Consider the following 67500-nt stretch of genomic DNA (forward strand, 5'->3'; position numbering starts at 1 on the left):
GTAAGCCACAATCATCAAAACTGCAAGAAATAAAGGCTTGAATATTTACTCCGTAATGAATCTATATAATGTATGGGTTTCACTTTCTGACAAGAGTGACCAAAATATTAAACTTTTTCATGATATTCTAATTGCTTGATACGTGTCTGTAGTCTGGAAGGAAACAGCTGCTGCTTCTTCTTCTTCTTCTCCTGGCAGCTACACAGAACAGCTGCTGAGTCTCAGTTCAGGTGTGCGTCCTCTGAAGGACTCGGCCTCTGTGGTCTGTGAAGGCGAGTCCTTTGTCCAGAAACAGGGAGAAGCAGGAGCCTCTGGAGGAGCCTTCAGACTGGGACAGACTTCAGATGCTCCTCTGAAGGATGCAGACCTGAAGTGAGACTCAGGGAGAGAAAGACCTCAAAATGCAGAATGTCTGTTCTGTCTTCTGTAGAATCATGGTGGTGCAACATGACGACCTCAGTGGAGGGAGACCAGCTCATTCTAAGGTCATGAAAACACCACAACTCTTATTTCCAGGTGAGTAAAGACTAATGAAATCCCACTTCTGAATATAAAACTACACACACACAGTGTGTATCTGCAGACTGTCCAGATCTTCAGTTCCTGTGATGATTTTTAAAATCTTCAGGACATTTCTGACGTGTGTGTGCGCATGTGAGCTGTGTGTGTGTGTGTGTGTGTGCTGCCACCTGCTGGTCCTGATCAGCTAACACAATTAATTTATGAATGACAGTGTGTGATCTGTACAGTAACTAGTAACTACAGGTATCTGATGAAAGCAGTGAAGCAGCAGAAAGTGGAAGTGCTCACTGATAACAGGCTCAGTCGTGGATTAACTCCCTCGGCATCATGACAAACAGAATCAGAGGACTGGTTTTAGATAAAAAGTGATTTAATCTGTTTTTTTTTTCTTTGTGACACAAACAGTGTAAGGCTCAGAACCGGTCCACACGGATCAAAATATACACGTTTCATCAGATATAAAACCAACACGCAGCTCTCAGACACGTCACTGTGGTATAAAACACGTATGTACAGTTCAACACCCCCCCACCCTCCACCTGTCACTGACTCACTGGTCCCAGCTTCACCCGCCTCACCCGCCTCACCCGACACTGAAGGTCTGTGATGCATTCAAGTCATCTGGGAAAACCTGTCCAAGGGTAAACTTGTGTCCCTCCTGTAGTGATGAATGTGTCTGGACTCTGACTTCTGACAGACACAACTGAACCTTCTGAAATGAAAATAAATATTTAATATTTACATCCAGCAGGAGCTTTTTCATTGGTCCACTTCAGGTGATGAAGACGTCCAGAAGACCAGTGTCATTTATCACAGAGCTCAAATTAACATTTGCCTTGTAAATTAAAATCTGACTAAATCCTTCTGAAGTTGACGTGTGAAGATTTTATAGAAAGAAACAATTGGCGCAGCGATAAAAGATACGAGCTGGCAGAGAAACAGCAACCGCTCCGGACCAACAGCTCTTCATTTATTACATTATCTAAAACAAAGGAGTTTACAGTGGATGAAGTTACTCTGTGAGTATGAGTGCATCATCTCCTGCTGCGCTCTGATTGGTTGGTTGGTCCTCTGTCACCATGTTTCTCTAACACTGTTTGACATCAGACCAGAATCACAGCGTGTTTCAGAGACTTCAGAGAACCACAGAGGAGTTTTGTCTAAACTCGGGCAGCAGGTTTGCTGTTTGCTGAGCCTGGACTGGGAAACAGAAGAGTACATTTCATCTTTCCATCTAGTTTCAAAACCTCCCAGGTGTCTTGAATGCACCATGGCTGTCAAACCCCCAGCAGCTCCTCTAGAGGAAAGTTCAGGTGGACGTCTGAGCGGCTGGAATGTCGGCGTAATAATATTAAGACACACAGATAAACCAAACCAGCGTCTTCTGGTTTCTGACGGCTTCTCCTCCGTCAAACTTTCGTCTCAGAATTAAGAGGAATTAATACCTGATGTATGACTCTGCGCTGCGTTGAAGGCACTCCACATTACATCTGGTTTTACAATAGAGACTGAAGTCACACCGGTGGGCTTAATCCAGTGGAGCGGTCGAGAGATTAATGAAGACATTCCTAAAGGAAAACACCAGCAACGTCTAAACCAGTTCACCATCCTGTTGTTGATTTAGTCCTTAAAAACCAGAGACCTGAGGCAGGTGGATTGGTTTGCATCTAAAGGCCGTTTTTGGTTTCAGCTGTAGTGGATCACAAACTTATAAATAAAACCGTTCAGAGAAGCAACACGAGCAACATCTGGATTCACACATCCAGCAAAACATGACAAACAGAACAACATTCGTCCGGATCGTAAACGGCAGCGGAGCGGCGAGAAGAACCGCTGAGCTCACCGAGACACCAGAAACACCCACAAATAAAAGTTCAGGAATGATTAAAATATTGCTACAATATTTGATTTGAATAAAACGTGATTGCATACATGGAAATAAAGAAATCAAAAAGGAATAGATAAAAAGAGAATTTCATCTACGACTAGAGACCCAGCACACCGCTACAACAGAACCACTTCACATGTTTGACGCTACAGTAACCAGCAGTACAAAACGCTAACCGAGGAACAACACCAGTAAAATACACAGAACATGTGATACATCCTTAATACATCAACAGTAAACTCAGCAACTGTAAACCTGCTCTTTGATAACTTACAGAGGCATGATGGGAGATTTTTTAACACGTCAGTCATGCTGACTCCAGGAATAAGGCACAGGGATCTGAAGGCCAAACCAAGCCTTTCTTAACGAGGCCCAGACTAACATCTGACAGTGAGTGTAAATTAATGAGTTCCCAAAAGTTGTCAGAGCCGATACTGAGCCGAGACTCAGGTGTCACTGCAGAGAAGAGTTAGAACCACAGGAAAAATATTATCATTCGGGAATTTAGAGATAATTCTGAGTTAATAAAGTCAGAAGTTCAGGAGGAGTTCAGAAGGCCGTCTCTGGATTCTGGGATTAAAGTCAAAAGGCAGAGTGGCTAAAAGATTTCAACTTCAACAAGGACACAAATATATAAACGCGATTACAATCTGGATTCTGATTATAATCTGAGGATATTGTCTTATTCCATAAAATCCCGACAAACTCAGAATACTGACTTTATCCCCCACTTCTGAGATTAAATGCAGAATTCTGACTTCCTCCAGTTATCTCAGAACTAATCCTCTCTGAAGGCAAACAACCTAAAAATGAGCTTTAAAAAAATAATTTAATGTCACACCAGACTTCACGGTGGTTTTCTGCAGGCATGCGTTGGAATGATCGGAGTGTAGTGGACACCATCCAGGCCGCTCTCGCAGGAGCGTGAAGGATTCAGACGGCGGAGTCTGAGGCTCAGATGGAGGACTTGGAGAAGGACACTCTCAGGTGGTGGTTCTCTCCCAGGTCGTGGTTGTGGAACTCGATGAGGCACTCGATGGCCTCCTCCACTGAGCCCATCTGTATCAGAGCCATCTTGTGGTCTTTCCTGAAGGACAAACCAACAAGAAGTCATCAGACTGTACACAGGAAGTACATGGTCACATAATCAAACATGATGAGGCCGATGGCAAAGTCCAAAACTTAAAGGCAAAGATGAAGAAGTCAGGCTGTTGGGGGACGTACGAGGCTTCAGGGTTCAGACAAAAGCTTCAGAGCAGGATGAGCACAGTGTGAGGACGGGGTTTTAAGACCGAGGCCAGACAAAGGCAAAGTTTGATAGACAAAGGCCTTTGGGAGAGGACGCAGGACAAAGGCCTGGCAAAAATCAAGTCTTTACAGTGGGAGAAGATGGACGGATTCAGGGTTTAAGTGAACAGCAAAGTCAGGACCTTTATGGCAAAGATGAGGGCTCAATACAAAGACGTGGTTATAGGCTGCAGGCTCCAGGGAGAGGACACAGAGTTCAGAGAAAGAACGAAGGCTAAGGAACAAGTAAAGGTTTCAGAGCAACAACAAAGGGTTCAGGTTGGGACAGGACAGGACGCAGCAATGAGTGACGCATGCATCATAGAGCTTTGACACTCACTGGAAGAACTTGAAGGCCTTGACCACAGCTCCTGAGCTGGAAAACAACATCTTGAGATCGTCCTCAACCACAGATGGGCTGCAAACACAAAGACAAGAGTAGCATTAAAAGGTGAAGTTAACCTCAGACGGTCTGATCCTTACACCTACAGTGTTGATGCTCCTGCAGTCGAAGGACTTACGGGATGTTGGAGAGGTGTAAAGTGGCAGATGGTGGGAAGATGTTGCTGTAGTTTTTGGAGCCGGGCTTCTTGAAGCGGTGCAGGGGGGAGTTGCTGTAGTCTTTGGTCAGGCCCTGGTCCTCGTGGCCTTCGCGGGGAAGCTGGACGCTGGTGTGTTTGGACAGCGTGATGCGCAGTGACTTCCCGTGCAGCTGCTGGCCGCTCAGGTGGCTCATAGCTGCAAACCAGACAGGTGAAGAACGCTGCTCAGGTTACAGACTCCATTATTCAAGTATCTGTGTTCTTCATTATCAATATCTTCATTATGTGCCATTTTTCCTTTTTCCTCTCCTCCTGTGTTTCTCGGCACACTGCGGACCAGAGGAGCTCACTGAGCGTGTGCAGGAGGTTACCTAGCTGAGCCTGTGTGCTGTCAGACATCTGAACCAGAGCGTTCTCCTTCTTGTTGAACAGAATCTTCACCCTCATCACGTCGCCATAAACACCTTAACACACAGTCAGACATAAACAAAAGGTTAAAGTCTTGTTACAGAGAGAAGTCACACAAACATAAAGACTGGAAGCTACAGTGGTTGAATCCTACAGAGAGCTGTGTATGAATCTGACTGCAGCCTGCCAAGCCACTGACCCTTAGACTACTGGTCAAATCAACTGTGTACGGGGACTCAGAGACACTGTGTCAAAGCTGCATGTAGCATGTGGAGGTGGAGGGAGCAGCAGCAGTGAGCCGCTGCCGTCAACACAGTCATCAATTTAATTTAGATGGTGGGAATTTCTGAATGTTATACAAAGGAAATGCAGTGAGGAAATTAAGGGTCAGAGAAAATTAAAATGGCAGATTAACACCATGTAGGAGCTTTGAATTATGGGAGTGTTGACTTCAAAACAAAAACAAGAGCAGCTGATTCAGCACTGACAACATGCAAACTGAAAGGAACCCAGCATGCAAATTCAAAATCTCACGTTTACTAAATAATATCAAACACAATAAATGCAGCTTAGACAGAAAAATTCACCGTCACATTTAATGAGTGAGAACAGTGGAACCTGCGTCTCCACCAGGACACCGTGGAGCTGACCGAGCTTCAGCTTGTGCTGCTCTGAAATCAAACTGAGGTTCAACTACTTTTACTCAACATCAGCCCTCACTGAATCCATCGAGTGTCATCTGCTGACACGAGTCACAACTACAAACCACAGACTGATGCTGAAATGTTGATTCAGTCTGGTTGAGATCAATTGATTTCACAGCTGGAGCTGACTGACTTCAGGAGATCAGTAACTGAAGTTGATCAGCTTCAGCTATTGATATGTAAGGTGATTATCTTCTGTCTGGGTGCTGCTATGTTTATCTTTGACACGTTGCTTTAAAAAGAGAGGGGATACAAGATTCAGTTTGGTGAGCCAGACACCGGATCGACCTGGATCCAGATCTAAAACAGAACCAGCTACCAGAATCAAAACCTCACCCAGGCCAGAAGAGGGAACCTCAGAGGTCAAAGCTGTGAGCAGCACAAACCTAACAGCTCCACCATGTTTGGGTGGAGGCAGGAACCTTATAAACTGAACCTGTGGTTTGGGTGAACTGAACCTTTAAAGATGTTCAGGCAGCTGCAGCCGTGAAATATAAACTGATTTTCATCTTGATAACAAATCAGAATCTATTTTTTCCCCTTTCTCTGATCATGTGAAATGTGAAGACATCTTTTCACTCTTAAAGATTATTTCACCTGTTGACTGACTCATTTCTCCTTTCACTGCAGTCATATTCATTCTTTCATGATTGTCTTTTCCTTTTCTTCTTTTTTCATCTGTTCCATATCTATAGTTATATATATATATATATATATATATATATATATATATATATATATATATATATATATATATATATATATATATATATATATATATATATATATATATATATATATATATATATATATATATATATATATATATATATATATATATATATATACTTTCACTTGGATTTGTACGTGTGTCACAGGGCTGCTCATCTGTCTCAACACACCTGACACAAATCAAAAGCTGCAAATATTGGGATTAAAGTCAAATCAACACGCAAAAGAAATCTGACAAAACCAGCAGACACTCATTTGTTCTTTCATTAAAAACCAAATGAAAAAGAGGAAAACAAAATCAGAACAAACAGGTGGTACTGATAATTCAAAATAAGAAGCTAGTGACAACATACCGAAGAGAATAAAGAGGCAGTGGGGCGTAACTCTCTTTAAAGACAGTAGAGAAGGCAGCGGAGGGACAGGACAGGTAAAGGTGGGAGGGCAGGACAGGTGGAGGGTCCAAGGCGTTTCCATGGCAACAAATTAAAAAGGGGAAAAAAGACAGGTGAAGGGTCAATCAGGAGGTTAATTACCTTTGGAGAGGAGGGGTCAGATAACACGTTCACACATGACTCGACAGGTGTGTGTGTGTGTGTGTGTGTGTGTGTGTGTGTGTGTGTGTGTGTGTGTGTGTGTGTGTGTGTGTGTGTGTCAACAGATTTTAATGTGAAGGCATTTAAACATCACAGGAGGTCAGGAAGTGACAACAGGTTAAAAAACATCAACGAGAACAAAATGTCTGATATCAGAGACACAAACAGCCAATCAGAATGCAGGACAGGAAAGTGTTCTAGTGACATCACTCAGGTCACATTTGACCGGAGGATGTGAACCAGTAAGGTTAATATCCACCTGTGTCCTCTGGCAGCTCTGATTGGTTGTAATGTTGATCATGTAAGAGGTTCATGACGACACCAGCTGATTGGACGGAAGACAGACGTCTGTCAGAACGCAGCATGCTGTTTGCACAGACGGACAGACAGAACGTCTGTTCTCAGTCCTCCTGCAGGACTGAACAGCTGCTGCTGATGTCGCATGTGTGGACATGAGAGCATCAAACGGTCCTGACGAACCTCTGACACTGTTTCTATACTTCTAAGTGGAGCAGTGAAATACATAAATATAATGTCTCCACTGTGAGGATCAACGATGATAACAAGTCAAACATAAAAAAAATCAAACAGGAAACGGAACAGATCACTGATAGAGTCAGATGCAGTGTGGTCGTCCACAGAACAGTTCTGGAGCTTCACAGTCAAACAGAGTTGCAGCGTTCTGCTGAACAACTGAAGCAGCTGAGACTTGATTTAAGCATCAGATGTCTCCATCAGCTCGTCTGCTGTGATCACAGTCTGCAGGAGAGACATCACAACCTGATCTCAGACCAGATTTACAGCTTTATTAACATGAAGGCTTCATGTAGCTGCAACAGAAGAGTCAAGCATGACTGCAGGTCAGAATGTAAATAAGATCTTTTCAAATCTCTGGGATCTTCTGTGGACTGTAAAACTTCTGAATTTACATCTTAGGGTGAACTGTTCCTTTAAAAACACGTCCTGCAGGACGACCCCGTGACAAGACTTTGATCGATATGTTTCAGGATGATGATGATGATGATAACAGGGACAGATGCAGAGTGAAGGACTCACCTCGGGGTTGAGGTTACTGATCAGCAGGACACAGACTCCAGCAGGGAGGGGGGGGAATCCCAGCCTGGTGGCCCCGGGGAGGGACAGAGAGGCCAGGCCTCCGGGCAGAGCGGGGACCGTCAGGCCTGGATAGGGGAAGGACACTGGGAGAGGTGAGACGAGTGAACAACCATCCAAAGACTGCACGACATGTCTGACTGACACTTCTGAAGACAATCATCAGACTGATGCTGTCAGGATTCATCTGCTCTCATTCTGAATGACATGAGCAGAGATATGATTGGCTGTGTGCTGAACTTGTGACCCTTAATGAGGATAATAAACCTGTCATCGATATTGATTAGATGTGGAATGACTTTTAACTTGTATAAATGTTTTCCAACATGGCTGCCAATCTTTATATAAAAGTTAAAATTGTTCCTAAATGTCGTTTATTTAAATTTGATAAATTGTTTGCTGAACTTATTTTTCAGTATTTTATTTGTCAAATCACTATTTAACCATGATGTTGTGCAATTACTGACTGATTCTGTAATAATGTACATTAAGAGTCCCCGTCATGATTTGTAAACGTGATGACATCAGGATGATGTAATAGATTTGGAGTCCATTGATTGGTTGTTGGCCACTTGTCTGATGTTAAACTGAGGGGTTACAGCTGTTCCACCTGCAGCTGTGTGACTGGATCTGTACAGGTGAGCCTCACCTGCAGGTTGGATAGTGAAGGCTGGTGGGAAGGCGTGAGTGGCTCCTCCGTATGGAGCCGCTGAGATGATACCTGGAGCTGCGGAGAATAAACACAGTCATATTAAACACCTGAAGACCTGAACACCTGCGGTCCATCAGACTCTCCACTGTATCTGTACACTTCTGTACCTCCTCAGGTAATCTGACTCATCACGTAGAGTCACATTTACTGCACATTCAACAGTAGCTGCTACTTTTCTGGAGAGATGATGTGCATCGTGATCACACTGGTGCCTTTGATTTTCACACCTTATACTTTCAGCCTGTCAGGAACACTCTCTAGAGTATTCTGGATACTGAAGCAGAGCCTCAGTTTAAAGTATGCGTATAACAACAGTACACCTCTGCTCCCTGTCAGTAATATAACACCTGTCTAACACCTGTGTGGGGGTCTTACTAAAGGCTGTAGCCATGGCTGGGTGCTCCATGGTGGGCTGGCTGTCTCCGGAGGGCAGGTCAGGCCTGGTGAAGTCGCGGCTCTTCTCATTGTTGTATTTGACGTTGAGGCTGGTGAGTTTGGAGAAGCTAATCCTCAGGGTGCAGCAGCCGTTGTAGATGTTCTGTCCGTCTAGAGACTGAAACAGACCAGCAGATTAACAAAGGCTTTTTCAAAAACAGGTTTTCTGTCTCACGTTAGACTTGATGCTCACCAGTTTAGCTGCCTGGGCAGATGCTCCATCCGGATACTGAAGCAGAGCCTGGAACTGACTGTTCTTAGTGAAGACGATGATCCTCAGCACTGTGCCGAACTTTGAGAAGATCTGAGGACCAAAACAGGAGCTCAAGTGATCTGACAGACCTTCTGCAAACACTACAGCAGCTCAGAGCGTACTGTGGCCTGCTATGCTAACATTAGCGAGCCAACCTACTGATGGAAGGCTAGTTTTTGGGCTGCTTATCAGCTTGAAGATCACTTCTGCTACACACCGAACTGAGAGCCAGTTCAGAGCTGGTATGACAAAGACACAAGTTCATGTAGAACATTTGCTGAATGAACAAGAAGGTCCAAATACTGCAGAATGAGTCAGAGACAGAGTTTCACAGAGTTTATAAAGTGTCTCCAACTCAACAACTCACTAAACTGACACATTTGTTAAGGGAGTCTGGGGACTTTCTCCACGGGGACAAAGAAGTCGCCTATATTGTTCCTGTTTAGTGTCTTTGTAACATGTGACATGTTTAGATCAATAACATGTTTCTTCTTTCATAAATGGAGTGTAAATGGTGAAATCAGTGTAAACAGTGTGTTCAAACAGCTGATCAATGTTGGCAGGTAAGACTTTAGCACTTTAGACACAGAAGCAGACAGGCTGGTACAGACATGCTGCCACAAACTGACACTTTTTACAAGGAGACAAACAACTTCAGCTTCTGGTTTAATGCTGAATTTACAACAAGGACACAATGAGTCAGAATCTGTCAGAGACACAGTTTCACTACGTTTGTCAAGTTTCTCCTCAGGAAACAACTCTCATTGGTCGGATCGGTCCAAACAGACAGAGTGTTCACAAACATCTGATGCAGACACTGACAAGTTAACAGATACCAGACAGGTATTTATTTCTTGTGTGTCATGTCATGTTACCTGGCAGAGGGCGTCCAAGGAGACGGGGTACACCAGGTTTTCCACCACCACCCTCAGCACCGAACTCGGGGCTGCCACAGCCGTGTCCACATGAGACGTACTGAGGGCCCGAAGAGCTGCCTGGGCCCTCTGAGAGGGGGAGGAGGGACAGAGGATGAAGACAGGCTGACAGTAACTACCATACAGATAACAACAGCTGCTAACAGTAGTGAATGAAGCACACCTCCTGGTTGGGGGAGTTGTCGGTCTTGAGCTCTTTGTGGTTGGAGAACTGGACGTAGACAGGGTGGTTCCTGATGACGGGCATCACTGTGGAGTAATAACCCACCATGTTCTGAGCTGCTTCCTCTGAGTTCATCTCTAAGAACGCCTGACGGGACAAACAGAACAGTTTACTTTAGTAGAATCACTACAACAGAGTGGAAATACTCCATCCTCAGTCACAAGGCTCCACCTGGTTCTTGGCTTTGAGCATCAGCAGGTTGGTGACGTCTCCAAAGGGCAGCCCGAGGCTGATCACCTCCGTCTCTGCGATGTCGTTGGGAAGCTTGCGAATGTGGAGGACCCTGGACGGCACCCCGGGACCTCTTATGTCACCTTTGAACTTCTTACTGTCGTTGCCATTGGCTACAGAGGACAGGAAACAACAACAGCAGCATATGAAGACACAGAAACCAGAGTTTCACCAGCAACTCTCCCAGATATTCACGACTTCACTGTTTGGTCCTGTTTGTATTTCACCACTGTATCTCAGAGTAGTGCTGGGCGGTATACTGGTGTATTTGATTACACAACGTTTGGAACGCTACGCTGCGCGACACTGTTTCAGACCGGACCATTTTCAATGTTGCGCTTCTACACAGGCATGGTGCGACTGCGAGGCGTGGTGAGGGTAAACAGTAGTGCTCTGGTGTTACGGTGAAGGTGGTTAGGATAGACATGGCAGTTCATCACGTCAAGACTTCAAGATAAGCAACTGGAAAGCTGCTGAGATCCGGGAGATGCTAGCTCTCCTCGGTCTCTGTAGCTGACAGCTTGTTGTTGTGGCAGCAAGCTAATAACGGTCGCTACTTTCAAATTAAAAGCCCCCCGCTAGGAACCCAGTTCTAAACTCCAATGGGGTGTGATGTAAAGCTCTTATTTTGAAGACTAATTCAACCCGCTTCCTGTTAGCTTTCATTGCTTGAGGCAGCTAACACAAGGCGCTCCGCTGCACGCTTCCTTTAATAGCAGGAGCTTAACATCAGCATGTGTTTGACTGGGGAGGTGAGAATATGGACCACAGGTCTATAATTAAGTAAATCTGTCAAGTGTCGCCAGATTTCTTCTGATGTATATGTTGTACGTCACTGTTCACGTCCAACTTCACATCACATGTTTATGCCTACCCCAGTGGTGCTTTTTGGGAAAGAAGGAATATTAAACCTCCCTTTTAGACAGACAGGGCGGCAGAGTGCAGCCTTTACCGTGCAGCAAATGTGCCGCCTTTTCAATCTAACAGGGGCTAGTAATTCCTCTCTCAGCCAGTAGAAAATGCTGTGAACACCTGAACATGCATGAAAAAAAATACCGTCATATACCGTGAAACTGTTTTTTGAAAAATACCGTGATATTCATTTTTGGTCATACTGCCCAGCACTATCTCAGAGTTTAACATCCAGCTCTGCAGGTGAGCTGGACTGTGATGGGACACAGACCACAACATCAGCTCTCTGTCTTCTCCAACATTTGCAGATATGTTAAATAATTCTAAAAAGAATTATCTTTGTTGATTAATCTGTCCAAACCCAAATAAACTATTTAACAAGCTGACAGCAGAGAACAATTATTAACAGATTATCATAAGAGCTGGCAATTACTTTAACAGTTGACAACAAACCAATCAATCAATCAATCAATCACTGCAGCTCTATATAAAATACAGAATAATTCATCTGACCTGTGGTGCTCATGATATACGGGCCGTTTGAGATGCTGGAGAAAAGCTCGTCAGATCCTCTCTGAAACACAGAAAACTGTCAATTAACAGGCTGCGCACACACAAACACACACACAAACACACACACAAACACACACACAAACACACACACACAAAAGTGCAGTCATGTGACAATCGGGAGGAGGAAGTTTTCTCATTTCAGAACATTTTGAAGGTTTAGCATCAAATGAAACTTTAGAATTCGCCTCAATGATTCATTTTCTGTCCATTAAGTAACTGACAAGCCGACTTCCTGTTTCATTGTTTCTGGTCTCTGACAAGCTAAATTGGTTCACAGTGAAAACATGTTGCATGCAGCTCATGTTGCCGCCACCAGAGGGCACCGCAGAGACACTTCACCTTAAACAGAGTTATCTCAAAGAGATATAACAACAGGTAACTCATGGTGGACCTGTTCTTTATGATAAAAACTAAACACAGTGAACATCAGGTCTGACATCAGCTCCAGCCTGAAAGCCTCATGATCCCCCCCCCCCCGAGACTCAGCAGGCAGCCGGGGGTGAATTCCTGAGCTGTGGAGCTCAATGAAAACCAGATGTAGACAAACAGGCTGAGCCTCATTCAACACACTGCAGATTCATACAGAGTGAACAGAGAGGAGCTGCACAGCTGTCTGTCAGCCCGAACATCTAAAACTCAACGTCGGAACAGAGAGCTGAACAGGTCCAAACACGACCAGGCAGAACTCTTATCAATGAGTCGTGTTAGTTTGTGTCGACCTGTTCATCACTGCAGGTGGAGATCAGATGGAAGTGACTGATAACCCGCGCAGACAATCCATCCACACTCTTTTTGTGAAGATCAATCAAATGCAGTCATCAAACTTCTGTGACAACGACAACTTTTATCAATTAGTCTGATGATTACTTTCATTATGTCTTGATTCATTGTTCAGTCTATAAAAAGTCAACAATGGTGGAAAATGTTGACAAGACAGCCCAACGTAACATCCTCCAACTGACAGCAAACCTCACATGTAACAGCCTGAACCAGACGATGGTTAATGTAAACAATCAATCCAGCATCAAATTAGTTGTCAACTCTTGGATTGACTTATCAATTAATTATCAACGGCTCTACTTGTGACAGATTTGTGGCAGAGGCAGGAGATGTTACAGTTTAACTAGAAACCTTATTGTCTACAACACCAGAGCAGTGAGACAGTTCACTTCTCTCGGAGCGTGTTGCTCTGCAGTACAAACAGAACACCAGCACACCAGAACCATCGGTGGCAGAACCACCAACACATCGTCAGACTCTGTGATACACTAATGCACTCAGAATGTATCAGCTGATGGCAGTCAAACAGGACTGGATACAGATCCGTCAGCAGCTGTCTGAGGTGGAACCACATGTTTTGAGTAACAATATTACAAATTAGAAAAGCTTGAGGTGTCGACCTGATCGGGTTCCCAGACGTGAAGAACATCTAGCATTCATGGGACAAGCCTGAACAAGTCTGATCCACTGCCCTGCCTCACAACCCACAGGACCCAAAGGAACCAAACACTGTGGTGCCTGACGTCACAGGACTCACCCTGAGGTCCTGTGTTCATGTCACCAGGGGTCAGAATCGAGCCCAATCCACAGTGAGGGCCTCTGTGGTTCGGACATGTTCCGGCACATCCCACCACTGCTTGATATGATTGGGATCTGGAGAATTTGGAGTCGGTGCCTCAAGCTTTATCACACTCCTCAGATCATTCCTGAACAGGTCCAACTGTCAGTGACATCTACATGAATATCAGAACCCAACGACTCCCAGCAGAACATCAGATCGTATCAAGATGATCAGTGAGATTTTGTGGTCATTGCTTTAATGTTGTGTCTGATTGGGGTGTTTTCAGAGCTTGAGAAGCTGCCACAGTTCCAGTCAGAGGAACCTGAGCAGGTTTTAATCAGAACAAAAGGAGCTCAGATGTTCTTACTGCTCCTCACATGAATAATAGAGCAGAAACCTGAGTCCACCTCTCCTCCCTGTGGACCGGTACCTGCCGTCTGCCTGACAGCTGCTGACCGACCCGCTGCCGGCCTCAGGCTGAGGAGGAGGACCATACACCCACAGACAGTCAGACATGTTGGTTTAACGGGACCTGCTAACATCATTACTGAGGATCTGCTCTGTTCTTCTGCCTCCTCCATCATTACTGTGACTCTGTCCTCAGTCTGCTGAACCTGCACATCAAACTCACAAGACAAGCTGAGACGGATCCACAAGAGACAAATCAAATAAATAGATGACTGATTAATTGTCCTGGTTACGTTCCAAGAATAAAAAGCACCAAATGTCCAGCTGGAGACTTCTTGGTCTGTCTGCCTTCACTTCCCGTCATCTCAACTCTCTCAATTCTCTAACAAAAGCTTACAAACTCACCACCCTTGAAAAAGGCCATTATTCTGTGGTTATTCTGTGGTTTCAGTCTCTCCAGTGTCACTTTTTCTGTTTTCTATCACAGTAAACCTAATATCTTCATGTATAGGGTTCAACAAAACAATACATTTAAAGACATTTTCAAAGAAGTCAATTCAATTTTCAACTTCTCAATACATCATTAAAAAAAAATAATAAACAGATCAACAATGAGAGTAGTTTGTTTCATTATGATCTTTCCAGTAAACAAACTCAGGCCGGTTCCGTCGTGAAACTCAGGCCGGTGCTGAACAGACCTCTGACCCGTGCTGAGCGATGGAATATGTGCAATAAATTAGAGCCGGAATGACGCGTCGACCCAGAGACGCTGCATTATCTCAACAGCGGCGGTTCACCAATCCTCCGCCGATCATTCACACAGAGCGAATTCACACTGGAGTAAAGACGAACAGAAAGCCGACGCTGCGGCTCCTTAAGGGGCATGACGGTACACGTCATGGTGTTTCCCAGATGTCCTCCTGTCAATCTGAACCTGCTGAAGGTTTATAATCATTTGGATGCTGTTAGAATGTGTTGTGATTGAGATCCTGACCCACCAAACATCTTGGAAAGCAGGGCTGGGTATTGGATTTCCATTCTTTAGGTCGCAATTCCATTCAATATCAATTTAATTCAATATCAATTTAATTCAATATTGAATTAAATGCTTCAATATCAATTCAGTAATAGGTAGCAATAAACAAATAATCAGAGTACCAGTTGATTTTTAAATTCAAAAAAGTAATCTTAAATTGAAGCTGCAAGCAGCGGTGAACGGGCTCTTGCAGTCCACGTGCGTCAGGGTGTGACGTGTAGATGTATTCAGGACAAGAACCTCTACATGTTTGAGCAATTTAGAGTAGATGGAAAATTGTATGTGGAAGTTATAATGAGTTGATGGTTTTATGGCAAAGCATCAAAATGGACCGTGCCACCAGGTGTGATGTAGGTAAACGGTAAGTGTTGTCCACAGATGCTAGTTGCAAATTTTGTTGCAAATCGGTGAAATGGCCGAAGAGGAGTTGGAAAAAGTAAGCGAGTGATTACTCATGTGGCTCATGGGGAAGTAGTCACCTGGTTTCATGTCATTCGGACAGACCAATGTGGAGATATCAAACACTTCGTGTTTTGAGCAAAATGTACAGGAAGTTGTTATTCAATAACCTGAGTATTGTTTGGAATATCAACATTTTAAAAAAAAAACTTTTTGTCAGGAAAGTCCACAGATGCTGTGCGTAAAGTTTCGTGCAAATCGGTGAAATCGCCTGGGAGGAGTTTGAAAAAGTAGATTTGCGACATCGACTACCCGCCTCCGCAGCTCCGACGGTGTTTCGGCGGCGCATCACCCTCCGACCCTCGAGCAAGGTCACGGGCGACGCACTTCCAGCTGCTGGAGGCGGGAACCGAGAGGCGTCCGGCGAGGAACAGCAGATGGTCGGGGACCGCTGCATGATTCAGAGGATTTTCAATACTGAATTGGGAAAAAATATATTGCAATACATTGATGAATTGATATTTTTACCCACTCAACTGGAAAGTCAAAGAGTTACATTTACGTTACATTTTTCGCTCTAAATTACATAAATAAATAATCTCCATCAGTAAACTGGACACTGTCTGACTCTGTTTTCTTCACGCAAGTCTCCGTCTGGAGGGCTGACCGCCACCGTGACAACAGTAACTACAACAACACAAACACCTGGTGAGGTAAAGATTTTTGCCAGTGACGGGCACTGTTTTTCGGGCAGAAATGTGGCAAAGAGTTGGGAGGACGGACAGGAGGACAGACAGGAGGACAGACAGGAGGACGGACAGGAGGACGGACAGGAGGACAGACAGGAGGACGGACAGGAGGACAGACAGGAGGACTGACAGGAGGACGGACAGGAGTACCGGGTCTAACCACAGACATCAGTTTATCTGTGACTTTGTTTCTGGGTGTGAGTCCAAACAAAGTGCTGGAGAAAAGCAAGAACTGTCCTTTTAGCAGGAGCCTGTCTGAGTGTTGGAGGTGGTTTCAGATGACTCGCCTGAGGCCAGAGGAGGAAACAGGAGAGTTGTGATCATCAAAGTGACTCCTCCTCCTTCTCCTCCTCCTCCTCCTCCTCCCAGCAGCCCCTGCTCCCATCACTTCCTGCTCTCAGACCACAGCTCTCTCTGCATGTGGTTTCATGTGGTTTTGGCTCAGATTGTGGTTTTTGTCCTAAAACCAGCAGCAGTGGTCGCCGCTCTGCTGCCGGACACATACCAAACATGATTACTGAGAAGAGAGCAGAGGAATGTGAGCAAAGGCTGCTGGGAGATCAGACAACACCTCACACAGAGATATTATTCTAAAGCTTTCTGTTTTCAGACTGAGATCACTTTCTGATGTCTGATTAAAAACAAAACATCTTTTGAGAGCTGTGGCACATTAAATCCTTCCCTTCTGCTCACCTGAGGCTTTCTGACCCTCAGGTGTGCAAAAACTACAGGTTAGGAACCAATCAGCAGTCACCATCTCAGGGTCAGCTCAGCTCAGTAACAGTTCTATAGGTTCACACTGATCAGCTGATGAATAAAGTGAAACTACTAGCACCTGTAGCCGTACTGTGAATGAATGTCAGTTATTCTGTAACAGGAAGTGAACTCCTGACAGTCCAACACAACATGTCCAACACCAGAGCCGCGCGACAAAACCTCATTTTAAATAAGAGTGATCAACTCTTCATCACAGCTGTGGAGGTCTGGATGTGTTCTCCAACTCACCAACAGGCGGAAGGTATTTAATTGGTGCTGACTATCTTCCAAAATCATCATCATCATCACCATCATCAGGTTTCAGATGTCCTTCCTCTCAGGCAGCAGAAGATTTCACTTCACTGAAATATGAAAATGATCTCAGATGTTCAGAGTCACGACCAATGATTGAGTTTAATTAATCTGCAGAATGCTTCAATTATTAATTTGGCTCGTTGAAAACGTGTCTCGTCTTCTAACGTTTTGTTCTGAGTGACCAGTAGTCGAACATTTATTCAGCTCTCAAACTAGTTGTCAATTTATTTTCTGGTGAAAGTTTATCAGTTAATCAATGATGCTTTTGGCCTCAGCAGCTGAACAAAAACCAGCTCAACGCTTCAATGATCAACACGTCCTGATGCTGCCACACCAACGTGTCCTCAAAGCTGCAGCCAACACATCGTCTGACAAGGACAAACTACCTCCAGTCAAATACAGTCTTCAGATGATCCATACAATTAACTGTAATAGTGAGTCCAAAGTTTCTCCTGTCTGTGTCCACCTGCCCGTCCACTGTTCAAGAACCTCGTATTCAACACAGAAACCACAAAGTTCTGCAAAATAAACATCTCAAAACAACTGAATGACGCCAGACATAAGCACACAGAGAGATCTGCAGCTGTGTCACTGTTTCAGTGTCTGCTGTGAAGTCAACATTTGCTTATTTACGGAACTGAATTCTAATTCAACTGTTTTATTAAATAACGTGTGTTTCAGGTTATTATCAAGTGTTTGTTTGACCAAAACAACGCTCTGCTTTTAATCTTTAAAGGCTCAGTGTTATTGATAATTGTGTGATAGCTTTCATCATAACATAGAGAAAAAGATGTTATTGCACCATTGCAGCCATATTATCAAATTACTATTTCAAGATGTCAATTCATTTTCTCCTTGTTGAATGCACTCCCATAGAATGATCATCATTTGGGCAGAATGTTCAGGATCAATTTTATAGTTAAACTTCATCACAGTTGACATGTTGAGACAAGTTTACATGTTTACTTTAGAAATCAATCATCTAATTCATGCTGATATTTATTTTCCATTTGAAAGCTAATTCCTTACTTAACTAATTGGTTCAGTTCCAGAGTGAAGCCGCTGTCTCTGACCTCCGGTGACAGACAGCTTTCAAACACACCAACAGATACTGTGCAGCAGGAGAGTCAAGCTGGCTGAATGCTGTCAGGATGATCTGAGAGAGTTTCAACTCTGTCATCTGGTTTTCACAGAAATAAAAGTGGAAACAAACATCCATGCACTCTAAAATCTGATTTCTGAGCCAGTAGGCCAGATTTGTTCTGAACGATGTAAATTCAGTGTTATGGTCCTTATAGAGTGTAAGGAGCGTGTTGTTGTTGACTAATCTGATTATCCTCAGTCTGGTTGTGGAATGTGACTAAAGTTTACAACATTGAGCAGCTTCAACGCTGATTACAGAGAAAACCCCTGAATTGTTCCCAGATGGCACACGTCCGTCCTGTCAGACACAAATGAAAAGCAAATGGCCTCACAGCAGAAAACAAACCAATCAGAGGATGAGGAGGAGGAGGCGTGGGGTGAGGAGGACGAAGCAGAGGTGCCTACCTTAGTACCAACTGTTATATCTTGGTGGACACTGCTGTGAAGAAAAGACAGCGTGTTAGAAGCAGCAAGGAGAGAAACTCAAAACAACAAAGCCAAAAAAAGGTTAAAGAGATGCTGCCTGAGGTGACGAGCGCAGGGAGAAGAAACCCAGCAGAGGAGACACCAGCTGATTCACACACAAGAGAGTTTGGTTCACGTCCTGGTTAGCTGCAGCTAACGATTAATATGTTGGTTATTCCTGCGTTCACTGATTAGTCTGGTCACTAAAATGGTGGAAAATGTTCATCTGTGTTCCGTCTAAAACCCAAAGATCTGCAGTTTACTGTCCCAGGGGAAAGAAACCAGAACATGTTCACATTTAACGAGCTGACACCAGAGAGTGGACACAAACAGAAAAACTGATTCTCAAAACTAATCAATCCATCGTTGCACCTCTGGTATAGAGATATATATTGACTGCTGTCAGATCAGTGTTGGTGAGGCAGACTGAGGACAAACTTCACATTCAACTGATGATCACTACAGGAACGTCTGCACACCACTCTATCTCTGTCCATCCAGACACAGCTGAGGACTCACACACACTTCCTGTATCATCATCCATCACCCAGTCAGAGAACACCAACAACCACACCTGACCCACTGTCACCATCATCTTCATCATTGCAGCCGAAGCAGAGCTGAAGCTGAAGAACACTTTCAGTTAAATGTCCATAATAATCACCAAAACTTCCAGAAGCCAAAACAACATCTTCAAACCCAAGTAGAAAGACACAACACTAAAGAACTCCATTCCTAGTCAGAAACACACGCGGTGGAGTAAACGTACAACTTGTATCATTTATAGAGGAAAAAAACAATGTGTTTCAGGTCATTTATACATCGTATGGGAACATGAACTGAATCACTTGGTACCAGTTACCCACGTCCTGCTGCTCATCCACTTTTCATTTGTTCTATTTCCTGTTTTGTCCCTAAACTTCCTGTCTTTATTGCTGCCATGGTAAATACAAGTAAAACCAGTCTGGTTCACACAGCCATGTCACAGTCATGTGACCTGACATCACCAGAGAATAAAGATCATTGATCATCAGATATTTTACATGATAAAGCAAACATGTTATATCTATTTATTATTTCTCTCTCTCTCATACATATATGTGAAATCATGACAGCAGGACGTGGAGTCCAAAAAGTTACATCAGGTCACTAAATAATCTTCCAGTTTTGTTTGGAGGGCCACATTAGTGAGTCTGTCTGTCCTCTGGTGAAAGTGACTATTGAAGACAAACAGACGTCCTGGACAGCAGCGGATCACTGGGTTGGGATGGAGAATGATGACTCGATATAAACAGTTTGATGCAATGCCGGTTTTGTCTATCTGATAACTCAGGAAGGTCTGTTAACAACAGATAACGATCAGAAACAGTCGCTTGAAAGCTGTGGGACAAACCAACAACATTTTCTGTGTGATGGCAGAGAGGCCAGATGCAGTTTTTATGTCAAGAGGAAATAAACCAACTTCAGCTAAAACTGTTCCTGACGGACCTGCAGGGATTTAATGTGTGGCTCTTTTCAGAGGACCTGGTTCAACTGACCTGCTGTTCACTGACTAAAATGACTGTCAGAGTTAAAATGAATAGATTAATATTAAATCAGTGAAGAAATTACTTGGCAATGAATTCATTGAATGTGTACCAATTGGACAGGATCTCTATTTTAGTAGATCAGTAAAGAGTCTGTACACGAGGGCCTACGTGTCACATGTGAAAATGACTCCATGCAGCTCAGAGCTGGACAGAAAGTCTTCGACACCAGTCTAACACTTCAAACAAATGAAAAACCGGCTGGTCAGGCTGAAGCTGCTGTGACTGTATAGACAGTAAACCAGCTGGAAGAGGACCCCTCAGGGCGTGAATGAGCCCTGACAAAGCACAAATATTCACAACAGGAACTCAATCGTCTCACAGTCTCCAGCTCCTGACTGCATGCAACATGATATCTATCAATGTAATAGTTAGAAAGCACATTAAACATGATTACTATTTCCAAAAATGCACTGAAACAAACTGCGGATATGCTTACTGATTCAATAACAACAAATATGTCAATCACACAGCTATCAATGGGAAATTAACATGTCAGTTTGTCCTTGTTAGGTTAAAGTTTGATCATCAACATTAACCTTTAACAGCTGCAGGACAAACTGGCTTCTGGCTCATGTTTCCTCCACTTCCTGCCAACAATGGAGTTCTGTTTGACACAGTTCTGACTTTTAAAGGACAAATACAATTACACAATTACAATTATAATGACAGCTATGATATCATGTTACATGTTATCTCAGCTAGAGACAGGGCCTGTAATCTAAATTGCACTGTTAACAACATTTGAGATCAAGTTACTTCAGTTTGTTTTAACCAAAGAAGAACGTTTTTCAGATCTCCATTTAAAATAATGGTCATTTAAAAGCAGTCTTCCTAATGCTTAACATAGCAAACCTTTTAGATCGTGACTCTCGCTCTTGAACTAATCAACTGGAGCCACTCCGCCATTTAGCACCAAAATGTAATACAGGATGATACCGTAATTAAAGTTAATAAATAAATTAAATAAAACAATCCTCGACAAAAACTCAAATTGACCTAAAATAAGGGTCATTTAAGTCCTGAAGTCTGAATGACACATTTTCAGATAATAACAGCACCACTAACTGATCGTTTTCGAGCACGTAAAACTGAACTCCATATGGAATTCCGTCATTTTTAGATTTTCTTACAAATCTTCACAACAACCGACTTTTAAGAACATGGCTGAAACATCTTTAACAAATGATCCGGGGGAATTGGTCAATTCGGCGCATATTAAACACGTAAAGTTACGTCATTTTATACACAATCTAAACTTTTACAAGCGGCTCTCCAGCAAAATACACCAGTGGGCGTGAGAACATCGTAAAGCTGGACTTGAAGTTATGTACGTTGCTTAGATATTATTTCCACAACATGTGAATCAATCAGATCTAAAGGTTAAATGTTTTATGTTAAAGAAAAGGTGTTTTCGCAGGTAAATGAGACCACATTAACTGCCATGTTGTGTTAATGGAGTTAGGTGTGGAGCCCGCAGAGAATGGCCCGTTCCGAGGCTAACACTGCAGCTAGCTCGGCTAGCTTAGCTTCCTGTTACTACCACAAACACAACTTTACCGACAGCTACGTTTGCAACAAGAGCACCAGCAGCTGTCTGGAAAAATCATTATCCGGCGACATATTTAGATTTTTCTCTCTCAGATGTAAGTTAAACAACCACAAACTGAATTTAATTTGAGTGTACACGTAAGTCGGTGGGATAACTCACCCGTCCATTGCACAACACGGAACTACGGAGCAACAGGTTCCAGCCAGCGGCCAGCAGGATACCCCAACCACCGCGGCTGTAAACTGACAAAATGGCGTCCGGCTGGAGGAGCTCCCTGATTGGACCGTTAGCAAAATTTGTAGGCGTTACAGACCAGATCCGGGTGCTGATTGGCTGATTGGAAGGGGGCGCAACAAAGCCCTGAGCTCACAGAGATCACAGATTGTCTATGAGTAAGATTCACGTCTCAACATAGAAAACCAGACGCGCGTCTCACGGCGGGTTAGTGGGCGTTGTCCCATGAAAACAGTCCCGGTCCAACAGGGACACACAATCCACGGGTCCAAGTCTGTTCCGACCATTGGAGATGATTTAAAGTGCTCATAATGAGGAGGACTATCACGATATTACTTTAGACGTACATTTATAACATATTGTAGTAATTACAGTGCTCATATTTTGTGCCACAGGCTCAAAATGTAGGACTCATTACTCTGGATCCGAGCTGCTTTGTTTCTGTGCTGACATGTTGTATTTTTCACTCTGTGCCTTAATTCTTAATAAGAAAGGGAATGTAAATCATGGCTGTTTACTTATAATAGGACACCACTTAAAACAGCTGCAGGCAAATCAAACATCAAACAGCATATTAGAAAAATATGAAAGACATGCACTTAGGGTGGGAAACCATACATATAAAGAACACGAGTGAGGTAACTAACCAAAATACACTAAAGTCATCCAACAATAGAAGATATTAGCTGAAGATACCAGGACATCACAACTCTAACGGCTGACCTGAGGAGCCTCTGCAGCTAACACAGAGTTAGGAGTTTGGTTAAAGTTTAAGGATTTGTACGCAGTAGAATTTTAAAATGAACCCAAATAAACTTCTTTTGTCTAGAAATGTGTTACTGTCAGCAGAGGACGCAGCAGAGATGACAGTCTGCTCCCACACATGCAGGATCAGGTTCACTGTGCCCTGAAGGTGCAGCAGAGAATCCTGCTGTTTGATTGCAGAACGCCAAGAGTCAGACAACAGAACTGTCCTCTGACTGAAGCTGCTCAGAGCCGCATGATGATCAGGGATTGAACCTGTGACTGCTCAGGTACAGGACAGTGTGACAGTGTGTGAGCAGCAGGTAGCTTCCTGTCCGACCATCTGTCTGCTGGACTCAGTTTCATGTAACACGCTGATAAATAATTCCTCCACACGCTGCTTTAAAGTAGATTACTTTGTGTGTCGGAAGATGATCCAGCTGCTCACACATGAATAATTCAACACACACACACACACGCACACACACACACAAACACACACACAGTACTTTTCCTCTACAGTCTTATTCATTTTTTCTTGAATTTTAACTTTAAAATACTAAATCACCTGTCCCGTCAAAAGTGTGGGCTCTGAATGAATTAGTTGTAAAGTTGACTTGTGACCTTTTAAATCATATATTGTTAAGTTTGGAGAAATGAGAAATCTTTTGGAGAACTGTTATGTTAATTTTCTCACAGTTTGAGTTTAAATCAGTTTGGTATTATGTCTTCAAAATGTTTGTTTGATTGGTGAAACCCACCACCGACTCTTCTGATTCTGATTCTCTCCTTTTCATTTGATGGTCTGTTTAGCATTTGTCTTTACGTTTTCTATTCTGTTTTTCAGTTTATTTTCTCACCTAAATGTTATTTTCTGGCTGCACTATTTTCATGCACAGTCTACAGAGTGGTACTTGTACATAAATAAACCTTTGAATCTTGAAACTTATTTTGTTTATGTCGGTTAGCTTATGTTATTTAAAGGTTTGTTAGTCTACAACACGTGAACTTGAAGACTCTCCGCCTTTATGCAATTTGTGCATTAAAATAACAAAACTGATTGACAAGCTTATAGAAAAATAAACTAAAAGTTGGTCCTCTAACAGAAAGTGTGTTCCTGCTCTGTCCTGTGGGGGCGCTGTGGAGCTTCAGTCCACTTATCTGACGACACAAGAGGGACAAGAAAAAGACACGAAACGAAGCGACACGTCATTGGTCAGATTCGCTCCGACAGCGGTTTCTATTGGCTGGTTGAGTTGCCCCGCCAGTGGAGCGTAGAAACAGCGCCACAATCAAACAGCGCTGCTTCTCTGCGGACGTGTTGCTGTCAGATTTGGACAAACAGATTCAGATAAACTGAAATATTCTTGTGTTACAAAGCTGGTGACTTTACGAGTCGTTGAGCTTTCATCCGACAGACTCGAGCTTCGCTAAGCTGAAGAAGCTAACAAGGGGAACTGATGAGGTCCGATCGGGAAGCTAACGTGGCTAACGGTAGCGGGTGTTAGCTGAACTTACCGCGGTGTCATCAGCTTCAGTTACAGGTTAAAGTTCCACCCTGTCGGCCACAGCAGGGATGAGCTGCCCGGTGAAGCTCCAGGCGCTGCCGGCCGGAGTGTTGGAAGCGGTTTTAACTCCGGAGAATCTGAGAGGAAGGTGAGTTAATGTCAGCAGACATGGTTCAACTCAACACCGGCTGTGTGTGTCATGGCTGCAGACTGTGTGTGTGTGTGTGTGTGTGTGTGTGTGTGTGTGTGTGTATGTGTGTGTGTGTGTGTGTGTGTGTAACAGTATGTTACAGCAGGAGTGGTGCAGAAAGTGAAGCGCTGCAGGTTTGTGCACTGAACTTTTTGTCTTGAATTTACTTTTGCATTGCAGCTCGCAGAGTCGTTGGCCTGTAACATAACAGGAGCACATCAGAAGACCAGAGTCTGCGTGGATTTAATGTGTTATCATGTTTAATGCACGCAATTCTTTGCTTTGTATGATTAGATGAGTTTTTGTTGATCCTTCGAGGAGAAACTGAGGCAGCACAGGGACAGAAAGGAGATCAGAAGAACAGATTGTAAATTAAAATATGGTAATTAGAAATACATCAAACAGAAGAGAAATACAAAGCAGCACGTCTGATGATCAGTAAGACAATTGTTAGAAACAGCTGCTGTTAGAGAAAATATTGTTATGTTTTTAATGGCTTAATGTGAAGCCATTCTTTAATTTAAACTTCTCTTCATTCAAGCCTATAAATTTAATTCTTGAAAAATATTATAACTATGTCACCTTATTTCCATCTAATGTGATGAAGGGTCCCCCTGATGGTCACGCCTGGCTCATCATGCAGTGGAAACACACAAACAATCCTGGGATTGTAGATGTGTAATTAATTGTTTTTCCTGACGTCGTTAAGGACAAATTGTCAGAGTTTTAGACATCACATTAAAAAATAATTTGATCGAGAAAATAATCACCATCTGTGTGATATTAAGAATAAAGTAATTTTTCCTGGTGAGAGGAAATGTTTCATGAACACCTCTTTATCGTTTGTGTCTTCTCAGAAGCTCGATGAACTCTCTCACTCCGCTGAGTTTCCCCAGATCTAGATCAGCTCTGTGGGACAGCAGCCCTGCAGGAGAGAAGCTCCGCCTACAGCTCTGCTTGTACAGGTAAACACAAACACATGAACACAGACGTACACACACCTGCTCTGAGCAGAGATAAAGTGTGTGTGTTCTGCAGGAAGCCTCGGTTGGTGCTGTTGGAGAAAGCTCTGCGTCTGGCTCAGCGTCATGCCCGTCACAGCAACAAGCCCCGCCTCCACTGTTTCTTCCTGGGATCAGTGTCTGTGGACGCAGGTCAGAGTTCACCTTTATCGCCTTTATCGCCTTCATCACCTTCATCGCCTTCATCACCTTCATCTCCTTCATCTCCTTCACACAGTAGGAGCATCTGGTTGAACATACACTCGTATTAACTGTTTTGTGTGTGCTGCTGTTGTCCAGATGAGGAGGGTGTCACTGTGACTCTGGACCGGTTCGATCCGGGTCGGGAACAGGCCAGAGCCTTGGGCCGGGTTCCCTCTGCTCTACTGCCAGGGGACGTCCTGGTTTCCTGTTTGTTCTCCGCACAGACTGACACTTCACTTGAGGCTATCGCCCAATCAGAGGCTGAACTACATCACTGCTTCAAGGTGAGTCACACCTGCAGCTCTGAGGTCAGCGTCTGTCTGTCCGAGACAACAGGAGGTGTGATTGGTTTGATGGGGCTGCTCATGTGTCTGATGGTAAGAAGTACTTTGAGAGTGTTACTTCTCTATGTTCAGTAGCTCTGTGACGCTGTTGAGAGGTTGCCATGACAACAGAAAACAGACAGCTGATTTTTCTCTGCTGTCCAAAACATCCTGCTGGTTTTTGTCCTTTTACCAGATGATGCTGATATAATTTCAGAATAATATCGTAATTGTTCACCACAATTTCAAACTATCTGACATCAAGGTTTAATTTAAAACTGCTGGTGACAAGAATGAATTGAGTTCTAAGGTCACTGAGGTCAGTCCAATGGCAGGTTCAACAGTTTAAAGAAGCTAACCTGTCTGTGTGTCCGTCTATCTGTGTCTCAGGTGTTGCAGCAGTTTTTGAGCAGCAGACAGACTCTGGATCTGTCTCAGCTGATAAAGGTCAGAGGTCATGTTGCCTGCTCTCAGCAGTCTGACGCTGCAGCGTTCAGCCTCAGCTGGTCTTTCGTCTGTCCGTCGGTCGGCGTGGACGTTCAGCCGGTCCGAGCTGTCCCCATCATCCCCACAGCTCTGTTGAGGAGTCTGACCAGCATCAACAGACCGCCGCCGCACGCTGCCAGCCGACAGAGAGGGTGAGAAGACGTTCCCCTCTGAGATGAGACAGGACTGTTCTGATGGCTCGAATTCATATCTGATGTATTCGTATTGTTTTCAGGTTTCTGACGATGGATCAGACCAGAAAACTGCTTCTGCTGCTGGAGTCTGATCCTAAAGCCTCCAACCTGCCGCTGGTCGGGCTGTAAGTCTGACGGTGTTGATTCATTAGAGGACAGTCTGAAACACAACAAAGATATCTTTTAGTATTTCTGTCCCTGATCATCAGTCTGTGTGTGTTGCGGCTGCACAAGTTTAAACGCGCATATGATTGAAAGAATCATGTGAAAACATGTGAGCCGAGTCAATAAATGAAGCAGCAATGAGGCATTATTCAACCTTCAGCTGCTGTTTGTAACTGCTTGTGTTAACTTCCTGTGCTTCCTGTCATGTGGCAGCTGGCTGAGTGGAGTCACACACGTCTACAACCCTCAGGTGTGGGCCTGGTGTCTGAGGTTCCTGTTTAGCTCCGCCCTTAAGGACAGGTGAGCTTCCTGTTGGAGGACCTGTTGTTCAGGTGACTGATGTTCTGGTGTCACTGGCTGTTTTCTTGTGTTTCAGAGTTTTATCAGAGAGTGGCTGCTTCCTGCTCGTCCTGTTCGGTTCCACACACAGCGCTCCTCAGTTCTTCCAGGGTCGAGGACCAGGACCTAGATTAGGACCTGGACAAGGACCACCGCTGGACTACCAGCTGCTCACAGCCTCCCAGTGTGTCACACTGTACCAGGTAACAACACACCTGACACCACAGGAATATCAGCAGCAGAGAATCAGTTGAACTTTCCCCCCTTAATGTGGACTGATGTGGACCCTCAGCAGGCGGTGTCAGTAGAGGGTCAGACTCTGCAGTGTGAGCTGGGCTCAGAGGATCACAGCAGACAGCTGGAGGTCTTCAGAGAGGCTCGGAGCTCCTTCAACAGGTACCAGAGTTTAAAGGAACAGTCCAACATTTACTGAACCATCCTGTCTGAATCTGTTTGAACTCCATGCGGATCTGAACCGCCCTGTCTGTCCTCAGCTCAGCTGTCCCCCCAGCTGCAGGTCTGTCTGTCAGTGATCAGGACTCTGGAGTGGAGGATGAAGACCTGTCTCCACGCCCGTCCCCGAGCCCCCACCTGCCTGCTCAGCAGGTCAGTCACAGCTCGAGTCAGAAATGTTAACTGCAGCAGACGGCATGTTCTTATGGCTTTCAACTGTTTGAAGCTCTGTGACATCATCATTGTGTCACCACAGACAGCCAATAGCAGCAGGACAGCGGAGTACTGTGTTCATCTGCTGCTGTGTTCTGTTTCAGGCCCGCCGAGTCCAGCCATCTGTCCCTGAACTTTCTCTGCTGATCGACAGCAGCTTCTCCTCCAGTCACAACGCTTGGCAGGACCCTGACCCCGCCCACAGACCTCCTGCTGCTCCTGCTGCTCCTGCTGCTGCTGCTGACGCGACATCTGCTCCCCCAACTGGAAACACCACCACCTCCTCCTCAGTTCCCAAACCACAGTCTCCTCCTGCTCCTCACCTCCACAGCACCCCCAACGCCAACCTGCAGCAGCCCTGCACCTGCTGCTCCACCCATACCTACAACTGCACCCCCATCTTCTCCTCCACAGGACTCCACCCTGCTGCTGCATCCTCCCATCACCACACTCCTCCTCCTCCCTCCAGTCTCTACCCTTCTCCTCCTCACTCCCATCACCACACTCCTCCTCCCTTCAGCAACCATTTATCTATTCCTGTTCTTCCATCCTCCACTCGCAGTACTCCTCTGTCCTCCCATCGCCACACTCCTCCTCCTCCCTCCAGTCTTCACCCTGCTCCTCCTCCCTCCAGTCTTCACCCTGCTCCTCCTCCTCACTCCCATCAGCAAACTCCTCCTCCCTCCCATCCACCTCACTCCAGTTTCCATCCATCTTCAGCCCCTCCTTCCTCCACTCACAGTACTCCATCGTCCTCCCATCACACTCCTCCTCCCTTCTCCAAACCCCCACCAGCTTCGTCAGCTCCTCCTCACTTCCACAGCTCCTCCTCTCCGCTCCCCAGCCACCACCACACTTCTCCTCCCGCCACTCATCTCTCTGGTCTTCCTCCCTCCACCCTCGTCCCACCTCCTTCCTGTCACTGCAGCCCCCCTCCTGCTGTCCCATGGTGCAGTGAGAGTTGTCACCCCTCCCGTCCAGCAGCAGGAGCAGACCCTGCTTCTCCTCCCTGGTCTCTCCGTCCCTCCAACTGTCCTAATCAGTGCTGTGATCAGGTGGGTGGAGTCACACCGACAGACACCTACCAGCTCCTTCTCCATCAGGACCGACAGCTCCGCCTTCTGCAGGCTCAGGTGAGATCACTGATGATTTAGATGTTATCTGAGGAGGCTGCTGATTGGTTACCAGAGTTCTCATGGTGTTTGATCTGATGTCTGCAGGTCCAGATGCTGCTGGAGGCTCAGGGGAAACTTCAGTCCTCCAGTGGGCAGGTCGACACTCAGACACAGAGGAGCACAGCTAGCATCGCTGTGGGGACAGGTGAGACTGACAGGTGATGTAAACAGATGTAATCCAGGATCGCGTAATGTTTACGATCTCCTTCTCTGGTTTCCAGGTGCCAGTCTGTTCTGGGGGGATCCTGTCCAGTCCCTCCCTCATCGGGAGGTACAGGCTCCTCCCCTCTCCTCCACCACACCTCCCCCCTCACCCTCTCACAGTCCCTGCTCCCCCTGCAGACCCTCTTCACACTCTGACCTGTCCATCATCAGGCCCATGGGTGGAGCTGACAATGGTGACATCACGGTTCAGGAGGCTGCTGTGTCCCCGTCCGATCAGCTCAGGTGAGACTCTGCTGACGGAAGGAGACGGTTTAAAACCTCCAGCTGTTTTCATCTTCAGCTTCACTAAGACCCTCATGATCCCAAACAAGCCAAAGACTCCAGACCTTGACTCTGACGGGGGTGTTTTTTGTTAACAGTGGTGTTCAGAGTCCAGTCCTGGGGGAGAGTGTCAGTATGTACCAGCCTGAAGAGGACCAGAACTTCTACGAGAACCTGATGGTAACAACATGGAGGCTCGATGATCCTGTGACACATTGAAAGTGTTGACTTCAAATAAGGACATCTTTGTCTCCTCAGAATCAGCTGACCAGTCGTCTTCAGGAGTCAGACAGCAGACAGGAAGTGGAGAAGGAGGAGTCCAGGAGGAGGAGCCTGTCTGTGGCTCCAGACCGCTCCCAGTCCTCCCAGTCCTCCCAGTCGTCAGCGTCGTCCAGGAGGAAGCAGCAGAGTTCTGGAGACCCGGTGGTCAGCGCCACTCTGAGGCAGCTGCATCAGCTCGGAGTCGATGTGGACAAAGAAGATCTGACAGAGTCTGACCGAAGGATCCAGCAGACGGTGGAGAGCAGCAGGTACTGACTCACCTGGGGAGACACACTGTCTGCAGCTGATTGCTTTAAAATCAGGGTTCAGGGTCTCTCTGCATCTTTGTTTTCATGTTCAACTGTTCAGTGTTCCACCAATTCCACCACACTGCCATGTTTCTTTCTGCCGCACTGCTTTACAGAGTCGAGGTGAAGTTGTGAGCGCCCTCTGCTGGACAAGCTGTCACAGACTCTGCCTTGTGAATGAACTTCAAACCCAACTCTGTTGTTTTTGTGCTGATATTTACAATCACTGATCAGCTGATACCTGTGTGTGTGTGTGTGTGTTGTCAGCACTCTGGCGAGCATCAACCCGGCAGCGGTCCTGTCCAGACTGAGTGTGTCCGATCCGTCCATCAGTTCTCTGTTCCCAGGGGAAAGTGTGGATCTGAGTTTGGAGGCCAACGCCATCGCCCTGCGCTACCTGAGCGACTCTCAGCTCAGCAGACTGTCTCTGGGAGGCCACGCCCCCTGCACAGGCCTGTCTGCCTCCTCCAGCAACTCCCCACTGTCGCCTAGCAACATGTCGATGGCCACTAGGAAGTATATGAGGAGGTACGGCCTGATCGAGGAGGAAGAAGAGGAAGAGGAGGAAGTCGCCCGACAGCCGCTGACTGAAGCTCAGAAAGTGAAGCTCCTCCCACAGAGTCAGCTGATTCAAGACCTGCGGCCGAAAATGCAGCTGTTAGCTGGCGATGCCAAACTGACCAATGCCGACAAGGAGAACTGTTCGGGGTGGCGGCCATCTTTAGTGAGGCCGAGCAGCCGGCAGACAGAAAGATCAGTGGGAAACATCCTGGACCTGAGCCGCCTGAGACAGCTGCCCAAACTCTTCTGACTCCAGAACACCAAATCACCGACTGGAATCTGCTGCAGGATTGTAAAAAAACTGTTGTTTTTTAAATGGAGTCTGGTGTGTCTGAAGGAACGGCCGACTGACTGATCTGAGAGCTGCTTTTTACAATCTCATAGGTTTCATGGTTTCACTGGAGGGACTGGTGTCCAGACTGTGAGCCGCTAAAAACTGCTATTTTTTAAATGGAGTCTGGTTTGTGTGAGGAGCTGGGGGAGCTGCACAGCTGTAATTTTATTGGTTGGACTGGTTTGACTGGAAATCTGCCTCTCTGTGGATGAAATGATTTTCCAGTGTTTGATGTTTTTCATCTTTCTGTTTTAATGTGAATTTTCTTTTGCACAGATTTTTAAAATATTTATGATTTCACAAATAAAACTGGTAATAATTTTACTACGTGGGCCTGAAACTGTTTATTTCAAACTGTTAAAGGATCAGATGGAAAGGATAACTTTGTTCGATTTAATCATGCAGCTTCATTGCTCAAGCTACCCTTGACTTGCCAGTACTGAAGACGCGAACACATTTGGTCCAACCATTACAGGGCTCAGTGAACGGAGAGTTAGCATTGACAGCAAACAGCATAGGGTCAGAACTTTACACCGTGTTTTAAGCTTCTTAACATGCTCCACATCTCACCCCAAAAGTTATGCAACATCAGCAGACACCTTACAACACAGCACTGTAGCAAGTATGACTCAAAATGAATAAAAAAGTAGTTAAAACAGTGTGTTTGTGCAAGGAGCTACATACCGGATTGTTGACATCCGTGTCTTCTAGTAGCTTTAGTTTAGTTCCGGGTCAACACTGAGGGAGTTTACAGGTCGGTTTGGAGACAGAACTGGATCAGGACAACAGGTTGTCTCGGGTCAGGTTGAAGTGACTCGGGTTGTAGTCCCTTCAGATCCAAACGAGATCTCTGGACCTCCTGAGAAGAAAGTGAGGTGGTGATCCATTTTCTACCTGATCAACGTCTGAACTGTGACTCAGCATGTAATCTGTAAAGTAAATAGTAACTAAAACTCGAGTAAATGAAGTGGAGTGGAAGTATACAGTAGCAGAAAATGGAAATACTCAAGTAAAGTAAGAGTACTTCAAAGTGTACTTAAGTACACAGCTTGAGTAAACAGTCAGACGTCCTGCTGCTGTCCCAGTTATTGATCAGTGATCGGTCTGTGTGCTCTGATCTGTTGACTGCAGACGATCAATGTCTCAAAGGTTGCTGCGATGTCTGGCTGCTCTGCAGGACACTGACCTGAGCTCAGCTCACACCGAACAATCTGCTGTCAGAAGACACCCGACTACCTGCTCAGGTGAGACTTCAGCTCTTAATCTTCCTCCTGGATTCTCAAACACTGAACGAGTCGCTTCACTGTGGAAGATTTAGAATTCCAGTTTTTCTGTTTTTCTCTCGTTAAACGTTGTTTTGTTCATCTAGCTGCACAGAAATGATTTGAAATCTGATCTGATGTCAGTCTGGAGATTAAAAACATTTGTATGGCTTCAGTTTTAATGAGCTGCAGTGAAGGTTGTGTTTCAGTTTATTGTTTATTATTGTTTTGAAAAGCGGAAACTGAATCTCAAACCGGGTCCAATCAAAGTGTTCTGATACAAGAGATGTAACCTCAGAACTCAGACGGACCCAAGTTTTATTTTACATTCTGCCTTTCAGGTGAAATGTTGATGAACATTGCAGATCTAATAATGTGTAATAATAAACAATAATCAACAATGATCAACAATAATCAACAATAATCAACAATAATCAACAATAATCAACAATAATCAACAATACTATCAATAATAAACAAAAATCAACAATAATCAACTGATAATCTGTAAATGTTGGTTGAAGTTTTCAACTAAATTCAGCTCAAACTGAGCGTCAGTGGGTTGATGAGTAACTGTGTGTGTGTGTCAGTGTTTGGTGTGTGTGTGTGTGTGTGTGTGTGTGTGTGTGTGTGTGTGTGTGTGTGTGTGTGTGTGTGTGTGTGTGTGTGTGTGTGTGTGTGTGTGTGTGTGTGTGTGTGTGTGTGGGAGGGGAGTTATTGACGTTTTTACTCCGACAGTAAAAACTAACCTCTCAGTCTGTGACGTCTGACAGAAATAATCTGATTGTTTCGTGTCTCGTCATTAAAATCTTCAAACTTATCGATCAATAACTTCACTGCAGGTTTTCTGATCCTGACAGAACTGGTTTCCATTCAAAGACATAAAAACATGATCATGAAGCCTTAAAGTTCTGTTTGAGATCATTACAGGTGACGTGATCCTGAGTCCAGGCGGCGCTCCTGTGTCACCTGATCATCACCTTCTGATGATGTCACATAAACTTTAACAATAATCATTTGTGTTTCCAGGCATCACAGTGCAGCTAATTAAAATCACCTGGTGATAAAATCTGTTTTCACAATTCAACACATAAGAAATGAGATATTAGGGTTATATATAAACTATACTGCCAAAAGTGTCAGCTCACCTGCCGTGACTCAGGTATGAACTTCAGTGGCATCCCATCGTTAATCCACAGGGTTTAATATGACGTCGGTCCCTTTGCAGCTGTAACAGCTTCAGCTCCTCTGTGAAGGCTTTCCACAAGGTTTAGGAGAGTTTATGGGAATTTTTGACCATTCTTCCAGAAGTGCATTTGTGATGTCACACACTGATGTTGGACAGGAAGGCCTGGCTCTCAGTCTGCACTCTGATTCATCCCACTGGTCTTCTATCAGGACTCTGTGCAGGCCAGTCCAGTTCATCCACACCAAAGTCTCTCATCATGTCTTTATGGAGCTGCTTTGTGCACTGGTGCAGTCATGTTGGAACAGGAAGGACCATCCCCAAACTGTTCCCACAGAGCTGGGAGCTGGAACTGTCCAGCATCTCTTGGTGTGCTGAAGCATTCAGAGTTCATTTCACTGGAACTAAGAGACCAAGCCCAGCTCCTGAAGAACAACCCCACACCACAATCCCCCTCCACCAAACTGTACACTTGGCACAGTGCAGTCAGGTACCGTTCTCCTGGTCCATCAGGCTGCCAGATGGAGAAGTGTGATTCGTCACTCCAGAGAACGTCTCCACTGCTCTACAGTCCAGTGGCAGCGTGCTTTACGTCACTGCATCTGACACTTTGCCTTGTGCTGATGTCTGGCTTGGATGCAGCTGCTCGGCCATGGAAACACATTCCATAGAGCTCTCTACACACGGAGCTGATCTGAAGGACACATGAAGTTTTGAGGTTTGTAGCAATCGACTCTGCAGAGAGTTGGCGACCTCTGAGCACTTTGTGTCTCAGCATCCGCTGACCCGCTCCGTCATTTTAAGTGGCCGACCACTTCATGGCTGAGCTGCTGGTGTTCCAAGTCACCTCCATTTTGTTATAACACCACTGACAGTCGACTGTGGAATATTTAGAAGCGAGGACATTTCATGACTGGACTTGTTGCACAGGTGGCATCATATCACAGCACCACGCTGGAGTTCACTGAGCTCCTGAGAGCGACTCAGTCTTTCACAGATGTTTGTAGAAACAGTCTGTGTGCCCAGGTGCTGCTTTTATACACCTGCGGCCATGGAAGTGATTAGAACACCTGATTTCAATTATTTGGATGGGTGAGTGAATACTTTTGGCAATTTAGTGTAGATATATGTATAGTGAGATCAGAATTCTGATTTAGAAAAAAGTAAAAAGCTCACCTGTGATTGGTTCTCGGTCCAGAATGTTTCAGCACAGTTGTTGTAAAGAAGCCGACAAACAGCAACACTGCTGCTCCTGACAGACGGACCAGGTCCAACACTTCTGATCATGTTCATGTTCCAACCAAAACCATATCAGTCTGCACATCGTTCAAGAGCCCTGACTGATAAATGCTGAAGAAAACTAACCTCTGATTGGCCCATGTCCAGAATGATGGCTCCTGATTGGCTGTTGGTTCTGGCGTTCCTGCCGCTAGTTTCCGTCGTCCACTCGGACATCTGCAGCGCCAAACCCAGAGACCTCCCCCTGGAGCCGCGCTGCATCTACCGCAGCCCCGACCCAGAAGGCCCAGAGGGCCCCACGCCGGAGCCAGAGCCGGTCCCAGAGTCCACCAACCCCCGAGTGTGGGAGCTGTCGAAGGCCAACGGACGCTTTGCTCTGTCGCTGTACAAACAGCTCGCCCTCAGCAAGACCCCCGACTCCAACATCTTCATGTCCCCCATCAGCGTCTCCACCGCCTTCGCTATGACCAAACTGGGGGCCTGTAACCAGACGCTGGAGCAGATCATGCAGGTCAGACTCAATGATCTCGTCCTGAACTGTCTCCACACTGCTTCTTGTTTCTGTGCATGAACCCGTCTACGTCTCTGTTTCTGTCTGCAGGTGTTTGAGTTCGACACCATCAAAGAGAAGACGTCCGATCAGGTTCACTTCTTCTTCGCCAAACTCAACTGTCGTCTGTACAGGAAGAAGGACGAGACCACCGCGCTGATCTCTGCCAACCGCCTGTTCGGAGACAAATCTCTGGTGTTCAGCGAGACGTACCAGAACATCAGTGAGATGGTGTACGGAGCCAAGCTGCTGCCGCTCAACTTCAAGGTGAGGTCATCGTGTGAACGGCTCCAGGTCCAGATCAGCCTCAGTCTGAGATAGCTCACCAGAGTTACACTAATAACCCTGGTTCTGTGCTGCAGGAGAACCCAGAGAAGGCCCGCGTTACCATCAACAACTGGATCTCCAACAAGACAGAGAACCTGATCCAGGACACGCTGCCAAAGGGGGCTCTGGACTCCAACACCATCCTCGTCCTCGTCAACACTATCTACTTCAAGGTACCTGAAGCAGTCCCTCACACACACCTCCACCTGTCACAGCGGGAGTGATGGAGGCTAGTGTTCTGGTCATCTCTGAGGCCCTGATCGGACCTGGTGTCACAACACCGCTACATTAACCTGAGTCTGAGTCACCTCAGTGATGTGATGTCACTTCCTGCTCTGTAGGAAACAAACCCGTCCATCACTGAGACAAACAGACTCCATGTTTCTACTCAAAGACAGAAAGAAGTTCATGTAGAACATTTGCTGAATGAACAAGAAGGTCCAAATAATGCAGAATGAGTCAGAGACAGAGTTTCACAGAGTTTATAAAGTGTCTCCAACTCAACAACTCACTAAACTGACACATTTGTTAAGGGAGTCTGGGGACTTTCTCCACGGGGACAAAGAAGTCGCCTGTATTGTTCCGGTTTAGTGTCTTTGTAACATGTGACGCATTAATATAAATATCTTGATACTCTGAGCGTCAGGTAGCAGCCTCAGACCTGACGTCCTCTCATCTCTTCTCTCAGGGTCAGTGGAAGAACAAATTCGACAAAGATAGCGTGTACGTGTCGGACTTCTCTGTCAGCGAGAGTCGCACCTGCTCCGTCAACATGATGTACCAGGAGACCAAGTTCAGGTACAAACACTTCCCCGACGACAGTGTGCAGCTGCTGGAGATGCCGTACCGCGGAGACGACATCACCATGGTGATCATCCTGCCCAGCAGAGACACCCCGCTCAGTAAGGTAACCATAACGACTGTGACATCATCACTGTTTGTAATCTCATTTAATCTGATAAACTTTTCCTCTCCTCTGATGTCACGGCTCCAAATCATCCAACACATCCAACACAGCTCCGACAGGGACCGCTAGCTGCACTGCTAACTGAGCTAAACAACAGCAGCGACAGTCCAGAGCAGTTAGCGGTCACTCTGGTGATGAGCTGCCCTCTGTTTGTTTCGACTCTGAATGCTGCAGGTGGACGACTCTCACATGTTTAATGTGATAGAATCATTCCTGCAGTCCAGCTGGTGGACGGCCGGGTTCAAAGCAGCTCAGAACCAGGGTACAGTTTAATGTGAAGGTGTGTGTGTGTGTGTGTGTGTGTGGAGGTGGAGGAGAGTCTGGACCTGAAGAAACTGACGGGCTGGTTGGATGAGATGAGGGAAACCTCGGTGGCCGTCCACGTCCCTCGGTTCAGGGTGGAGGACAGCTTCAGTCTGAAGGAGAAGCTGCAGGCGATGGGACTGACCGACCTGTTCAGCTCTGAGAAGGCCAGTTTGCCAGGTGAGGGGGCGGGGTCACACTTGGGTCATCAGGTGGGTCGACGGTGAGGGTCGTCAGGTGTCCATGTGATGTCTTTGTCTCTCTGTGTCTGTCAGGGATGTTGGAGGACGGTGGTGACGGTCTTCACATCTCAGACGCCTTCCACAAAGCCTTCCTGGAGGTCAGTGACACACTGCTGACATCACTGACAGCTGCTCACTGATTGGCCGGTTCGAGTATGTCTTCATGTCTGTGTTCAGAGAACATGTAAACTAGTTCAAACAGAACCAACCGTTCAGTCTGTGTGGGCTAAAAAAATCATCAGCACGTCCTCGGTTCTGTTCACACTGATGTGGATCTCCGCCAGCCTCGACCCGACGTGTGATGCTGCTGTCACACCAGGACGAGACAACCGGATCAGTGTCCAAGTTTGTTGTTGTCAATGTTTTATATATTTTCACATCACCAGGAAACCTTTCCTCCGACAACAACATTCTGTTTTTCTTGTAATGTCGTGAAATGTTTTGGTTTTAAAGTTTAAAGTTTATTATTACGACCATGAAGGAGTTCTGGTTCTGACCCGACCTGAGTCACCTGCTGTAAAACCTCCTCCAGGTGACTGAAGGTTTAAAACACCAGACAGAGATTGAGCTGAAAAGACTGGAATCAATGTCGAACTATCATTTGTAATGTAAATAATCTCCTGGTATCTGGACACTGAACCCCCTAAAATACCCAGAATGCACAGGGAGGACGTGGCTTTCGGTCCTGATGCAGCTGTCTTGTGTCGTGCAGGTGAACGAGGAGGGCAGCGAGGCGGCGGCAGCCACCGCCGTGGTGGCCATCGGACGCTCCATCAACTTAAACCGGGAGGTGTTTCAGGCGGACCGACCGTTCCTGCTGCTCATCAGAGAATCCACCATCAACGCCCTGCTGTTCACAGCCCGTGTGGCCGACCCCTGCAGCCAATAAGAGCCGCCTGCTGCTGTCTGCCTCACACCTGCTCACACCTGCTTCATCAACACACTCACAATAAACCCACTGCTCCTCTGTGATGAGGTGTATGAGGATGTAAACGATGAGTCTGTGTTCAGTCCCTCAGATTAACATGTTAGTTCAAATCCCTCAGACTGAGACTATGTGACTGAACTCATGATGTAGAATCTGCCAGTGAACATGCAAACTGCTGCACAGCTAATTCATGAAAGTTATTACATGTAAGAGGAAATAATGACTTCAAAACAATTAAACTGTCAATATTTTGGTTGGTTTGGTTTAATGTGCATTTTACAGGAGGACCAGAATATGAATCTGTTACTTTCAGCTTTCAACAACTAACTGTTGGCTAATTATACTGACTGTTAGCTAATTATACCGGCTGTTAGCAAACTATACCGATTGGTGTCTAACTTTACTGACTGTTGGCTAACTATACCGACTGTTGGCAAACTATACCGACTGTTGGCTAACTATACCGACTGTTGGCTAACTATACCGACTGTTGTCTAACTATACTGACTGTTAGCTGAATATACCGACTGTTAGCTGAATATACTGACTGTTGGCTAACTATACCGGCTGTTAGCAAACTATACCGATTGGTGTCTAACTTTACCGACTGTTGTCTAACTATACCGACTGTTGTCTAACTTTACCGACTGTTGGCTAACTATACCGACTGTTGTCTAACTATACCGACTGTTGTCTAACTTTACCGACTGTTGTCTAACTTTACCGACTGTTGGCAAACTATACCGACTGTTGGCTAACTATACCGACTGTTGTCTAACTATACCGACTGTTAGCTGAATATACCGACTGTTAGCTGAATATACTGACTGTTGGCTAACTATACCGGCTGTTAGCAAACTATACCGATTGGTGTCTAACTTTACCGACTGTTGGCTAACTATACCGACTGTTGTCTAACTTTACCGACTGTTGGCTAACTATACCGACTGTTGTCTAACTATACCGACTGTTGTCTAACTTTACCGACTGTTGTCTAACTTTACCGACTGTTGGCTAACTATACCGACTGTTGGCTAACTATACCGACTGTTGTCTAACTATACCGACTGTTGTCTAACTTTACCGACTGTTGGCTAACTATACCGACTGTTGTCTAATTATACCGACTGTTAGCTAACTATACCGACGGTTGGCTAACTATACTGACTGTTAGCAGACTATACCGACTGTTAGCTAATTATACGATTGTTAGCTACTATCTCTACTCTGTATCCGCTGTTGGCTACGTCCTAGCCTACCTTGCTGGGCAGCTAGAATCCACCTGGTGCTTCAGGTTTGTCATCAGCTGTTTTCTGTCTTTAGCAAACTATTTCAAACTCTTATTAGCTTTTAGTTAACTGTATCAAGTGTTAATCCATCATTTAATCCTTTTATCTACTACTTTTTCAATAATTTACAACCCTTTTTAGCCTTTAGCCATTTTAACTGTGTTTTAACTGTTCGCAGCTACATCAATCATTTCTCCATCATGTCTGACTGCCTCATCTCAAGGCGTCATTGTTTGACTATTTGTGAGGCTGGTTATCTTATTAACCAACATCACTTTTTAGACCTTCAAGATAAGGTAAGGTTGTGCAGGTGCTGCATTGTGGGTAATACCTGTGAGTGAAGAAAGAGGCGAGGCGTGGTGTCGGACACTTAAAGTGCTTTATTGGTCTGGAGATGCTCCTGTGAGTGATCTAGTGGTCATGGTGAGAAGCTTCTTCACATTATTCAACTAATAATCAACCTTTGGCCTCACCCCCCTCCCCTGCCCCTCCCCCCACACACCCCAACAGAGACATGCAACATAAAGGTTCTTCACGTGAACCCGTTCTGGTTCTGGTTCTGGTTCTTCTACTACAGAACTCATTAAGTACCTCCTCTTTAAAAAAAACTAAGTACAGTATTAAAAGTTAATTTACTAAACTTTTCTCTTTGACTCAGTTCGATATATTAGGATATACTTTGAGGATCAACAGTAAAGATTAATCTCATTGGGTGAATATATCTGAAGGATTGATTGATTATCAGGCGTGTTGTGATCAGTTAATGATCTTCAAACATTCACACTGTAAAAAGTTTAACACAAAGACAAGTTTCAGGCTGAAGACACGAAACCAGCATTTGGTGTTTGTCAAGACAACTGAGAGGATGAGAGACGAGCCGGAACCACGAGTGACCCGAGTGAAGACCAGAGGGTGACGATGATGAAGATGATGAAGATGAAGATGAGGTTGAGCTGTTTTCACAGTTTGACTGAAGATGAAACTGAAGAACCATTGAAGAGGAAAAGTCTGACTCTGAGCCGAGGTACTGACCCAAACTGACCCGTCCAAAACTCAATTTAACTTTGAGCGAACAATCAAAAATGTATTTTACATTCTGCTTCTAAACTCTGTATTTTATTTCAAGCTTCACTTCACGTCATTATACACGTCAACAAGCTGCACCTGCTGCACCTGCTGCGCCTGCTGCGCCTGCTGCGCCTGCTGCGCCTGCGGCGCCTGCTGCGCCTGCTGCGCCTGCGGCGCCTGCTGCGCCTGCTGCGCCTGCGGCACCTGCGGCACGTTGCTTTAATGATCACAGATTTAATTAACCCTAACCCTTAAATCAATAATTCTGTATTTTGAATTTCCAAACAGAAGAAAGATGACAGTTCAGTGCCGTCAGCTCAGATCAGACTTTTCCTTGGTTTACAGATTCCTCGAGCAGGACTGAACCGGACCGGACCGGACCTGACCGGACTGGACCAGCTTTCTTGACTGTAACTGGCTTGTAATGATGTGCTGTTGATTGAAGACACAGAGACACTTCACCTCAGTGCCGAGAGGAGAAAACCTATATAGCGACCCAGTCTGGACCGGTTCAGACCGGTTTGTTTTTTTCATGTTAGATTTGTAGAATAACTGCCACACTCAGATTTCTGGTTCAGTTTCTTGCATAATTTGATCAGCAGCCCAAAAAAATCAGATTTTTGATGAACAAATGTTTTTGTCTCTTTGTGGCGCTGAGTCGGTTCTGATTCTGCAGGACGAGGGGGTGTTTCTGTCGGAGCTCGGCAACATGGAGACATTTCACCCTGTCAGTATGTGATAACACGGTCCTGACCCAGTCCTGACTGATCCAGGAGCAGCTGAAGCATTCACACAGAGCGATTACAGATAATCTGTGTTTAATATTGTCAATATTTCTGGACGTCATGTTGAATGTTTCATCGTTATAAGAAGCTTCAGACTCGTTACTCTGCAGACGAAGTGACAGACTAACAAGTAAAACAATGACAAGACCTGTGTACTGCTGACCAACTGGACCGGTTCTGATTAAATACAACAAAAATATGAAAATACTGTGTGTGTGTTTTCATAAAGTTAACAGACGAGGTGACGATCAGATGATTGGTCGATGATATATCGGTTGATATGAACTCCTGCCAGCCAATCAGAAGCTGGAGGTCTTGCGGTTGCCCTGGTTACTGATGCTGGTCCATGTTGCCCGGCCCGGCTGTGTATCTGTTGCCCTCTGCAGCGACTCACAGACACGAGCTTCTGCCCGCGGTGTGTAGCTCGCACTGAGGTTTAGCCGTTAGCGTTCTGCTACGTAGGGAAACGTAAACGTTGGATTCACTGATTAAAGAAAGTCTGTATACCTGATAGTTCCTGGTTAGCCTGAAGAGTGAACGCAGCGGCGGCGGCCGGATCTGGGAGGAGAAAGTGAGTCCAGCCAGCCGGAGTGAGGACAGAACCGCTGGCTGCACTTGCATAAAAAAACTGACCGTCCACTGAGAATGTGATTCACAGCTCCGTAGAAAAACAGTAACAGCCGATCCGTGTGCTACCTGCCGACCACACGCCTCTGAAGGAACTCCTAGCTTACTTACATTATTCATATGCAAAAAAGAAACATCTTAGTAGTTTAAATATGTTTGTCTGATAATATGTGTAGATTCTATATTGTTCTGTCTTTATAAAAAGTTCTGGTTTTGATCCCATGTCTCTCTGATAAGTGCTGAAGTTGTTTTGCCGTTTCGGCGGGCCGACGCGGCCTCGTCGTCTTTCCTTTGGTTGCCAGGTGGTCCGACCTGCTCCCGCCCTCCAGCAGGTGACCTCTGACCTCAGCTCCAAGGCCCGGCTACTACATCCATCTGGTCCGACAGGGTTTGGCTTCTCCTCCTGTCCCTACCCGATCAATGTTGACCCGATCAGAAGCTGCTGCTGTAATGACGTATTAGTTCTACTGCACACGTGTAACTCTACACATGGAGAAAATACTCTGGAGTCAATGCTCGCTTTTGGTAGCGCTAGGCTAGCAGTTTCCATCCGTTTCCAGTGTTTGTGCTAAGCTAGGCTACACACATCCTGAATCTATCTCTGGAAACACAGATGAATCTGAAAATGAAATAGAAGACATTAGCATGCTAAAGTTAGCTCATACACATGAGCTAGTAGAGCAGCTATAATGAGTAAACAAATCAGATAACTTTTGAATTGATTAGGAATACTGATATTAATTTAGTAAATTTTGGTTAATAGCGGATAAAAATCAGTTGAATCTGATTTTGACAATAAATTAGTAAAAATCTTGTAGCTTACAAGCTAATCATGATTTCTTAAAATTATATTTAAGCTAGCTTCAAGGCTAACAAACGTTAGCTCTCCCACCGACTAGTAATAATAATCAAAGTGTGAACGGATAAAAATCGGACTTTTTTTTTTAAAAACAGAATTCGTACAGAAACAGTCATTTAAGAAATCGGTTAGCTTGTGAGCTAATGTGTAAGTCCCGCCCTGCTCGTCCTCTGATTGGTTGAAACCAGCTGCAGCTTCTGTTTCTGTCGTTTCGAGGCGAAGCAGCTTTAATGCGTCATTAACTGAAACAGCGCCGACTGATCGGGTCGAGACTCTGTCTCCTCGTCCAACACGAAGCCTCGGTCGTCCAACACATTGTCAGAGCAAAAAGTGTCCAAGTAAAACAAAAAAAGAAACACATGCTTGTTATAAAAATATCTGAGAAGACTGACGGGTCTGCGAGTGGATCAGAACCCCCCGGTGGTGCTGTGCTGTGCGGTGCAGCAGCTGTATTGCGTAGTGATGAGAGGTAACTGAGCTGTGTAGCTTATCTGAGGCTGGACGCCGACTCGGCCTCCTGCTGTGAGTCTGTTCAGTCAACAGGTGTCAGACGTCCTTTTCTAATCTACCGGATCCTCAAAACGGAGTTCGACGAGGCTAATCTGCAGAATTTACACTCGTTTTACAGCCAGATTAACTAATCCAGTGTGATCACAGCTCATTCACTTTCACGTCCATTCAGTCAGCCGAGCTTTCAGATGGACCGCCCGCCATCAGGAGACGGGCGGTACCGTCCCCTCGCGTACGACCACCTGCTGTGACCCAACTGAAGTCTGGACTCAGGTCACACGATGACACCTGAGCAGGTTCTGTGGCAGAGAAAGTGGACCTTATGTTTGAATATTAATGATCAAAAATACAATAAAAACATCGTTGTTCATTAACTCCAGATGGAAAACATCAGTTTCTCCACTCAGAACTCTCTAATCAACAAGTATCAGTACGTCAGTGATCACGGAGGTCTGGCTCGTTAGCTTCTGTTCAGCAGCTTCGACAAACTGAACTTTAAACTCTTCGGCTGAATTTATTTCACATCGTGTGGATGTTTGACATCATCACAGATACATCTGACCGGTGCTGTCCGGTACAACATGTCGGGTCACTTCTGATTAATAAATGTTTACATTTAAACTCGTCTGTTCGTGTGACGAGTCGATGACTCGGCTGAAAAGTCGTTTAAGACGTTAACTTGTGAAGTTTTCAGTAACGAAGCGAATCGTTAATCGCGTCAGTCTGAAGGTTTCTGTGTGCTCTACTTGTTTTACAGTAAACTTTTTGGACCAGGACCAAGAGGTCAGAACAGGAAGCGATGAACTCTGATCACACTGGACCTTTAACAGTCATATTTTTCTCATTGAACCTTAATGACCCAAACCCTGTCAAACTAAATCTATGATGCCGCCACGGCGCCGGGCGAGCGGCTCCAGATTGTCTCGAGGCAGATGTGAACTGTCGACTGGCACGGAGTTGTTTGGCTGTTGTGATGCTGCATTGTGAACCTGTAACACCTGTAAATATAAAAGTAGAAATCTGTAACATAAACTGACAGAGGCAGACGAGACCACGGCATCGTGGTGCGTGAGGTGTTGGACTGTGTGGCGATTCTTCATTTAGCTTAATCGGTTCTGTTCGGTTGTGAAGGTAGATGCGGTTTAAAGCGGAAAAAATCTCAGTTCAGACTCTGAGGCGTCGGTTCTGTTGCGGCTTTGACTTTAGTGACTTCTGCTTCCTGTTGGCTTCAGGTGCAGCAGGATCAGACGTCCCTCTGCGTGTGTCAACCCCCACCCAACCTCCACCTGACCCGCCTGCCGCCCCCGGGGGTCAGTCGGGCCCCGTGGTGGAGACTGAGGCCTGAGGACCCTCGCTGTACTGGCCTCCGCCGCTGCTGCTCCCGCCGCCGCCCTCCGGCTCCTCCTGGCTGGGGGAGGCCTCGTCGCTCGGCCCTCCCCTGGACGTGACGGAGGCGGTGGTGGTCTCGGGGGAGGCGCTGTGGGCCTCCTGGGGGGCGCAGCCCGGGTGGTTTTTGCGGAAGTGCTGGTTGAGGATGGCCTGGAAGGGGAAGCTCTTGCCACAGACGTGGCAGTGGAAGGGCTTGTTGCCGGTGTGCTTGCGGATGTGGTACTCCAGCTGGTCCTTGCGGGTGTATTTCTTCCCACAGATGCGGCAGACGAACGGTGTGATGCCCATGTGCAGACGCATGTGGCGGTCCAGGCTGCCCTTCTGGTTGAAGGACTTGCAGCAGTAGATGCAGGTGAGTCGAGGGTTGTAGCGGAACCAGCGGTCTCCCACCTGCTCCCTCAGGTAGTCCTCGTAGCCACCCATGTCGAACGCTGCGTGCTCCTCCCCCTGAGGGGCAGAACCAAACGTTAATACAGAACAGAACATCTCTGGATGGCTCAGGTACACACTTCATCAGGTTCCAGATGGCTGTGAAGGTTTGGTGTTGGCCCAGTCAGTGTTTTATTCTCACTGGTGAGTTCTAACAGAAACACGTCCATTAGGTTCTCCTGGAGTCCACTGATGACGCTCAGAACTTTACTTATTTATAACATCACGTCAGACGTCTTTAACGACCTCAGGAAGTTACAAATGGTTTCTCTCCACCCGTGACATCATCAGAATCTGACTGAACTGAACGAGTTCTGATCACAGTCGTGTGTTTAGGAGGAAACACCTGTAGAACGGGTGTGACTGATGGACAGGAGGAGGACCGAGGGCAGATCCTCAGCTTGTTAATGAATCTGAACCCCAGTCTGCAAACTTCACCTGAGCGGACGCACCATCCTGCCTCCACCTGTCTGATGCTGCTGTCTCACCTGTGAGCTCGGCTGTCGCAGCTCGTCCGCCCGGCTGGGAGACTCGCTCTTTGCTCGCTGCCGCTCGGCCAAGACGACGACGCTGCCGGTAGGACTGAACCTGAACACACACACATACACACGGCGGTTCAGTCATGGCTCTGCAGCGTGGCGTCTCACTCACTCACCTGTCGGTCTCACTCACTCACCTGTCTGTTTCACTGAAGCTGGATGACGGCTGGGCACTGCGGCCCCCCAGCGGTCCCACTGGGCCCGTCACCAGCGTGCTGCGTCCTGACGTGTCGATCATCACGGTGGCGCCCTCCTCCACCGGCCCCCCCTCCTCGTGGTGCTCTCCTGCTCCGATCCACTCCTCCATCCTCTCTGTCTTGATCCTGACCCGGTCCATGCCGCTGCCCTCCTCAGCGCTGCCTGTACGCTCCGGCTCGCTGCTCGTCTCTACGTACCACTGGCCGGCCCGGTTGATGCGAAGGATCGGTTCTTTGCCTGCCCTGCTGGCGGAGGTTCCGGACCCCTCCAGCCCGCTGTGCTCCACTGTTGGCAGCGGGCTGAGCGGCTCCTCGGCGGGGCTGACGGCCTCGCACACTTCAGCACCTCCCCGGGCGCCGAGGAGCCGTAGGCTGCCATGACCGCTTCCCCGCACCACGGCCTCCAGGGTCCGGTTGGTTCTGGGGCCCCGCGCCTCCTCCGAGGGCTCCTCGTCCATGTCGGCCAGGCTGATCTTCAGGTGGATCCCCTCCAGAATCTGCGTGCAGCGGTCGATGATGTGCTGCATCTGCAGGAAGCTGGCGGCCGTCAGGTAGCTAATGATGTCGGCGAGCTGCAGGCAGAGCCGACCCGTGTAGCAGAAGGACAGCAGCTGCTCGAACACGGTCGGGTTGCGGATCACCGTCAGAGACACGGTGCTCATCTGGCTCAGAGACATGTGGTCCCGGAAGTACGGCGAGCTGGCGGCGAGGACCACCTTGTGGGCCCGGAAGCTTTGGCCCTGCACGTTGACCACAATGTCGCAGAGCCGGCCCTGAACACGCAGCTGGTTCAGGTGGGACAGAACCGAGTTACTGAAGTCAGGGATGTCCAGCTGGATGCTGCCGGAGCGCTCCATGCTGCAGCCTGCAGGGACACTGGGGAACCAGGACCAGAGCCAGATCAGAACCAGATTAGAATAATAGTGGAATTTACATAAATAAATAAAAATAAGTAAGTAAGTAAGTAAATGTTCCAATAATTGATTTGTTTGTTTATTTATGTTTTATCTGGTAAATGCAAAGAAAAAAACATAGACAAGAATAAATAAAGTTACAACGTAAAATAAATCAGGTAACGTTCAGTTTTAATCAGGGGTGTACCAAAATATTGACACGATGATATATTGCAATATTTTGTCTTGCGGCACGTTATCAATATCTAAATAATAAACATACAGCCGTTCTAAACAGATTCTGTCACAAAAACCTGCTACGATTTTAATTTACAGAGTCACTACTTCAAGCCTCTACATGATGGCGCTCCGCATGAATAAGAATGGGTGCTGCGGTAGAGTAAGTTTAGATAGGAAATAAAAAGAAGAAGGAGAAGAAGAAAATGGTGCAAGGCGGAGGATCAGCAAACAGCAGTGAGAAAGATGCACTGTCAAATTTCAGATATGAAGTTTGGGCCCACTGCAGCTTTTACTGTGCTGACAACAGAACAACACTTGATAAAGAGTTCGCAATCTGCAAGAAATGTCTTGTGAAGGTCAAGTTCACGTGCAACACAGCGAACATGTAAAGCCACCGGGTCCGTCATCATCCTGAGGTTGCCGTGGAGGAGAAGACGTTTAGCGACACTGATGCTAACGTTTCTGTAAGCCAGCCTACAATCAACACCGTATTTAAAGCAAAGCCTCCTTCTGCATCGGCCAGGGCTGCGAGTATTACCACGTCTGGTGCTTGCTTCGTTTATAAAGATCTTAGACCATATAGTGTAGTCGAAAATGGTTTCTGCCGAATGCTACATACGCTGGAACCAAGTTATGACATACCCTGTCGAAAATACTTCCCTAACCCGTTGTATGCAGAGATGAAAGCAAAAGTGGAAAATACACTTCAATCTTACGCGCGATGCGTGGAAGTCATACAGAAGGCTGCGCTGCAGTGGAAGCTTATTGGGAAAGACCCAGCATTTGTCACCGACTAAGCATCTAATATGACTGTTGGGTCACTGCGAGGGTCGGGAGGATTTCCACGTTCTTCCACAGAAGCACCGCAGCCGCCGATACACTGAAGAGAAACTAAAGGATGCTGGGTTTTCCACATCACAAGCTCATCACAGATGCTGCTGCGCGGTGGAACAGCACGTATGAGATGCTGCGATCTGTGCAGCCCTGTCATCTCCTGAGAGACGTCTCCTGGGTCATTCAGTCTAATCTAACGTTATACTGCTGCTGATAACATAACGTTTGTGTATTAAAATCTGTGTGTATCTGTTTTGTTTGTACATCATCTAGATTAGATTGTAATAATGTTGTGAATAAATGATCACTTGTTTATTTTTCATATGCAGTGATGTTTGACAGTTTTCATAAAACAATGTGATTGTGCTTGTTAAGCAGCACTGATATGAGTCTGTGTGTACAGAGAAGACGTTGATAGCACTGATTTTCTGCCTTCATATTGTTTTTTGCACAGACAGAAAATATTTTCTTATTTTTTCTTTATTTCTTATCATTCTTCCCTTAAAGACTTCTACGTAACACAAGGACACTGGAGCAGCTGCGGTCAGTGTGTTCAGAAGAGACACTGAGCAGGAAACTCTTTGTTTTACTTGGCTGTCACTCATGTGACACTGATGACAACGTTTTGTAAAATTCTGTGAAATTGATTCAGTGCAGTAAATAAACTCTGAATTTCTTCAGTGACACAGATATCATGATGTATCGTGGATGATACATCGATCATCGCAGAATCACTGTATCAGGATACTATTGTTACCATGGGCAAAACATGGTGACAGCATCATATCGTCTGGAGGCACCTGGAGGTACCTGGAGGCACCTGGAGGTACCTGGAGGTACCTGGAGGCACCTGGAGGCACCTGGAGGTACCTGGAGGCACCTGGAGGTACCTGGAGAATGTGAATTATTTAATTATGATTCGTCACTTTCAGGGTTTGGATCAGAACAGACGAGCAGTCGGATCCGTCTGATGTTTTAAATCAAGTTCAGTTGTTCAGCAGAATGTTTCACTGTAAAGCTCCAGAACTATTCTGTGGACTCGACACCGGACTCATCATCAGGACTGGGTTTAAAGTTCGAGGTGAAATGTTCCTTTAAACTGACGAGTTTAGAACATGAGCAGAACTCTGAAGCACCTGTTCTGAACCGGATCAGAACCAGCGTTGGACCTGAGTCTGTGTCTCGTTACCTGTTCAGGCTCTGACCCAGACCCTGAACTCACCTGTGGGTCATGCGACACAGGCACCTGGACCTGGATCAGACTGAGGAGAACTGAACCAACATCACAGACTCTGACAGAAACAGTCACACCTGCTCCAGTCTGACAGCTGGACCCAGATCCAGACCGCACAGATCCAGAGCCAGGTGCGGGTCTGTCTCAAGGGAACAGGTAAACCTCCAGGTGTGCTGCCGGGCTCTCACCTGAAGGGGGGGCAGGGGGAGATCTGGTCTGGTTTCGGGGTTCGGTGCAGTCGAAGCTTCGGTCCTGAAGCTAGATGAGCATCGTTAGCAGGGCGGGAGATGACGGCGGCTCAGCTCGGCTCGGCTCGGTTCGGCACGGCTCGGCCCGGCAGGCTGCAGCTCCACCCGCCGCTCCTCCAGGCTCCGCTGCTCCAGCGGCGGTCGTGGCGGTTTCAAGGCCGCTGAACAGCAGCTGAGCTCGGCCTCCGGTCCGTCAGCAGCCGCTCTGCCGCCATTCCGCTGGAAGTCAGACTCGGTTCAGGCTCGGTTCGGTGTCGGTGGACCGCTGCTGCTGCTTCTCATCTTCCTTTTTCACGGCAGAAGGGCCGAGGCTGCAGGAAGGAAGGAGGGAAGGAAGAAACGCGCGGGGCACGCTGGGAAATGTAGTGCAGGGCCTGAAGGAGAGCAGGCCCAACGCCCGCGACGAAGACTCCACTACCCGGCATGCATCTGTGACGACAGGGGTCATCACGGCACTTTGAGTTTAGCAAAGTGGAGTTCACACACACACACGCACACGCACACACACTATCAAAGAAGTAATCGAGTAAAAGATTTAAAGTATCTGATCCGCGTGTTACATGTAATCTGTGAAGTCACTAAAGTCACCAGATAAATGTGATCAAGTAACGAGTGTCAAATAAAGTATAAAGTGCCAGAACATGTGTTCTGATCCGCTCTTTAAGTTCTGACCCAACACTTCAATTCAATTTCAGTGTTATTTGTTAAATATAACAGTTAATGCATCAACACAGTTTAATTTACTCCTGCAGGAAACACACTAATACTAACACAACATATATGAAAACATCAAACATCACTCAGTAAATAAGAACAAGTAGCAATGTAACACACACACACACACACACACACACACACACACACCTTGACTGATTAACTAACACTGTACATTGTTGAGAGATTTTTAAGTGACTTCTTAGATTATCTTTAATCTACCCAACAGTCTAACACAGTCCAGGACAGTTTCCTGTGTGATGCTTCAACAGATAAACTTCCTGCAGGGCAGAAGAGCGACGGGCGATACACAGCAGTTCTGTGAAGCTTCTGGACCTCACAGAACCAGCAGCACCGTCAAAGACAGACCGCTGGGAGCCCAGCCTTTTAACATTTTGTAAACTATACACAGATTTGAAAATACTCTAAAATTGTCAAAGGTGAGTAGATCGAGTTGTGTAATATCCCACAGTGGTGACTCCTTAGTGGCTTTTTGTCCAAGACCTTCAACCCTGATTGTTGTTGGACAGCCTCAGTGCAGCATCTGAGGCAGGAGTGGCCCTGCCTCAGATACAGCACACAGTACTCGAGTAAATGTACTTAGTTACTGTGAGTGACACCTTTAATAAGCGAGCTCACTGTGGATTCAACCGGCCGTCGATGAGCCACCAGACTCCAGAGGAAAAAACACTGATTTAAGGACGTGTGAGATGGAAATGAAGCTGAGAGGAACGACTGCAGACTGAAGACGAGTGTCGAGCAGCAGGAGACACACACACACACAAACACACACACAGTGTGTGTATTGTATCTTAAAGGTTTAATTAGTGTGTTTGTGGATTCCTCAATCAGGAAAATCCAGAAACTAAATGTTGATTTGATGCTGCGGCTCTCTGAACATTTCTCCTCTTACATCCTGAAAGTCACTTAAACTTTAAATGAAGTACTTAAAGCTCATCAGATGGAATTACATCCCTGAAAACTTTAACTGTTTCACTTTAAAATGTATTTTTTCCCTGAAATATTCTTCAAACTTCATTTGGGACATTCAGACAGTAACTTTAAAGTCACATCTCTGATTAAATCACATAATTTAAATGTTTCTTCACGATCACTTAAACTGAGATTATTTGATCTAATGTTTTGTCTGAGGAAATCTTCTTTAGTTAAATTGTTTACATAAAAGTTTTCAACTTTTAGTTGAGATATTTTAAAGCCACATAAACTTTTGCTTCACAGGTTTAAATCCCTTAAACTTTCATCCTTCTATTTACAACTAAATATACCTGAAAAGATCCTCAAAAAATATTTTACAGTAATTATTTGATTTATTTTATGTCTGATGATATTTTCTTAAATTAATTATTTACCTGAAAAGATCAAATGTAATCAAATGTTAATGTAGCTGTTTCAATTTGTTTTAAACCTTAAAACTCCTGAAACTGTGTTTTTATATTCAGAGTTCGTCTCAGTTTAAAGTCTTTAACTGAATTATCGTCTCTGCAATGTTCCTTTAACTCCTTTAACTCCTTTAACTCTAATTCTGGACGTTTAAAGTTCATTTTAATGTTCATGTGGATTTTATTTGACTTTACATGTTTTAACTTGTTTTTCTGTTCATTCTAAAGGTCGAAGACTTTCTGTCAGGTGACTCTTTATTAATCAATAAGCCGACTAATGATCCTCCAATCACTCATCAATGAGCCTCTGACATCATTAATGATCAAACTGTCACATTAACAGTTAAAATCTTAAATTGAGTTCAAACAAGTCTCATTTATATAAAACAATAAACATTTGTTCACTGGAATGATCAATACTTCCTCATTTTAGAGCTTCAATAAAGTTTCACTTAACAAATGAGTGACGATCAATGAGCCGGTGATCAGTGATCAGGTTCACATCAACTGTAACTGAGTACCTGAAGTACTTTATTACTTCACTGTGATTGACAGTTAACACCTGATGGAGTCTGATCATTAAACTGTCTCACGTTAACATCAATCTAATCAATACCTGTTGATCCACTGATCACTTATCAATGACCCCATCAACACGTCATCAGTGACACTGACGAGTTTCACACGTCAGAACACTTGAAGCTCCGCCTCTTTTTATATGGTGAGTTAATAATCAATTATTATCGATCAGCAGGAGGTGCTCCGACCAAACGATCAATAAGTCACATCGTCTTAAACTTTCATTCTTGTTAATATTTAAAATATTCAGTTAAAACTTCATTTTGTTTGTAATTACATTTAATTTTGTCTTTAAACATTTAAAATCTTTTGACTGAACAAAAACATGAAGAATATTTTAATGAGTTTCTATCATGTGATTATTTTCTGATCATTGAACTCTCAATGTGCTGAAGATCAATACATCAGTGAGTTGTGATCAGTTGTTTCACATTAAAAGCATGACGGGTGAACACTGATGGATCACTGATTGATTGTGATCAGTTTATATTCAATCAGCGCTCTGATCGGCTCCTGATGGCTCATCAATACTCAATAATCAATAATCCCTCAACGTCTGTCACGTCTCTGAACTCCTTCATGTGTTTCAGCATCACAGAGTCGTTAAAGGATCATCAACTCACATCATGTGTAACTAATTACTTTTTAACAGTAACTGAACACAAAAATAACCTTTTGTTACAAACTTTCATCTGATTAAATTAATTTAAATATTAATTACATTAATACATTCAAACTGCATTCAGGTCTTTTTTCTTCAAAGACAAATTCAAAGTTTATTTTATATCTTAAAAACCTCGTTGACTACATTTAATTACCAGAGTTAATCAGATTGATCAGATTGATCAGATCAGATCGATCAGATTGATCAGATTGATGGAGATATTACACAGCTTCCTCTGAGCGTCGTGATGACGTCATTCAGAACTGTATGGTCCGGATCAGACCAGCAGGGGGCAGCACCGGACCAGAGAACAACACATCCTCACATGACATCCAGAATCAGAACCAGAACTCCTTGACTGTCCCACAAACAGATAAACAGAATCTGATTGATCCCGTCAGACCTATTGATCACTGATCAGGCTGCAGATCAATAACCCTGCAGAACCTCTCCCTCCTGAGAAGGTTCTGGTCCAGCTGTGACCCAGAACTTTCCCCTCGCTGCAGTTAACATTTACATCTTAAATGTGTTTGAAACGTCATCAGATTCAAACTGACACGTTCAGGTGACGTCAGGTGACGTCAGGTGATATTCAGGAATATTTACCTTAAAAAACTTAAAGTGGAGCTTCAGCGCTCACTAATGACGTCACTGACGTCACATCACGCGCTCTTCCCCTCAGTCTGATGATGACACAGGTGTTTCAGGGGTTTGGGTCACCTGTCCCACAGCCACACAGGTGAGCTGAGCCCGGAGCGTTCACAGTGCGCAGACTCAGAACATGTCCGGCAGGTCCTACACCTGAAACTGTATCCAGACCCCCCAATGAACCATGAAACCCACCCGGACCCCCCGCATGTGCCCCCGTACAGGGAACCGGTTTCACCGAGTCCCGGCGTGTTCCGACATGTCCCGCTGGTTTCACTGCTGCAGGGTCAGCACCGGCCGCTGGGGGGCGTCTGAGACCGGGTTTCACTCTGAGATGAGTCCTGCAGCAGAGACCGGGTCAGACACGGTACATCCAGTTACAGTCTTGTTATCATTAACACAGTTCTGCGGCAGGATCAGATTCTGCAGCAGAACCTCAGACTGACCAACACCAGACACACATCTGTCTCGTGAATTTGACCTCGTGCTCATCCAATCACATGCACACGCACGTGCACACACACGCACGCATCGTGCTGCAGGGCGCGAGCTCATCACCTGCTCGCCTCACATTATTTTGCACCAGATTCCATTCAAAATAATGATGATTTAAGAATCCGGCTGTTGTTTGTGTGTCTGTCTGTGTGTGAGAGGATACTGTGTGTTGGACTATGTTGGTGAACTTTCCTGGATCAGGAGCAGGACCTGGATCAGGAGCAGGACCTGGATCAGGAGCAGGTCCTGGATCAGGAGCAGGACCTGGATCAGGAGCAGGTCCTGGATCAGGAGCAGGTCCTGGATCAGGAGCAGGTCTGGAAATTCCTCCAGTCAGAGAAAAACAAAACTCCAGCAAACAAACTGAGAGTGAGAACGGAGGAAGGAGGGGGGGATTCTCCGAAACTGCCCCACGTGGGTCCCCGGCGTCTGCTGCGCGCTCAGCCAATGGGCGCAGAGTACGGGGGATCTATTGACAGCTGCGGACCAATCAGGCTCCGAGCGGCCGGGCGGGGTGACGCCCTCTGCGGAGCGCGAGTATAAAGGCAGGAGAGATTCAGGTTTAGCAGCACACAGCTTCTGTTCTTCAGACTCTCAGCCCGGACTAAACTCTGAATATCTGGACCCTGCCAACGGACTCTGGACCGAGTTTTAGACCGATCTGGATTACCGCCTGTTGGGACTTTATTCCGGGACTTTAACGGGACAGCAGCCTCTCCGCGCTGTGGATTTTTCTTCTTATCCTGGACCTGGTGGATTATTTTACTGACTTCAACATGACGCTGGAGGAGGTCGTTGGATCCAACAGCACCGAAAAAAAGTGAGTAACTGATGCGTAATGACGCACCGGCACGCGGCTGCACGAGTGTGATTATAGATCAGATGGTGAACCCGGATCATTCAGACCTTCATGCTCCGTGTGTGTGTTCAGCGTGTATTCGCAGAGTTCTGTTGTGTGTTCTGCGGGTTTGGGTCTCTTCTAACCGCCTCTGTGTCCCGCAGGATGGAGACGGTGAGTCAGGCTCTGGAGGAGCTGCTGGTCGCGGCGCAGCGGCAGGACGGCCTCACGGTGGGAGTGTACGAGTCCGCCAAACTCATGAATGTGTAAGTACGAGTTTCAGTGTGACGAACCGAGCCGCGGCTCTGATTCTGAATGAACGTAATGAGACGGAGACGCTGACATTAACCCGCCCTGTGTCCCGCTGCAGAGACCCGGACAGTGTGGTTCTGTGCGTCCTCGCCACTGACGAGGAGGACGAGGACGACATCGCGCTGCAGATCCACTTCACGCTGCTGCAGGCGTTCTGCTGCGACAACGACATCAACATCCTGCGGCTGTCCGGCATGAGGCGGCTGGCCCAGCTGCTGGAGGACGGAACCGACGACAGCAACGGCAACGAGCCGCGGGACCTGCACTGCATCCTGGTCACTGTAAGTCCGCATGATGTAAACCTGAAGCTCAGAGGCGATGACGTGGATCTGTAGATGTTTAATGATCAGATACTTTCGGTGACGTTACGTAATAAATACATGATGACGTGTTTCCGGGAGTCTCACCGTTCTCTCCGTCCTGTCTTGCAGAACCCTCCCGTCCAGCCGCTGCAGAGTCCGGCCCTGCAGAACATCAGCAGCTTCTGTGAGGAGAGCCGCTGCAGGAACCAGTGGGTTCCCTGCCTGGAGCTGCAGGACCGCTGAGCCGAGCCGGGCCCAGCAGAACCGAATCAGACCGCTGCGGAGCGGTGAGAAAGAGTCCAAACAGCCGAACCTCCTGACGAGGAATAATGGTGTTTGAGTTGTGAGAGGCACCGGACCGAAGCGAATCGAACCGGACCTCCTGCTGCCTGATGAGCACTGATTTTGCCGGAGGCGCGTGAGATGTCGGTACCGGTACCGGACGGGTTCAGACCCGGACTCCCATCAGAGGATTCAGGTCCTGGAGCTGCAGAGAGGGCGCAGAGTAATGAACTGTCACATGGGTGTCACGTGACAGAGGACTACCTGAGCTGCAGGTGCTCACCTGTCTGCTCACACAGGAACTGAGGGGACGTGTGACGTCACGTTGTATTATTTCTCGTTATGAGTGACGTATTAACGTCATTATTTAAAGTGACAGAGTAATATATGTGATTATTGATTGTGTTGATGAATAAATTATGAAGGAGAAGTTCTTGTTCTCTGTGTGTTTCATACAGGTGCGTGTGTGCGTGCGCGTGCGTGCGCGTGTGTGTGTTGGTGGGTCACATCATTTTCATCACATCAAGTGTGTCTATTCAAAGGAAAATGGAGAAAATAGACAATATGGCCAAAAGTATGTGGACGGCCCTGTTGTTGTCTGTCGTGCTAAGCTAGGCTAACTCACTACTGAGGCCAATCATGTCTCTGCTCAGTAACGATGGAGGACAACAGTATGTGGACAGAACTGTCCTGGTCGAACACTGAATACTTTCTTCTCTTCAGGCACCTAAAAATCCACCAGATGAAACAAAGTGTGAAGCAGATTATAGTTCACGTGTCGGACCTCTGGTCCATCAGAACCACAGGACAGCAGTGTCCACAGAGTTCATTTGTCTTTTTCTATCAAATTCACCCTGATTTGATCATTTTCACCTGACGTCACCATGGATGGGTCCAGTCCGAGTCTGCAGCAGGTCCAACAGTGTGTGGACGCCTCAGTGACGTCACATCTTCAGACTGTAGCAGGTTGTTTCAGAGCAGCAGAGTTCTTCAGTCCTTCAGCTCACCTGACGTCAAATACATCAGTTTACATCAGTGACTATTTCCATCAGCTGATCCTCAGATCTGCTTGAATTTAGATGTTATCACAAGCAAACCTGGTGATCGATGTTGTCTCTGACGTTGTGATTGGATCACTGCAGCGGCCTGCAGAGCGTTGACCCTCCGTGTCGACATCCATATGTCATGTTGAAGATGTTGGACCGTCCACTATCAAACCTGAGCTGAGTCTGACTGATCACTGCAGGTCACATGACGAGTGTGTCGGTGGAGATCTTCACACCACCTCGGTTTCCATGGTGCCTTCTGCAGTGTGTGTGTGTGTGTGTGTGTGTGTGTGTGTGAGCTGTCCTCATGCTGTGGGAGTTGAACCTGCAACAGTGTCCAGTCTTTGTGCTAAGCTAGGCTAACCCCATACTTAGCCTTTCTAAAACATCTCTCAAAAATGTTTTTAAATTCAAAATCTGTATAATTCTATAGAAGTTTATAATTAGCTTCTCTTTCCTGTCAGCTGGTAGCCGGGTCAGCGTGTGCAGGCTCTCACATGCTGTGTAGTTCTGGTGTTTCTGACCTTTGAAGGTCACTTCTCGCTCTGTGGCGTTTCCCTTTGAGCAGCGTGGGTGTTAGATATTTCTACAGGGAGAACACTGAGTCCTTCCAGCTGCGTGTTTGTGTGAAACCTGCTGAGCTGTAAACTGAAGCTCTGCAGCCTGTGGCCTCTGCCCGTGATGTCACATCCTGTTGTAACGGGGACTCCGCCGCGCTGCTGACGCCACAGGCTTGTTTGCTTTGGCAGCGGGCTCGTCCATGTCAGGGCCACGACTCCTCAGACACGCCGACACAGAGCAGAAATATCACAAAGACTCAAATGTAGAAACGTGGACACGCTCGCCCACACGGAGACGCGTTCAAGTGTCGGCCGTCAGTCTGCAGCTCTGCTGTTTTCTTTCCTCACACTTTGTGTTGAGGTGAAGTTTCACTGGACAGAGTTAAATGATCACACACCCGGTGTTGCCATAGATTCAGTTAGCACAGCTAGCTTAGCCACAGAAGTTCATGCACAAAACATTTGTTCTTCTATTCAACTCAGCTTCACTGTCTTCATACCTGCAGGAATACATAACATTGTCTTTTCAGAGAGTGGAACCTTCTGAAAAACAAAAGAAAGTAAAAAAGGTGATGAAGAGTTTCATGTACGATCCTGCAGCTCGTTCAAAGCTTCAGACTGTAGACAGACACACAGAGCTGCATGTACACAGATATATAATAACTGCATTCATGGACACTGTTAGCATTGGAGCTACTTTCCACGTCCTTAAGGCTAGCAGTAAAAGGTGGTTGTCATGGTGACACAATATAAACATGCACAGAGAGAATGAAGACAAACAGCTCACACCCGACTGAACACGGAGCCGCCGTCACTTCAGTGATGCCGGTCCAGAACACGGACGTCACATGACCTGAATGTGACAGACGCACTGTCTCTGTTCTGATGGAAGGAATGTACACACCTGCTCAGATCAACACACACACAATGGTTTTCTGGTGTGTGTATGTGTGTGTGCAGACCTCAGGTGAACCGTGTCACAGCTGATTTACTGCACTGCTCACCACAGTGAATGTGACTAACGTATGAGAAGACGACTCACAAACACAACGTTGGTTTTCACAAAGAAATAAAACATCCCTGGATGCTGTTTTTATCACCACGATGATCGACGCGTGGCGAGGATTGTTCCGACAGACCTTCGTTCTTCATGTCGTTGCCTCGAGTCCTCGAGGTCACGCTGCGTTTCGATTGGTCTCCTGTCGCTGTAACGGGTCACAGTCAGGGTGATAAACAGGAGTGAAGATAAGCCCACTTGTTCTGATGTGACTCCTGGTCTTTATTCCTTCAGCAGGTCCGGCTCTGCTTCTTTTGCTTGGTTCTGACTCAGAGAGCTCCAGCAGCAGAACTGACGCATTGTGTGTTTGAACTTTGAGACAGGACTAAAGCTAAAGCTAACCCGAGCTAACAACAGGATCCCATCCCCCACATCCTCCGTCAGACCTCCTCAGGTTGGATCAGACTGGATCAGAACCAGTTCATTAGTTTTTAGAAGGCAGAACTTGAACCAGAAGCTCGATTTAATCAGCTATAAACAGGTAAATGTTGTAATGTCAGTGTGTGTGTGTGTGTGTGTGTGTGTGTGTGTGTGCAGTAGATCTGGATCTCAGACTGGTCTCAAGAATAGCAGCTTTATTTTTAGTCAAAGACTCAAATGTGTTTCAGATATTTCTGTTTAGCTGCAGCGTCCACGTACAGCGAGGAGGCCTCTCGCCTCCTCCTCCTCCTCCTCCTCCTCCTCCTCCTCCTCCTGCTCTCAGCCCTGCGTCACGTTGCCGCAGAAACAGACGGGGAGCCTGCCGATTGGACAGCTGGGCTGAGCAGCTGGTGGGAGCCCGGAGCCGTGGTTGGCATCGATGTGTTACGTGGGGAGATCCTGCTGCAACGTCACTGACCATGTAAGGATTGTTCATGTCCAACAGAGAGCATCACAGACATGAGTCAGCGAGGAGGAGGAGAGAGGAGGAGAGAGGAGTCAGTCACAGATGGAGGGGGGAGATTTCGCTGCAGCATCACAGAAACAATTTGAGCAACAGAGTTTTTCTTTTCAGACTCTGACTGAGGTCACTGAAGGCAACAAACAGCTGATGCAGGACTTCCTCTGCAGCTGATCCTCAGTCTGCCTGGTTGAGCTTTATCAGACTGATGTCTGAAACAGGATCAGACTCTGGATCAGACTCTGGATCAGACTCTGGTTCAGACTCCGGTTCAGACTCTGGTTCAGACTCTGGATCAGACTCTGGTTCAGACTCCGGTTCAGACTCTGGTTCAGACTCTGGATCAGACTCTGGTTCAGACTCCGGTTCAGACTCCGGTTCAGACTCTGGTTCAGACTCTGGTTCAGACTCTGGACCTCTAGCAGCTCTCTGTGAACCTGCAGCACTTGTTCACCCAGTACAGAATCAACAGAACCACTGTATTGTTTTGGTCATGCATTTACTGATTGACAGCTCAGAGAGGTGACAGGAAAGGGGAGAAAAGAAGGTGGATGACCTGTAGCAACAGGTCGGACTCGAGCCGCGGGCCTCTGCAGGACGTGTGCCGCCCGGTCTACCAGCCGAGCTTGCGGGCCTCCAGATGTTTAGATGTGGATTCTGAAGCGAGCTCAGTTTTTCCAGACGTGGCTGCAGACGTTGAACCATGTCCTGTAAATTCATGTTTTCTGTTCCGCCCAGCGCCTGTTCTGTCTCTGGTTCCTTCTCCGGCTCGTCAGACACTTTTTCCAGAACCAAAATAAAAGTGAAACCACAACTGGGAGAATTGCATGCTGGTCCTCAGACTGTACAAACGTGTAATATAGGCTGTGAGAGTTCAGGTGCCCAGCTGGTCGGAGGACCGTCTCTTCATGTCTGCTTTCACAGACCCGGCTCAGGATCACAGACCCGGCTCAGGATCACAGACCCGGCCCAGCTATAAATATCTCCTCTGGACTGTGGCGGTTATTTTTATCCCAGCTGAAGCTAAATTTACTGAGCTGGGCGTCTCCTCGCCACAGAGTCACCCCGACCCTCCACCCTCCTCCCCCGACTCTCCACTGTGTTCAGGAGCCAAACCACAGAGCTGACTGTGTGTGTGTGTGTGTGTGTGTGTGTGTGTGTGTGTGTGTGTGTGAATGTGTGTGTGTGTGTGTGAATGTGTGTGTGTCAGACCGAAGCAGAAACCCTCTTTTACTGTGAACGTTTTAGAACAGGTACAAAAAAAATGTTGTAATATAAAGAGTGATGGGAACTTCTACAGAGTGTTTCATTGATCCAGAACCGCTTCATCACCTCAGAACCGCTTCATCACCTCAGAACCGCTTCATCACCTCAGAGTCATTTCTGTCAACAAGAGTAAATGTTGTTGATGAATGTTTCCCTTCTGATAAACCTGGAGCACCACACGGTTCTGTTCTCGGCCCGTAATCTTTCTGAATACATGAAGTCAGACTCTGCAGAACATTTGAGGCATGATGATAAAATGAAGCTTGACTCTAGAGCTGACAGGTGAGCTGACAGGTGAGCTGACAGGTGAGCTGACAGGTGAGATAATGAGATTAAAACATTAAAGGTTTTCTCGGTTAAAGAAGAGAAGCTGCATCTTTTTTTTTCTTTTGTCTTCATCTGACTTTGCTGTTGTGTCTCTGACTCGTCACATCGGATCAGCAGCTCCATCTGAACACCATCACAGAACCTTTCTCTGTGTGCACGAGCCCACAATTACAGACCATGTGCTGAGGCAACCCCCCCCACCCACCGCGGTCAGACCCCGCCCCCACCAAACCGCACTTTGATGTCAAACCAAACACCCCCTCCCTGCCGCTGGAGAACCCTCCAGCTCCTGTTTCTGCTCTGGACCACAAACCAGAGAACTGGAGCCACTCTGAGGACTGCAGGCCGGCGCTGACCCGTGGGCTGTAGGGATGGGCCAGGAAATCCAGGGCCAGGAGATTTCCATGAGTTCAGGACAAGAGCAGCAGGTCCTCGTGGTTCTGTCCTCTGAACGGGTCCTCGTGGTTCTGTCCTCTGAACGGGTCCTCGTGGTTCTGTCCTCTGAACGGGTCCTCGTGGTTCTGTCCTCTGAACGGGTCCTTATCTATTTGATAACTAATAAAAAGTAACTGATTACTTTACAGATAACATGTTACATTATGATACATACAGATATAAAGTGCTTAACTGTGAGATCATCAGATACTTTAAATCTTTACTCATGTGTGTGAGAGTGTGTGTGTGTGTGTGTGTGTGTGTGTGTGTGTGAGTGTGTGTGTGTGTGAGTGTGTGAATACCTGCTGGGATCAGGTGACTCTCAGGTGAAGTCTTTAACCTGTCCTCCTCATTGTCATTCTCTCTGCTCCAGAGCACAGACACCACAGGGAGCCCAGTGCATCATGGGAGGTGAAGTGAGTTTCTGCAGTCACATGAGCTTCACCTTGATACTAATTTATCTAAGTTGAACTGTTTTAATTAATATTCACATGATTTAACATCTATAAACACACAGATAGAGTGAGTAAATCTGCTTCTTTGAAGTTGTGAGAGCTGCTCTCTGATTGGCCCCTGAGGTCACACAGCTGATCACAGTAAATCAGTGTTTATTGATCAGCTGTGATCAACGAGCACGTCATGTGAATACAAATGAGATGCTGAGAACATTAAAGGAAACACACGTCTCCAGTCACATGATGATGTCACACTGAGGCTAATGCTAATGCTAACTGAGGCCCCTGCAGTGACACTAATACCTTTACAGCACACACACTCACACACTCACACACAGTCTCACACACACTCTCACACACACACACACACACACACACTTACACACAGTCTCACACACACTCTCACACACACTCACACTCACACACTCACACACTTACACACAGTCTCACACACACTCTCACACACACTCACACTCACACACTCACACACTTACACACAGTCTCACACACACTCTCACACACACACTCACACTCACACACTCACACACTTACACACAGTCTCACACACACTCTCACACACACACACTCACACACAGTCTCACACACACTCTCACACACACACTCACACACACACACTCACACACTTACACACAGTCTCACACACACTCTCACACACACTCACACACACACACACTCACACACAGTCACACACACACACGCATACACACACACACACACACACACACACACACACACACACACACACACACACACACTCTTTGATCCTCAGCAGTTCAGTTCAGTTTGATCTTCACTCACAAAATATTCAGTTACAACTTCAGTTCAGCAGTTCTGACGACTGAGATTAAAAAGTTAAGAATCATAAAACAATCTTCGTGTTTGTGTTTAAAGAGTTGTTCAGTAACGTGTGTTTGTTTCTTTACACGTCGTGTCCTCTGACACTCCTGGCCCCGCCCACAGAAAGAGCAGCCGACCAGAGGAAGAGAAACAAATGGGACGGAGACAGTTCGAGTCCATCTGTCCGTCCGTCCTCTCCAGCTGTTTGGACACCTGCTTCTTCTTCTGTGGTGTGTAACGAGGCGAGCATCAGTTTCAGTCGGTGTCACGCCTCCATTCAGCCTGCACACAATGACACACCTGAGCTGCACCTGAGCAACAGACACGCAGGAGCTCAAACATCTGACAGCAAGCAATGTCACAAAGAATATTACTGGTATTCAGAGAACGTCTCACTGGACGGGGAGGAGACGAACAACTTTAGTCTGAGAAGTAACTTGTAACCAAAGTAGAAAGAGTTGGTATGAAACGGAAATACTCCAGTAAAGTACAAGTACTTGATTACATAATACTGCGACTGCTCACTGAGCTCCGCCCTCCTCGCTCTCTGCTGGTCGGACCTCAGCGGGGAGAAGAGACACAAATAGAGTATAATAGACCTCCGACCACCACCAGAGCCCCCACCCATCCATCCTCCTCCACCCGACCCCCCTCACACCCCAAACCACCAGACCACCATCCCCACAGGCCCCGCCCTGCAGAGGGAGGGGCTCCGACCACAGCACGACAGCCGACCACGACCCCCCGACCCAACCAACCACTGATCTGCTCCTACAGAAACAAGAGTCTGAACATCTAAAGGAACAGTACACCATCTTAATGTAACCTCAGTCCTCCTCTGCTCCTCCTCGAGAGCGTGTTTCTTCACCAAGGCTTTTTTTGTGAGTGTATATGAGTCAAACCTTCGTCGGCTACAGGCACTTTTACGCTAGCATCAAAATCTCTATATTTAAAACAGTAAGAAGGCTCGACACAACATGAAACTCTACTCGTAACAAAAACGAACATACAGTAAATCTTAAAAGTGCCTCTTTTGTCATAATTATGCTTTTACACTGTCCTCCAGGTTTCGTCTCATTCTGAGGTCGACTCTTCTCCACTGGCAGGACGGTGGCGAGCAGAACAAGCTGCTGCTAACATGAGCTGTTCAAAAACTTTGTTTTTAGTAACTCTGTGTACTGATAAACCTGATAAACAAAAAGACAGTAAATCTTTTACACAAAGTATTTTGGCGAGAGTTTCACTATAGCAGAGTGTTTTCACAGTGTGGATCCTCCAACACGGTCTGAGCTGCAGAGCCGGCTGCACACACACACACACACACACATGCACACACACAAACACGCACACACATATGCACACAGTCTTATGAAAGCGCACATGATGAGGCGTGTCTCTGAAGAAAATGTGCAGATAGCGTGCAGCGTAAAACAGCTCATCCCAAAATATGTCCCAGAACAAACAAGAGCTGCTGCAGGAATCTGATTCCCCCCCCCACACACACACACACACACACACACACACAGCCTCAGTGACTCATGCTGGTTTCATCAGTCACTCTGGAGTGTAAAGGCAGAAAACACCCACAGCAGACTTCAGGCTTCGCCCTGCAGCCAACAGACGCAAACACAACGCCACGCCGACCCACACACACACGCAAACATGCACACACACATGCAGCCGACAGACAAAACTCTTCATCTCAGAGCCTTGACTCAGACCAGAGCTGGCCCGCCTTAAACAGCCCGGGTCCAAATGTCAGACCGGTCTGACGCCAGACGAAGACGAGAGCGAGCTTGAGCGGAGGATGACTGCGTCTCTGTGTCTGCAGGAGACACTCGGCAGCTTCGCTTCTGTCTTGATCCACACTTTCTCTCCACATGCTCAACTATCAAAGAGCTGACTTCAGGTTCCCCAGAGGATGAACCCACAGACGGTTCCTCCAGCGCCACCAGGAGGTGGACAGCTGTGGTCCGGTCACGCGTCTGCTGCTGCTAAAGAAATACAATACAACTAATAAATGCTGATTATCATTATAAACTACCATCAAAACATAAAGTCATTAAATACTTATCAAAATACTTTTACTGCAGTAAGATAGCAGAGTGCTTCTTCCACCTCTGAGTCAGAGCTGAAACCTCAGAGGATCCAAACTGGTCTCAGATCAGACCTTCATGGGAACAAACAGTAAAAACCTCCATAATTACATCCAACCACTGGACGTCGCTGTGATGTCACCGTGTGGAATCAGAAGAGACACGTGTGGTACAGTTCTGTGGAGACGTCACTGTGTTAGCACTGTGGACGACGTCCTCAGACCTTCTGTTGGCTCGCTGGGCTGGACTGGTTTAATCCTGGCTCAACAGAGAACACTTGGTGCTGATGTCAGAGTGGCGGTCAGCAGCAGAGATGGTGTTTGCTCATGGACCTAAAATGACTCAGCGCTTCATCGTGGTGCAGCCCGGAGAGCGGGAGCCTTTCACCCAGGGGCCAACTTCCTGTTTCACCCTACGCTAACTTCAGTGAGGATAAAGAATGTCACCATGCGGGTCGTCTGGACCTCTAGACTGGTTCTGGTCATGTCCCGGGGGTTTGCCACGTGTCACAGCTGCTTGTTCGTACGCTGATGGACTCGCACTGTGTCCGTCACTTCCTCCGTTACTTCTCACAATAAATCTACTTCCGGTGTGTTTTCTTCTGCTGATGAAACGAGCACGCTCTCACACACATCAGCTGATTCCACCTTTAACTGTAACAGTCTTTGAGTTCGGGTCATTTCCTGCCACAGAGATGTGAGACATTAGATCACTTCTCACAGACCACGACCAGAATCTGTTATATGTCTATTTTAGTGCAAAAACAATAAATATAACGAGAGAAAAGAATCATAAACTGGTTATCAAATAAATCCTTGGGTCGACCCTATGACCCCACAGTTTGGTGGGTCAGAACCCTCCATACTAATCCTGCTCTGCCTCTGCAGACTGTCGGCTGTCAGTGTTGTCACATGTCGGCTACATTCCTCACATTCCTCTCGGCTGCTCAGGACGCAGTGAGCGTCAACGCCCAGAGACCCGACCAGCACCGGCAGCCCTGCTCGCTCTGCTCGCTCTGCAGGCTGCAGCTCCAAACACCAGCAGAAAATCCATTTATGGAAACAAGATGTGACGGTGAATGAGGGCTGCAGTGTGTGATGTGGAGAGACAGTTCACAGCTCTGCAGACAGACAGGCAGGCAGACAGTACACTGACTCTGGGTCTGTGCAGACACAGTCCACAGTCTGAAAACTGAGCGTTGTGTAAAAGCGTCTGGTTCCTGAGTGGACCCTGGTGGTGGACTCGTCCCTCAGACGCCTGATTCACTGTCTGTAAATGCTGTGTGGGAGTCAGACTGTGTGCAGCCCGTCTGCAGCTCTGTGTGGTCCGCTCCGGTTTCTGGAGAGACAGATTAAAGTCTGCAGTTTGGGTTTACCACACGTCTGCAGTCAGAAAGCCTCATTTAGGCCGAGACAGGAGGAGTCAGCGTGGAACCAACAACCACAGCTCGTCTGATTGGCTGATGACTGATCACTTCAATACAACTGAGTATTTTTAGCAAATATGAAGAAAAACTGCTGCAGAAGACTTTTGACATTTCTGCTTTTTTCATTTTTGTCCTGATGTCAGCAGAGTGTGTGTGTGTGTGTGTGTGTGTGTGTGTGTGTGTGTGTTCGTCTCTGTGTGTGTGTTTCCCCAACAAACACTCTGAACAAAAGGTTTTCACACACTCGACAGATTGAAAGGTCTGCAGGTTGTCAGGAAACACTCTCACCTGCAGAAACAGCCAAAAAACTAAATCAACTCAAACAAACCCTCATTAACATTTTGCTGAATCAGCTGTTAGCACTTCCTGTTTGCAGTGTTCCTGTGGACGTGCAGACCCGTCACTGGATCACTGTGGTTCTGAACATGAGGAGCGTCATCACCTCCTCCCTCCCTCAGCTGAGGTGTTGTAGTCCACAGAACATTTCTGCAGCTTCGCAGTGACACAGCGCTGCAGCGTTCTGCTGGGTCGCTGAGGTTCTGCAGCAGCAGCTGATTTCATTACCCAGCTGTTGATCCACATCAAACACACCTGATGGAGTCTGAAAACAGCTGATTTGCATTTGAGATGTGTTAGCAGGTAAACAGGGGGCAACAACAAACGTTTGCCCCGGGGGGAGGGGGAGGGGGAGGGGAGGGGTCTCAGAGCTCTGAACACAGACAGGTGGAGGTCCTGTTGTCTCAGGTGAGTCACATCAGGATGTTCAGCTGCAGTCACTGAAGCTACACACAGACACACACACACTGTCAGACTCCAGCCTCTCTCTCAGAGCCGTGTGATGCGAGTCGTCCTGTCCCGACTCGTCTGCAGCAGATCAGCACGCTCATCCTTCACAGCATTTGCATGATGTTTGCATCTGATTTGCATAAGGAAAGACATTTAATTCTTGTTATTGTCTCCACAAACTCCTCACATACCTCCATTAACTGGCAGCCGGATGAAAGAGTCCCAGCAGCCTTGTCCTCATCAACCAGCGCCCACAGGAAGAGACACCTGGACCCTGCAGAGACACCAGGACGCAGCTCGGGGACAAGCTGAGCGCTTCCTGTCAGAACCCGATCAGAATCCTTCAGATGAACCTCCATCACCTCCACCCGTCCTGCTGACAGATCCTGTGACTGTGAGGTGACACAGACACACCTGAATGTTTTCTGCAGTTCACAGATGACAAGATGTAATTGTGATGATGACATCATGACATCAGAGTCAGACTGGACTCATCCTGTCATCTCTGTTTCTATACACTAGTGCCCGGATGAAGCATTAATTCCTGTAGAAAAGTGGGAGGTTAAGTAGCTTTTTCATGGATGGACAAATGAGGTTGTGTTTGAAGGTGGGACATCAGGGATATAATTGGCTTTGGCTATGACTGGTTTTTGACAATTTTATTATATTTCACCTTAAAAACTATTTACATTGCCTTGATTGGTGTCATTATTTTCA

General features: G+C 46.5%; 5 protein-coding genes and 1 long non-coding RNA gene across 15 annotated transcripts in view; 3 read left to right on the forward strand and 3 right to left on the reverse strand.

Annotated features, from left to right (window-relative positions):
* Positions 1–871: 871 nt before the first annotated feature.
* Positions 872–22311, reverse strand: ptbp1b (polypyrimidine tract binding protein 1b). Of its 7 annotated transcripts, none has more exons than XR_005077718.1 (15): positions 17222–17307; positions 12004–12064; positions 10519–10691; positions 10288–10434; positions 10065–10193; positions 9130–9240; positions 8877–9054; positions 8439–8516; positions 7733–7875; positions 6437–6470; positions 4611–4703; positions 4219–4435; positions 4038–4115; positions 3252–3497; positions 872–1234 (listed from the first exon to the last, which is right to left on the reverse strand). XR_005077718.1 is itself a non-coding variant. In XM_037114469.1 (15 exons), exons 1-15 carry the CDS (start codon positions 22198–22200, stop codon positions 3365–3367), a joined length of 1599 nt encoding a protein of 532 aa, XP_036970364.1. In that variant the 5' UTR covers positions 22201–22311; the 3' UTR covers positions 872–3364. The 7 variants fall into 7 exon arrangements, 6 of the variants coding, with proteins under 6 accessions (XP_036970364.1, XP_036970362.1, XP_036970363.1 ...); XM_037114469.1 differs by lacking the exon at positions 17222–17307 and adding exons at positions 18836–18869; positions 22193–22311 and having other exon boundaries at positions 872–3497; positions 7733–7857; XM_037114467.1 differs by lacking the exon at positions 17222–17307 and adding exons at positions 18836–18869; positions 22193–22311 and having other exon boundaries at positions 872–3497.
* A 1954-nt stretch (positions 22312–24265) lies between these two features.
* Positions 24266–31543, forward strand: stil (STIL centriolar assembly protein). Of its 3 annotated transcripts, XM_037114128.1 has the most exons (17): positions 24266–24667; positions 25567–25674; positions 25748–25863; positions 26011–26198; positions 26628–26875; positions 26959–27042; positions 27296–27382; positions 27459–27624; positions 27714–27817; positions 27916–28027; positions 28192–29220; positions 29308–29407; positions 29484–29709; positions 29847–29928; positions 30007–30278; positions 30434–30440; positions 30585–30945. In XM_037114128.1, exons 1-17 carry the CDS (start codon positions 24588–24590, stop codon positions 30807–30809), a joined length of 3234 nt encoding a protein of 1077 aa, XP_036970023.1. In that variant the 5' UTR covers positions 24266–24587; the 3' UTR covers positions 30810–30945. The 3 variants fall into 3 exon arrangements, with proteins under 3 accessions (XP_036970023.1, XP_036970021.1, XP_036970022.1); XM_037114126.1 differs by lacking the exon at positions 30434–30440 and having other exon boundaries at positions 24268–24667; positions 30585–31543; XM_037114127.1 differs by lacking the exon at positions 30434–30440 and having other exon boundaries at positions 24268–24667; positions 27717–27817; positions 30585–31543.
* Positions 31544–32318: 775 nt separating this feature from the next.
* serpinc1 (serpin peptidase inhibitor, clade C (antithrombin), member 1) lies at positions 32319–38469 on the forward strand. Its single transcript, XM_037114131.1, has 8 exons — positions 32319–32456; positions 35047–35410; positions 35501–35716; positions 35812–35949; positions 36465–36683; positions 37052–37226; positions 37322–37386; positions 38001–38469. Exons 2-8 carry the CDS (start codon positions 35048–35050, stop codon positions 38175–38177), a joined length of 1353 nt encoding a protein of 450 aa, XP_036970026.1. The 5' UTR covers positions 32319–32456; position 35047; the 3' UTR covers positions 38178–38469.
* A 4916-nt stretch (positions 38470–43385) lies between these two features.
* Positions 43386–53514, reverse strand: zbtb37 (zinc finger and BTB domain containing 37). The gene is made up of 5 exons (XM_037114130.1): positions 53321–53514; positions 49298–49786; positions 45849–46784; positions 45661–45760; positions 43386–45190 (listed from the first exon to the last, which is right to left on the reverse strand). Exons 3-5 carry the CDS (start codon positions 46763–46765, stop codon positions 44666–44668), a joined length of 1542 nt encoding a protein of 513 aa, XP_036970025.1. The 5' UTR covers positions 46766–46784; positions 49298–49786; positions 53321–53514; the 3' UTR covers positions 43386–44665.
* Positions 53515–54422: 908 nt separating this feature from the next.
* On the forward strand, positions 54423–56021 carry LOC119028302 (growth arrest and DNA damage-inducible protein GADD45 beta-like). Its single transcript, XM_037114132.1, has 4 exons — positions 54423–54677; positions 54860–54961; positions 55066–55288; positions 55439–56021. The coding sequence occupies exons 1-4, from the start codon at positions 54634–54636 to the stop codon at positions 55550–55552; spliced, it is 483 nt and encodes a 160-aa protein (XP_036970027.1). The 5' UTR covers positions 54423–54633; the 3' UTR covers positions 55553–56021.
* Positions 56022–62415: 6394 nt separating this feature from the next.
* The window catches only part of LOC119028786, a 6405-nt gene continuing 1320 nt past the window's right edge, over positions 62416–67500 (reverse strand). Inside the window, exons 2-3 of one of the 2 annotated variants that reach the window (XR_005077801.1) lie at positions 66975–67175; positions 62416–62757 (exon numbers count right to left, since the gene is read on the reverse strand). This is a non-coding gene — a long non-coding RNA (uncharacterized LOC119028786). Of the gene's footprint in view, positions 62787–66974; positions 67176–67500 lie in introns of both variants that reach the window. The other variant, XR_005077800.1, reaches the window with a different exon arrangement.

This window comes from Acanthopagrus latus, chromosome 11, assembly GCF_904848185.1.
Source record: "Acanthopagrus latus isolate v.2019 chromosome 11, fAcaLat1.1, whole genome shotgun sequence".
Classification (NCBI taxonomy): domain Eukaryota; kingdom Metazoa; phylum Chordata; class Actinopteri; order Spariformes; family Sparidae; genus Acanthopagrus; species Acanthopagrus latus.

Bases quoted from the DNA above. Each gene is read 5' to 3' on its own strand.
- zbtb37 (XM_037114130.1), bottom strand. From the start codon at position 46,765: ATGGAGCGCTCCGGCAGCATCCAGCTGGACATCCCTGACTTCAGTAAC. The intron at 45,761-45,848 runs GTGAGTGAGTGA...GTGTGTGTTCAG, and splicing joins AGCTTCAGTGAAACAGACAG to GTTCAGTCCTACCGGCAGCG. The intron at 45,191-45,660 runs GTGAGACAGCAG...TCTGCCCCTCAG, and splicing joins TGCGACAGCCGAGCTCACAG to GGGGAGGAGCACGCAGCGTT.
- LOC119028302 (XM_037114132.1), top strand. From the start codon at position 54,634: ATGACGCTGGAGGAGGTCGTTGGATCCAACAGCACCGAAAAAAA. The intron at 54,962-55,065 runs GTAAGTACGAGT...GTCCCGCTGCAG, and splicing joins TCCGCCAAACTCATGAATGT to AGACCCGGACAGTGTGGTTC. The intron at 55,289-55,438 runs GTAAGTCCGCAT...CCTGTCTTGCAG, and splicing joins TGCACTGCATCCTGGTCACT to AACCCTCCCGTCCAGCCGCT.
- serpinc1 (XM_037114131.1), top strand. From the start codon at position 35,048: ATGATGGCTCCTGATTGGCTGTTGGTTCTGGCGTTCCTGCCGCTAGTT. The intron at 35,717-35,811 runs GTGAGGTCATCG...TCTGTGCTGCAG, and splicing joins TGCTGCCGCTCAACTTCAAG to GAGAACCCAGAGAAGGCCCG. The intron at 36,684-37,051 runs GTAACCATAACG...GTGTGTGTGGAG, and splicing joins GAGACACCCCGCTCAGTAAG to GTGGAGGAGAGTCTGGACCT.
- ptbp1b (XM_037114465.1), bottom strand. From the start codon at position 17,287: ATGATGGTGATGATGATGATGATTTTGGAAGATAGTCAGCACCAATTA. The intron at 10,194-10,287 runs GTGTGCTTCATT...TCCCCCTCTCAG, and splicing joins ACAACTCCCCCAACCAGGAG to AGGGCCCAGGCAGCTCTTCG. The intron at 8,517-8,876 runs GTAAGACCCCCA...TATTCTCCGCAG, and splicing joins AGCCATGGCTACAGCCTTTA to CTCCAGGTATCATCTCAGCG.
- stil (XM_037114126.1), top strand. From the start codon at position 24,588: ATGAGCTGCCCGGTGAAGCTCCAGGCGCTGCCGGCCGGAGTGTTGGAA. The intron at 25,675-25,747 runs GTAAACACAAAC...TGTGTTCTGCAG, and splicing joins CTACAGCTCTGCTTGTACAG to GAAGCCTCGGTTGGTGCTGT. The intron at 26,199-26,627 runs GTGAGTCACACC...TCTGTGTCTCAG, and splicing joins AACTACATCACTGCTTCAAG to GTGTTGCAGCAGTTTTTGAG.